General features: G+C 38.1%; 1 protein-coding gene and 1 pseudogene across 1 annotated transcript; both read right to left on the bottom strand.

Moving 5' to 3' along the window:
* Positions 1–393: 393 nt before the first annotated feature.
* LOC139114974 (G-protein coupled receptor GRL101-like) lies at positions 394–20,459 on the bottom strand (annotated as a pseudogene).
* An 8,212-nt stretch (positions 20,460–28,671) lies between these two features.
* Positions 28,672–45,231, bottom strand: LOC139114975 (uncharacterized; the record flags this gene model as incomplete). The annotated part of the gene is made up of 15 exons (XM_070676886.1): positions 44,953–45,231; positions 44,079–44,146; positions 42,234–42,695; positions 38,465–38,587; positions 36,499–36,790; positions 35,630–35,697; positions 34,546–34,919; positions 34,034–34,178; positions 33,488–33,736; positions 32,474–32,784; positions 31,941–32,085; positions 30,622–30,935; positions 30,083–30,227; positions 29,283–29,437; positions 28,672–28,734 (listed from the first exon to the last, which is right to left on the bottom strand). Coding segments are annotated over exons 1-15 (3,009 nt in total), but the record flags the coding sequence as incomplete, so codon positions are not given.
* Between the last annotated feature and the right edge of the window lie 26,858 nt (positions 45,232–72,089).

A 72,089-nucleotide genomic window follows, 5' to 3' on the forward strand; every position in this document is an offset into this window, starting at 1 on the left:
GTGATTGAAGACATAGAGTTATAAGAAGCTTCGAAATTGACATTTCTAAATGAAACTGACATTTCGAAATCAATATTTTTATGACATTTTAAATTTTCGATCTTGGTGTGGTTGAAATAAGGCTTACTTGTTTTGAAACAAAGTTAACGAAGCATATTTCTAGAAGCTGTCAATGACGGAACAGTGATAAATGTAAAGGAATGTGATTGGCGAGGAACTTTCTTGTATTTTTCTATGACTCAGTACCTTGAATCACATAAAAGTGTCTCCTGCAGATTATATTCATGAGTAAAGACAGCCTGCTTAAAAAGAAATTAGCAAAATCTGCTTTTGTCAATGACCAAATGAAGGAAATAAATGCTTAATTAGAATCGTAAAGACCAATCTATTGATTTCAGGTTATATTCAATTAAACTATGATACGTTTCAGACCACTATAAACAATATACAAAGATATTGGAAGTTAGAAACAGAATTACAGCATTCACAATAACCACAATGATAATTACTAACGTACATCTCTGAAGACTATCTCAGTGATAGGTATTTAATCGTAGTCATATATGTAGTCGTTTGGGGGCGCTTTAGTTGGGTCTTCCCTTCAAGAAGTGCCGTATAAAAAGCCCGCGTTATCATAAATGGACTTGCGGTTGTTGCCTTGATTGATGTCGGTGGAGTGGTTTAATAACTTAGTCTTCATCTTTTCCAAGTCAGACATATCGCGTAAGATCGAGAGATTGCAGTCTTCACCCCCGGCGTCTCCATCCTGCCAATCGTCATTTGATGAAACAAGTAAGTGGGCGCTTGTAACGAACCCCTGAGTGGAGGGAAAAAAACAGATCTGGTGAACAACCACAAACCAAACACAAAAGCCCCGTATTCCATATAACAAGTGAAACTAAGAGCAAGAAAATTACAGCGACACATTCCTTGGCGGTTGGTTATTTTACCCTATGTGGGCGTGGGGATGAAGTGTTTATACTGGTGAACAAGGAATGTGGGCAATGGATAAGACGCTCTTGTCTGTGGTAGGCGGGTGGATCGTCGGTGATGATGGAATATAAATTAAAGGGATACAGTCGCCGGAACTGCGCTCAAAGGTCGTATGGGACCCATACGACCAATGTAAACACTGTATCCAAAGTATGATGGTGTCAGATGATAGTTAAAACATGCCTGTCATAAACTACATCGTATAATTTAATTGTTGCAGCTATGATGATGAGGTGCATCTAGATATCGTACACGAAATACATTGTTTGTAAACAATAAATTCGCACAGGCGCAGTTCCGACGATGGTTTCCCGTTAATTATTTCAAAGTTATCTGGAGTGTCAGGGTCTGGCACTTACTCCAAGCTAAGTGGAATTCAGACATGTATGAATAGATCTTCCTCTGAATGGGGTGAATGGTGTGGAGAATGTCACACGGACGAGGAGGGTAATGGAGAGCTGTAAATTTACGATTGGAAACGTCCACACGGATTTTGGGAGGGGTAATGCTAGATATACTTTTCGCATATAGCAGCGGAGGCGGAGGGCATTTATGTAGAGCTTCCAAATCCCTTCACATGAGTTTAATCGTCTATGTGAGGCCAGGAAGAATAATCAAATTGTTCATCGAAATCGCAGCTTCTACTTAAGTCAATTTAGATTTTTTTCTGCATTGCGGCAAATATGCAAATTATTTCAGTTCTGTGGTAATAAAGTTAAAACATGGGGCCAACGTAAAATGAAAACGCGCAAATTTTAGATTCCACCTTGGCCTCGAGGACGCCGAAACGACAATACTGCAATTGTTTTACTTTTAAGGCATTTTTGTTGTGCATATCTTTACACTACTTTGTTTTCTTCTGGGACCATGCTTCTGATCAATGCTCAGAATTTGCTTTGTCAACAGCGCCCGTAAATGTTGTGTTTCAATTATTGTGGATAGTTTATAAAATTTTTCTCCATGCCATCAGTAACGATATAAATCTGAGGGAGAATTTGCTAGGTCTTAAAAAACAAATTTAAACAAAATAGCTTGTAGCTTTTAGCCAAAATAAATGCGAGGAACAGTTTTTTCCTTGGTCTAAATTGGAATCTTTGAACACAACAACACATCTATCGACACGTTTTCAAAATCGAAAGGGTAGCTGTCCTAGATGTAATTCGCTCATTTTGTCCAGCTCACGTGATAACCAGCAAATACATTTTTGAAAAAACATCAAAATGAAAGAAACTGGTTTAACTTATGTTTCCTACAGGCAGTATTGTAGCCCTGATATGTGATCACCTATTCTACCTGTAAGAAAATTCTATGAACCTGTGCTCCTCGAGCTATGTTCGAGGTGACGAGTAACGCGAGTCAACAAATCTGAACCCGAGCCGTAGTCACAGACATGTACGGTAGACACAATGACTTGCACAAATCCATGTGAAATGCTAAGAATAATCGATGAGACACGTATACAGCGCTTGAAGAAGAAAATAGAGGAAAAGATCTCATCTTAAGAGCAGATATTTAATTTTTGTCGCCGACACTACCTAATGATTAGGTAAAATCCAAGCGGCATGTAACAAAAGCCTAACACCGCCTTTCGGGAGAAGCAAATTAGGTAACACATACACACACATGCCTTTCATACACATCATTTATAACTTACTCTACTTTCAACACAGTGCTGTACGAAAGACAGCACATATCATTATCACAAAATGAGGAGACCTTCAAGTTGGCCTTCACAGATGCACCAAAGTTTCGACATTCAAAGAGTAAACAAGACGTACGTCATACTGATCGACAACAACGTGGTCTTCATCGAGCAGTTCGTACGCTAGGCTGCGGTCGTGAAAGCGTTTGAGTCCGGCTCGCACATCGGCCAAGATTATTTCTATTTCTGCAGCACGCAAGGTGTTGGTCGGGATAATATCAGACAGTTTCATCAGAGTGCGGTGCCCTCCCCCTGAGAAAAAATGAATATTGTGACGTCATACACATCGGTAGAAGGCAGAATCATTACAGAAGATGCAAAACATGGACAGTAAAGTGACTAGCAAATAAAAATGAAGGAAAAATATTTTGTGTATACGATCAAGATTATTGTGACCCGCGTACTTTAAGTACACCTTATGAGACGCCCGAGTGCAACAGAACTCCATGCAACCACAGGGAACCCAGAAATATGGTTGTTGTTGTTGTTGTTGTTGTTGTTGTTGTTGTTGTTGTTGTTGTTGTTCGTGTTTATATTAATGGTGTTGTTGTTATTGTTCTTGACCAATAAAATTGAACGAACATAACTATTGTGTTGTTATTGTTTCAAACGTAATATAAATCTCCTATAAAGAAACACTACAGGACGGTATCATTATTTGACCCAATGAAACTACCTCCAAACGTATACACTCTCTACGTACAGTTGCACGGTAGAGTGTGTACATCGCGAGAGGTAGTTGCACTGGCCTGGGTCAAATGACGATAATGTCATTATAGTGTTTCTTATGACATCTACATTACGTTTGAAACAACACAAACACAACAGTTATGTTCGTTGAATTTTATTAGTCAAAATCAACAACACGGCTAATATAAACATAAACAACAATACAAACAACAACAACAACAACAACCATATTTCTGGGTCCCCTGTGATGCAACATAACTCCAATTTTGCCGCTTGCTTGGATTGTGATTCCTAGCAAGTATTGACTCTCTTTAGAGAACATTGGAGAACAGATCATCTGAAGTAAGAACATATGGAGAACTAGCCCTTACATCAAACTGCTGTGGCTGGTGAAGTGGTAAGCAACACCCATACTTGTAAACAGCGTCCCTAGCTGTCAGATGCTACAGCGCAGCAAAGTGAATCGCAGATTGATCACTTCCCTGTAAGTTTTTTCATGAATTATCAAATAAAGGAAAACACATTTTTTAGGATCAGAGTATAGTAACCTAGAGTTTTACCTGATGCACTGCATGATGGGTTCTTGTCAATTGAAGTCGTCGCCCTTTCACCACTTTTCGTGCTGTAAAGCCGAGCGTTTGTTCGATACGTCAGTCCTGGGCTGGAGAACGACTCATTCCAATTACGCCGGATACTCGAATACGTGTACAGGAAAGGGTTGAGGGCGGAGTTCAGAGGGAGGATGAAGACTGCAGTCCAGGCGTACACGTCACTGGATATGACCACACCAGACAAGCCGAGAATGCCCATTGTACAGATTGGAACCCAGCAGCAGAAATCGGTAGCAACTATCAAGGTGATCTTGGCAGACATGCGCCATTCACTGCCAGTTTTGATGGCGTAGTTTTCGACTTTCTTTCCCGTACGTTTGACAGTTATGTAGATAACGAGGTAGGAAACGAAAATGAAAAGGAAGGAGACGAGGTTGACCACCAAGAATATGGCCACGGAGTATTCCCAGCCTGGGGCGTGGTACGCGACATATGGAGTGACAGACACACACCAGTACGGGCGTAGAAGGCATCCTGAAAGTAGGGAATTCCAACTAACGGTATGAAGCAAATGGTAGCCACTGTGATCCAACCAATGCATACGACAACGGTCGCTGAATTCACTGTCATTCTTGAACCGGAGAAAGGAAAGACTAAACTACAGAAACGGTCAAAGGTCATTACCGTCAGCGTGAAAACCGATACTTCACTCGACAGCGATGCCAGGAAACCAGAGAACTGACACAGGTAACTGCCTCTCCATGCTTCATCGTGGAGAATATACTCATCACGGTAGTACTGATCTACTGATGCTATGATAATCATGTACACGCCCATTAGCATGTCGGCCAGAGCCAGGTTACTTATCAAGAGTGAATTTACATTCGTTTTATTTCGAGACACTGCTCGCCAAACGAGAACGCCACAGTTTCCCAGCAGAGCACTGATGCCAAGGCCCCACATGAAGAAACGCAGAACCTGTTCTCGCAGCAAATCTTTGCAGGACGAAAATTCATTTGGCTGCGGTATGCATTCGACAAGAGAGTTGCCAGTCAGGCAGCAAAACAGGTACTTGTCAGACTTCCTGAGTAAAAATTAGAAGGTAAAATTACAGATTTTGATTCTATCATAGAAAATTCAAATCAAAAGTGAGGTTATATGAAAATTATTCAGAAATTAGAAGGTAAAATTACAGATTTTGAAAAGTGACGTTTTATGAAAATTAGTAAGAATGAAGCAAATATACCAGATATGAACTGTAGTGTTCGTGGTTGTCTGTAAACTGACCATTTTATTTTCTCTGATATTCCTATGTTTTCCACAAGTTCGCAATATAGTCACCGTGAGAGTCCATTATCAAAGATGCAAGACAACCAACTGATAAAAGAGTAAATTGCAGGCTCTATTTACAATGTGCCATATCATGTTATGATCAGCGTTTCCATATCTTTATATTCATCAAAATTAGCGCACACATTCAAACGATTATAGTAAAATTGCAGAAAGACCGACACGACATTCAAAATAAATGTGTAATTTCTTAAAATATGAACAAATATGGGGTTTGCAGTTTGAAACAAAGTAGGATTTGTTACTAGCAAAAACGCATGATATTCACTTGGAATGTAATGTTTTACTTACAGAATTTGCAGTTGTTTCAGCTCATACAACAAATCAATGCTGAATGTTGTCAAAGGATTCTGTCGCATGTCTCTGATGGATACAAAATAATCAATATGAGCGATAAAAGTTCACGCAACATCTGTACAGCTATAAACCATGACGTTTTTATCGCCTCAATTTTATCGACCGTCATCTGTAAACTGAATCAAGATGTACTACCAAGACAGAGTAAATATCCAGAACAAAGTTGCAAAAGTCACACCACACGTGATAGATTGAGAGGCAATTCTGTGGGTGCAAGCAAAAGGCGAAATCTTTCAGTGGATTGGCCATTTTCAATGGCACTAACATTCAATGCATGATAATTTGAATAATTCAAAGATCTTTTCCTGTTTTCACTAATCTTTGAGTACATTTAGTTGATAGATGAGGATTAGGGGGCATTGGACGCCGTCGGCGTCAAACCCTACTTAACTCTTAAACGAATACACAGTATATGCTGACAAAAGAAGAAGATTAACCATACTTACAAATGGAGAAGATTAACCAGGGGATCAAATATCGTTCCTTCAAATATCGCAATCGAGCTGTTTTTAATTTCTCTGAACCAAAGTGAAAAAGGTGTCAAAACAACAGAATGATCAAATATTGCATATGATACCGGTAAGTTACAAATGTAACTCTGAGACATTTTCTGTTATTATTAAAAGCAAAATCGTTTTCAAGCAAAAGAATTTACTATTAGTAAGTGGAAAGCTTGTTAAAATGTTGATATTTATTAATGCACCTTAGCCTTAGCTAAAAGAGTACTAAACTTATATTGCTGGAATTCACGTTTTCGTCTGTTTGAAGCATAATGCTGCTGAACTTTTCGTTGTCGTTTTGCTGTTTCGTCGACAAAAAGCATAAACACTTCTCTAATTACGACATTTTCTGTTGAAAAATAAACACCAACGTCAACCAGGGTCATGAAGAAACAAAGGACCTTTACTGTTAGAGGAAGGCAAGTGAGAAGGAAAGGGAGTACATATAGGCAGGATATGAGTGAAAACACACACTGGATCAGTTGGAGGGAAACTGACCGTTCGTCTGAATGCAATGTTTATCTAATTACACATGCAAATCCTAGGTCGTAAGTTCGAAGTAGTTTTAAATCTAGTTAAATAGTTTTACTTACAATGTTCTGAGATTTTCTAGTGCTGTGAACACCATGGCTTCCAGGGTGGAAATTTCGTTCCCTGATAAGTACCTGAAACATGAAATTTCGGATGCATTTTTCGAAATTTTGCTTTCTTTAAATAAGCATGTTGAGCGATATTTAACTCCTTGGTAGACAGTTCTCTTTGTCTTAAACAAATTCAATAAAACCACTTGTTACAATTTTCATGGGATGAACATTACGGAGGGACTATACTTCGTTCTTCACATTGTTTGCTGTCTTCAAGCAAACACGAAAATTCAGCAAAACGTCACTGGAAAGACGAAATGCAGTACAAGATGATCAACAACTTATTACGGCGCCATGTCAAAATCCGAAAGTTGAAAAGTATACACCATTGTTCACAAGACCTTTTCAACATTCTTTCCATAACATTCTTTCAGGAAATGATGGATAATTATCAAGAACACATGTGAACTCCACTCATGACAAGGTAGTTACATCTTTATGTTCGGCAAAAATGGAATAGAATGGCAAGTTGGCTCAAATTGAGCATATGACGTCATTTTTAGCTCCGCTGTCAGCGACGCGGAGCTTATCAAATAGGTTGATTTTCCATCGTCGTCCGTCGTCGTCGTCGTCCGTCGTCCGTCGTCCGTCAACAATTGCCTTCTCCTCTGAAACCCCAAGTCCAATTGCTTTGAAATTTTATATGCAGTTCACTTGGGGTGACCTCACTTAAGTTTGTTCAAATCGTGGTGAAATTTGCATATTTGTATTTCTTGGGCATTTTTAGGTGTTTTTGGTAAAAAAATCTTCTCCTCTGAAACCGCTTGTCCGGTTGCCTTGAAATGTGATATGCAGTTTACTTAGGGTGACTTCAGTCAGATTTGTTCAAATCGTGGTGAAATTTGCATATTTGTATTTTTAAGGCAATTTTTTCGTTTTTGGTCAAAAAATCTTTAAAAATCTCCTTCAAAAAACTATCAGTCAGATAGCTTTGATATTTGGTACATATGTCCCTAGGGATGATCTTTTTCAGATTTATTCAAATTGTGCAGAAATATGCAAATTTGCAATTTAAAGGCAATTTTTGCCATTTTTGGTCAAAAAATGTATTTCTCAAAAAGATCTGGTCAGATAGTTTTGAAATTTGGTATACAGGTTTCTATAGATGAACTAAGTAATATATATTGAATTTCTGATGAAATCAGTAATTTTGTATTTTTGGGGCAATTTTTGCCATTTTTGGTCAAAAAGTGTGTATATAATTTTGGGGCAATTTTTGCCATTTTTGGTCAAAAAATGTGTTTCTAAAAAAGTACTGGTCTGATAGCTTTGAAATTTGGTATGCAGGTTTCTACAGATGAGCTAAGTAATATGTATTGAATTTCTGATGAAATCTGTAATTAAGTATTTTTGGTGCAATATTTGCCATTTTTGGTCAAAAAATGTGTATTTCCAAAACTACTCATAGCTTTGAAATTTGGTATACAGGTTTCTATAGATGAACTAAATGATATTTAACGAAATTATGATGAAATCTGCAATTTTGAATTTTGGGGGCAATTTTTGCCATTTTTGGTCAAAAAATATGTTTCTCAAAAAGTACTGGTCTAACAGCTTTGAAATTTTGTATACAGGTTTCTATAGATGAACTAAATTTGGTTTTTGAAATTATGATGAAATCTGCAATTTTTATTTTTGGGGCAATTGTTGCCATTTTTGGTCAGAAAATTTTATTCTCAAAAAACTACTCATCAGATAGCTTTGACTTACATGTTCTTTAGGGATGATCCGATGTGATATATTCAAAGTATGATGAAATCTTCAATTGTGTATTTTTGCAGCTATTTTAGCCACTTTTTCCTGGCCACTGCATTGAGCTATGAAAGATTTCCACCTTCTTCATCAACATGTGTCAAAAATAGTCATTCTCTCCATAAACACAGCGGAGCTATATCGGCCGCTGGGTCGCTTGTTGTCAGAATGTATAAATCTATGGCTTTACTTTAACGTTACCGTATTTATTATTATTATAGTAGTAGTAGTAGTAGTAGTAGTAGTAGTAGTAGTAGTAGTAGTAGTAGTAGTAGTAGTAGTAGTAGTAGTAGTAGTGGTGGTGGTGGTGGTAGTAGTAGTAGTAGTAGTAGTAGTAGTAGTAGTAGTAGTAGTAGTAGTAGTAGTAGTAGTGGTAGTGGTGGTGGTGGTGGTGGTGGTGGTGGTGGTGGTGCTAATTTTCAACTTACAAATGACGCAGGTTCTTCAGTGCATTGAATGCCATTGGTTCGATTGAAGATATTCCAGTATTTGATAAATCCCTAGAGCAGAGGAAATGTCGTAAGAGATTTAAAAATTGAGCAATTAAGGAGACAAAGACTGCATCATTACATGAGTAATGGGGTATCGAGCATTGCCATTCGTAGAGATGAAATTATCGCAATCTGTAGAAAAATTTTTGTATTGACTTACAATACACCGAGAAAGGGAAATTCTTGCAAGTCAGCAGCCGTTAGGTCGTACTGCACGTCTGTGTTTGTTTGTCGTTTTCGTCTGGAAAACAAACCCAACTGTCCAGTCAAATTCCTGCAAAAAATAGCATAATATCAACCATTATTATACATCTCATCTTGAACCTCTGACGTTGTGACGTGCGTAACCAATATACTGTCATGTATTATGCGTCTTTGACACTACATAAAAACAAATAGTAGGGTACCAGTCAACAGTTTTGGACGGCTAAACTTCCAGTTAACATTTCAAAAACTATATTGCCCAGATATTTCGAAAGATGCTTACTACGTATGCGCCCATGCAACAAAAGGTAAACAAAGATTGCGGTGTCGCCATGGCTGTCACTTTAGTGATTTATAGTTTTCAGAGGGAAAAATAAATAAGACGTGAAAAAGACATATCGATTGGTCACATTCGGTTTGACAGCATACCTTTGCTCCCAAAGTCAACATATGAATGCTATTGAACAATTTCCATGATTTATTCATTCATCCATCCCTCAGTTTTACCCGCATCCATACATACATACATCCATACATCCATCCATCCATCCATACATACATACATACATACATACATACATACATACATACATACATACATACATACATACATACATAGATACATACATACATACATACATACATACATACATACATACATACATACATACATACATACATACATACATACATACATACTTCACTATAGGGTATATGTTTGGAACGGTCACTGGAGTTGAACCCGATATTATTTGCAAATAGATTAATAGATTGTGTAATTATACTCGCTAGTACATCTAATGAAATACTTACAGCTTACGGATATTACCAGGAATCAACGACAGATTTATATCACTTCCTTCACAACTGTAGCTTAGACCATCACAGATGCAATCTTCTGGGCATACTTTGTCTGAAAAATCAAGTGACAGGATTATGCCCCCTCGAAGTGAGATACGAGCATACTTATGCCGATACGATCATGCAGGGTACGTCCATACATTCATCCGTCCACACATCCACTCATTCATCCATCGTCCATTCATAGATACATATGTACGAAAGACAGAAGGGTACTATATATAGATTATACTAACTGTTGAAGAAGATAGCACTCTTACCACATTCAAATTCGTCGTCTCCATGACTACAATCCTTGACACCATCACAAACCCTTGTCAGCGATACGCAGTAGTCTCGGTCCAAGCATTTGTGAGCACCTGGGCATGTGTATTCGTCTGGGATTTGTACATTATGAAAAACAAGAGCCAGAAGCAATGATGTATTCCAGTTTGACAATGAGAAAGAATATGTTTCAATCAATATAGCAAGAAGCAATTCATCAACATATATTCTAGAAAGCCTAGGTATATCAAATAATGTACAAACAGCACAAGTAGTTCTGAAAAAGAAACTTAAATTATTTTTGTCTAGCAACTAGCTTACATTAGTTTGAATATCCAATTGTAAAATGAAAAATAAAGGTAAAATAAACTAATTACAGTTCTAAAGTAAAATTTTGCAAGAGTTTTATTATCACATGTTACCAGTCTTCCATAAATATACCTCAAGAGTGGAAAAATATGATTTTTCTGGTATGCTATCTGTTACGACAATAATTTAAATTGAACCCTCCTTTGATTACGAATGATACATTCTTGACTGTGTCGTGCTCTATTTGGATCAAATAAAATGAATATGACGACAAACAATTGTGCCTTATGATTGGCGTAATCAATTTCTCTTTACTTTCAGCTCAAATTCAGACATCTGATCGATTTGTAGAAGAGCTTTATGATAAAACATGGATCAAATCTGAATGAATATAATGTAAAAACAGAAAGAATGACAATTCGTGTGAAATAAAGTCAATGACAATAATATTTGTAGAGATCTCTTTCTCACCACAACCATCCTCATCTTCACCGTTTGGACAGTCCGCTACGTCATTACAGCGCATGTGCAGTGGTATGCAGTAGGCATTCGGGCATTTGTAGGTCGAAGTCGGACAATCAAACAGGTCTGAGAAAAGAAAGTGATGGTATACAGAATAAAGTTCTTGTAATTGAACAACTTGTACACGCACACTCAAGTTCAATATCATACATTATCTTTCCTCCGTACACTCATACACTTATACTTGCATACATACACTTAAAATAATCACAATCATATCAATGGCATCAATAATCCAATAACACTAGGTAAATATTCGTAATACATAGTCAATTGTTACAAACATAGACACCAAACCGCAAAGAACAGTCAGCAAAGCATCCGGTACACGCACAAAAGTTAAATTCGTGAAAGAAAGATATATGGACCTCTGGGTAAAAGACCAAGAAGTGATATCAGGTATTTCGAAAATAGTAAGCGCATCCTGCCCCACATGTAGCACCCGCCATATATCAATCTGTAAGTCAGATAGGTAGTGGTCACCAACTAAGGATCAATGTCACAGATGCCATCAGCGATCATTTGTCAAAGAGAGATATCATTCTTGTCTACCAGTTTGTGATACCTGCCAAAAAAGCGTTGCGTGTTGAGGCAAGTCTTTCTCTGGTGTAACCTTGGTTTAAAACTTTACAAGGGAGATGGCTTTGTCTCTCTGCAAAATCACTATATGAACGGCATGCTCTTGCATATCGAATAAGCTGGGAAATATATACCCCATAAGCTGGTGAGAGTGGAATATTCAAAATATACCTCTAGAGCAAAATGTCTCATATTATTGCTTACCACAGTACATCACATGGGTTACATCACGACAGCCCAGTTGTATGTGAAACTGGTCGAATTCATAGTGACACAGTAGACGCTTTGATATGCAAACTCCGTTGTCGCAAAGAAACTCGTCGTTTTTACAGATAAAGTCACTGAATTTGTAATCTATGAGAAAAAAAGAAACCCATAAATTCCCATAAAATGTCTATTGCGCTGGACAGGCTATTTTTTTAAAAGAAACTTCGGGCGCATGTACCTTCACGAAACTGATAAAAGTTTGTGATCTCTCTATGATATTATTTCAAATAGTCAGAATTTACTTATGGTCATTGTCAAAACAAAAAGGTCATTATATGAAAAGTCAACGCCAATATTTTATAATTGGTGCATTGTCGTCGTTCGTTTCGTTCTTTTTACCAGTTGTACACAGAATCCCCTGGGACTTTTCGGGCAGAATCCGGCACTCAAACCGAGAGTCACTGGCCACTGTAAGCGAGATCCATACTACATATCACGTATCTGGAAGTTGATCCTTCTTAAAATTATTTTAAAACCTCGGATATTTATAATGGTAGTATGTCATATTTTGACATAGAATACAGACGCTTGCACAATAATGGCATCAACTTCACAGCCATTCCGTTATCAGACCTACCGCACGTCTGTGGTTCATCTTCATGGTCAGAACCCTGGCAGTCTATGTAACCATCACAAATGGCATGAGAAGGTAGACATGTTCCGTCATAGCACTGAAAACCGGAGTTACACTGACCTAAAAAAATAAGGAAAACAGCAAATACATAACATGAAAGACTTGCTATGCCTTCTGCAATTAAGAACCACCATTTCCATCAAAAGAAAAAGATATAATTTGTGATAAACTTAAATTTGAAATAACATACCTTCGTTTTAACGATAGATATACTTCATAGAACCAAACATACTTTTATCTAATTACTAATGCATCAACAGTAGCTAGGGAATACGTCCTCAGTCCACGCAATAAATCTTGCCATTGGACTTTTTGCCAAGAAAATTAACTTAGGAATATGGTCTTTTAACAGCCGTCGGAGATGTTGCTCTTTACTGATTTTGATTTTGTATTTAACCAAAAACTAGGGTCGATGGCGCTGAGCTTTACAAACAAGAAGATAGGGTAAAATAATTATCATACTATGACAAAACATTGGACGAACGTAGCGTAAACACTGGCTTATTAGAACGAATGCACCACAAGGGAGATATAATGATAACGCTTAAACATAAAAAAATCTAGGGATACTTTATCAGTCAGAGAAATTTCAAACCTTGTACATATACCTCAACCTTGACGAATGAGCCACAAAATATACAAAAACACGCAAGGGATAAGTAGCGGAGTGTAGCATTACCGACGCAGGTCTCTTCGTCTGTACCGTCGACACAGTCCCTTATCAGATCACAACGTTTCCTTGAAGATATGCACTGACCATTGCCACATGCAAATTCGTCATCATTGCAGCTTGGGTACACTGTAGACAAAGAAATGAATTCATATTTAGCGTTTCTTGATGTTTCCTTATCACAACAAGATATTAACCACGTAATTCAACATCTGTACAAAGATTATGCGAATGCTGTAATTTCGTAACCCTGGATGTCCACTTATTAACCCTTTGAGCGCCAAAGTCAATTTTTGTCACATTTACAAAATATACCCCAGTCAATTTTTTTCAGATTTTTGCCAAATTTTGATAAAAAACTGTAGCCAATGGAATGTGATATCCATTTTGTTGAAAATTCTCAAAAAAATTGCAGGAAAATTCATAAAAATGGTCAAATGTTGCACTAAAATTTGATGGGAAATATTACAGCACTCAAAGGGTCGATGGGTGTCTGAACGACGGTCATTCTCCATGACATGATGTAACTGCACACTTCTAAAATTCAAAAGCCATATGAAAGCTTAAATTTCAGATCCCTGGGTATAAACTTGTTTAAACGAGTGTTTGAACTGAAACTCAACATAGGATTGTGTCTCTCACCATTGACTGATCCGGCAACTTATGAAATCCTCTGTTACTAGAATGAAATATGACCTTAAAAAAGCTAAAATTATCAGTGTCATTTAAGGTCAATGAATAATTTGCTGATCCGAGAAAAAAAGCTTATAGGCATTCGTGTTACACTGAATCGACACTGCTTCCAAATGTCGATCAGGAAACGCTATCATACATTATAAAACGATCTGACTTTAACATAACTTGTACCACTGCAGGTGATCCGGAAATACGCCTCGAATTGTATACAAACAAGATGGCATCTTCTTACATATGCAGTTGAAACGTAATACCTATTTGGAGAATGCATGTTTCTTGAATGCAATCGACGTTTGTCCGTAGGTGTGAAGCAGTTGTTTTCATAATACGTTTCTGTGATAATAATGAAGATTCTACGTGTAAAGTGAAACTTACCGCAGTTGATTTCATCAGAACGATCAATGCATTGTGGGATGAAATCACAGTAAACACTCATTGAGATGCATTGACCATTATCGCACGTAAAGCTACCATCTGGACACTGTTCTCCATCTGAAACATCACAACACACACAACCTTTGATGAGGCGTATGATATAGCAAGTGATACACACAAACAAAATATTTAAAAAATCATAATTTTTTTTTAAATTAAAGGCACGGAGTAAGGATTTTAGGACACAAAACTCGGGGTACACACTAAATGGGTTTCCGGGCCCGGCATCCAACTACATAGTCTCAAACCTGATCACATGACGTCCTGTCTATAGGGTAGCGAAGCTACATGTCTCTTTTATCGAAAATTCCTAGATCAATAATTAGAATTGCATAGCCAGGAAGACGACTGCAAATCGGCACAACGTATACAACAATTATTTCACAACAACGTACACAACAAAGTCTACGCAACGAAGAAATATGTGTGGACCTCTGGCAATATAACAACCAAAGATACTTTGAATAAAAAAACGCCCCGAAGGTAACGCCCTGGAACCCTCTATTTATTTACTTCTCAAGTAATGATCCGCTAATAATTCAGGGCCATTAGCATTAAAATTAATGTGTTACAAAAAAGGTATCGCCACATTAAAGTTTAACATATCATAATGCGCTTATCTGGAAAGTACTTACTGCATGTTTCTTCATCTGATCCATCGCCACAGTCCGTTCGTCCATCACACACAAATATTCCCAGAATGCATTCACCATTAGAACAGTGAAAATGTGTGTCGGGACAGTCACCACTGCTGGGAGAATCTGTGAAGGCGTACTTTTTTAGGTCATTCAAGACTGCGATGAACGTAGGATTTTAACTATTATCGAATGTTGTTCAACTGATTAGAAGCACTAGTATTACGAACTAATTCAAAAGATTTTCAGATGTAGATCTCGGCATACTTATAAGCGAGCCAATGCAAGCTCAGTTACGTGCATTCTGATCGTGTTTTGGCGATGTCTCTTTCTGCATGCATTTAGATTCGGAATTACCAATTACTGATTCAGAATCTGAAATACACGGTATTGAGGTTTACATAGAATTCGCCTCGGGGTGGGCAGATATTCTGCCTCTCAAATCGAAACAATCCTTTCCTGATATACCATTTGTTTGGGCTAATTTTGAGGCTTTTGGAGTAGGACAATTTTTTTACCTTCTTAGTTTCTCGAACATTTTTCCTCTTGTTTTGGCAAGAGAATGGCCCTAAGTTAAATTGAGGCAAGTTTGAGTAAAAGTTTATATCTTCCACTTTCGAGGCGCATGCTTCCTTTATTACAGAGATTTTATGTGTGTATAATTATAGAAATGACCAAGGATTTACGATATTGAAACATGTCCTAGAGAAAAAAATCAAGCGATTGTCTTACCAGTAGCTGATTTGTGACATATGACGCCGTCATTTTTTATTTTTTTATTTTTTTATTTTTAAAATAAAAATTTTTATATTTATTTAAAAAAATAAAAAAATAAAAAAAATAAAAGCGATTGTCTTACCAGTAGCTGATTTGTGACATATGACGCCGTCATATATCGTGTCACAAGCATCAACGCCGAAGACCAGTTCGTATTCATTTTCGTGTAACCTTGTGATAACCTTACACGCGTCGGTTTCCAAACTTAGTGTCTCACTGCCCACTACAGCCTCTTCTTTTGCACGACCGATGTAAACGACAGTTTCACGCGGATCCAAACTTAGAATTTGCAATAGGAAGGGTATGATGGCCTCGCTTTCAACACGGACTAAATCGGCTGCATGGTTCTGACATATGACGTCCGCGTTTTCCTCTATGACATAATGATGCAAAAATGACGCAAAGCATACTCCGTCTTTCAAAATCCATCCGACCTCACAATCTTCACAGAGGAAGCATAGGAGAGAAGACTTTTTAAAGTTGTTATTTGGCCGTCGGATGATGTATGAAAAAATCATGATCGTATGCACCGTGACTTGCTTGGTCCATATTTTAACGTAATTATTATGGTCCCATTATATTTATCTAATGTCCAAATTAATCATTAATGAATATTTTGCCCGCAATAAATGCATCCTCCAATATCAGCTTTTATGAACAGAGTATTCGTTTTGAATTAAGGCTTTTTTGTACGGATTATTTTTTACGTAATACTATTAAGTATCAAATGCTAAAATGTAACATACACTTCGTTTATCATTGGCGCCAAAAAAGATAACATGCCATATTTGCCGACGAATTGTGATAGTGCACTGAAGTCAAACGTTTCATCTCTGTTTATTGACGCCAAACAAGAATGTACTTACCAAAATGGCCAGCAACTACTCTGTCTTTCATCTCTTTACCTTGACCTACAATACGATATTTCAAAAAATTATGTTAATATTTTCCAAGCAGTTTGTAAGGCCCCTTGTCTACTTTTCTGTTTCGAAAACAACGTGTTTTTCGCAACATAGAGTCTACAAATTTTGCTTGAGTGTTTGATATTTGATTAAAAAGTAATAAAGCAATCATCTGTTGGTAATATGACATTAACCGTTTTGAGGTGAAATTTAAAGTTACATATTGCTCGAAAACTAAGTTGTAGAATAAATAACCAGAGCTAAACATATAGTTTTGTTTATGTCCTTACGTCAATCGAGAACGAAGTATGTGATCAAGGGTCAATCGCTAACAACAGGAACCCTTCGTCAAAATCCCTTACATCAACGTCATCAATGACATCATCATTCATAAAATATCACTGTATAAAAGTAATGTTCTCGGCCACTGAATATTATTTTCAGCTGCATTATTGTTTCTATTCAAACAATTAAATTTGTAAGTTTATTCATGAGCGTCAATTATGACCTCATGATAACAATTGATAAGGGTGATTACCTCGATAAATTGCGGGTGTTTTACAGATGTACTGGTTGATGTTGTTGAATGCACAGGCAACATCGTGCCAATGGTTTATGGAATACACTTCGCGTAATTCAATCTTCGTGCAGTCCTCGAGTTCACCACCAGACGGCTGTACATTGCTGAAATCAAATTTAAAAGAACCACAGTTGTTAAAATATTTTAAAACATCAACATTTAACAAGATTCCTTGCGAAGCCAAAGGCACAAGAATTTTTTTGCTCATTATTGATAACTTTCACTAGCTAAGGAGCTTTACTCCTAGACATGCGCAGTTTACTTGTTGTAAAGAGCCCGCCATTTTTGATTGGGCATGTGGGGCAGTCCGAGGGGACAATTCAGTTTTGAAGTTCTATTGAAGATGTCAATTTTCACTTGACTTTTAAAACTATAGGTCCACAAATATCTCCAACCTAGAGACATTTGATAGATGGAAAGTGTTAACATTGACAACTGACAGCCTGAGCGCCTGAAAGTCGCTAGAAAACAGTCCAATAGACAGCAAATGGTAAAAGTTCACGTGAGATCGACTGTTGTACACCTTCTCAAATACGTAAGGCGTACTTACTTGTCTTTACGGTACCAGCCAGCATAGCTCATTGGACTATCGTCTGTCCATCGATAGACGCTTTCCTCAGCGGTATCAGACAATCCTAAAATAGAAAAGGGCGCAACAAACTGTTTTAATGATACCACAATGAGACATTCTTGAGTGGCAAATTGAACGGTCAGTATCGAACTGTTTGATGTGAGACAAACGTTGTCCAGAATAAAGATATTTTGGGCAGAGTTTCTTGCCATGTCATAAAGAATATAAACTACGTGTCTAATCTTCACTGTTAAGGAAATAAACGGGCCGGTTGAATTATCATGATTTCAGGCAGCCGTTTTTACATTCAAACGCATGTAACTTTACAGTCAGATGTAAAGATGCGAATGTATAATATCACGATGTGGTACACGGAAAACAATATTAATTTTAACCTGCAAAATTCCCGGAAAAGTACGGAATTTACTGTGGTCGTTCTACATTAGGACAATTCGCGTATATGTCATCAAACGTTTTGCGTCGGAACTTCTCGTTTGATCGATTTTCGATGTATTCTTCAATGCAACGAAAGAGTATGGCGGCCGGTACTTTGTTCAATAATAACATTTTTTACATTGCAGATATCTATACAAAGCTGTACACTTTTCCTCATAATCTAGTACATCAAATGTTGTACAGTTTTCATCAAAGATAGCGTATGTATACATCTTCACTGCACGGGCGCGTCCTTTGCGTGTACTGGAAAATATACAATAAAATCGACTTGCGTACCAATGTATACTTCAGAGTTGCCAGTGAACCAGTCAGTTGTCAACATGTAATGGAGGAACATCATTTCTTGATAGGTTTTAATGCTAACCAAATGACCACCATCGTGTACGCATTTCATCTCAGCCTCTGTCCACCGCAAAGTTTGATTGTCTCGCCGGAAACTGTAGCAACTGCTATCATATTTTCCCCAACCTTCCATGCATACATAATCTGCAAGATATCAAACTTGCTGCTTAAAGGAAAATTGCCGATTCGAAAGCTGACAGAGGTATTCGTTAGCATTTGGTTTAGTTTGTAAATTTGCAAATATTTATCTTTTGAGTAGATTTACTTGTACATGAAATCTATAGACAGTAGAAGCAAGACTGTGATAAATAGGTACTGGATATTCAATATCATATTGAATGTATTTCACCTTGTGCTTGAGTGAATGTTTGGCAAATGAGCAAGACTACATATATACAAATTAAGATCAGCAACCCTTGTGTGTCAGCATTGCAGCGACCTGTATCGGCTTGCGAATATGATATCATATATATAAACAGCAAGAACATAAATTATGAGAGGCTTTGGCGGGGATTTGCTTTGTGTCTCTGCTGTCAGCTTTGGTACTGCGTGCTGTCAATGTCATCTTTGTTGTAGCTGTTTATGGTCACCAGTGTGCCATGATAGTGAGATCCCAGTCCAGCTCCACAAAGAGTTGTTTCCAAGTCAACAGTCGACAGTCATCGTTTCTGTCTGCTGTCTAGGCCAACTCAACGTATGTGTGCTTTGCAAGGCAGGAGATTGTAAAATGGATATAGTGTAACCTTAACCCGACATCACCTTGTTTCTCATACATATTGAATTTGTTTAATGTATACATTATTTTTAACTCGTTATATTTATTGTAATATGTTACATTATTGTCTTTATTGTATTATTAGCGTATTATATTATTTTCTTGTTTGTGCTATTCAATATAGGTCTTACACCAGTTTAAATATAATGTAGTTTGTCTCTGTCTGCTCTAACTTGACCCAATACCTCCGGCTTTTCTAACTTTTCTTTTTGCTTGACAGTAACCTTATGGTATTTCGTCCGGGCTTACCCTAAGCCTGGGGGTACTGTCTAGGGTATGCACATATGTATCGCGATTTTTTTAGTCTTATGCACAGAAGATAGAAATAATGGTTACCATTGTTTTGTTTGAGACTGTAGCCTTCTGGGAGTTCAAAGGTTGATGAATGGTACTCGACGGAAAATCCTCTCCCAGCATAGACGGAGTCAGATTCGAACTGCATCAAGAGACTATTTCTACTTGATAGAAGTCTCGATGGCGGTGGGTTATGATTACAGTACACTCCTAAGAGGGAGTCCAGGCGGGAGCTCCCGTCGAAAATTTCCACGAAGTCACTGGCGCAGTCTGGCGCAGTAGAAGTGATGTCAAAATCGGTGAAGATCAGAGTTATGTAGTTGTTGATCGAGGGTGCCACGATCTGCCAAGAGCATCTCTCATTTGCATGGTAGAAATTCGGATAGTTCGTGGAAGAGATGAAGCCCCGTGAGAATGTACACACTTGTGGGTTTCTGCATATCCTCGTCCCACTGCCACAGCCGGCTAGATCTGAAAATATTGTTTGTAATTAATTTCTGATAAAAGGCAATATTATTACGTCATGAACTCACACGACGTGACAGTGATAAGGATGAAATCCTTCATTTTTGATCCTAGAGTAGTCTAATGGAAACTGTGATTTTGTGCGCAAGTTGATTACTTCGTTTGCTCTCCTCGAGCTCCGAAGTTCGCATCGTCGTATAGCAACCGTTACATTGCATGAACCATTATCCTCCGTTTCGTTTTCGTGAATTAATAAGCAAATGTTATGTATGTGGCTGTGCCGCCGTCAATTCTTAGAATCTACAGCGAAGAAACGTGTTGTCAACAGTATGTGAGGCCGGCAGAGGACAGTAAAATCCTGTCTTCCGGCCGTAACTAGGAAAACGAAAACGAGTATCGTCATTGCTTCCTACACAGAGAAAATAATATGACTGAAATATTAGTCGAAATATCACTGTGCACTTTCTGAAAACCCGTTAGCGTTTAAGAAACTTTAGCTAAGACTACATTTAAAATATGTACCTGATTGTTTTCGACAGAATTCGATATTATTGAAGTCAGACACTGTTACATTTTATTGGGACGTGGTAAACCTACCAAAGTTCTCGTACTTCGCTCGAAAACCTTCCGAGTTTATCTCAAGCGATGTTTCAAACGTAACTAGGACTTCGGAAGCCTGTGACACAACAGTTGGTCGGAAATCGCCGCACAGCGTCGCAATCCGGTTACTCTCCACGGGCACCTGTCCGTTATATATGACAACTTTCGCCAGACAGTCGCCGACGACTCGGAAGTCCGGAAAAGTTATCGATAGGAACTTTCCCTCGGGAGCTGATATGATCCACTGGCATCTCGTGAACGGTTTGAGCTGACTTGGGAAGTTCAACGTCTCAAACTCGCCCTGTTCTTGAGTCAGGAGGGCGGAACTTCCACAGCCTGAGTCGCAAGAACTGAACCCACAAACTGGAAAAATGAAATTAGAACGAAAAGTTTCCTTGTTTGTCAAACTATCACAATGACATGCGAGGTTCAAGTATACTCTATATTGGACTTATTCTGTATTTGTACCCCGGCGTATTATTGGATTCCACATTGGGTCGACACTATACAGCGCCAATGATGTTCCTAACGTTATGGTAAAACAGATCTTTTTCTGGCGACTCTCGGATCCTCTTTGGGATTATAACATATACTGTTTAATAATAATCATACGACCAGTCATTAGTTGAATATTGGAACAGAATGAAAAATGGTGAAATGATGACAAAATAAAAGGGATATGAACAAAGTGAACTTCAAGTTCAAAGAGCGATTAACAGAATGCACATAGAAGAAAATGAAACCGTGAGGCTTTATTTACCTGCCTCGCTGTAAGTAGCCGTTAAACCGAGGGAGTCTGGCATTCCTGCCGTCAGCTGGTGGATGTTTATTGACATCGATATTGTGTTTGAGATGGACAATATCTCAAGCGATGTCAAATGTCCACAGTACTGCGTGGAGCTGATTACGTCACCCTCGATTCCCTTGATGACATCATCAACCACTAATGTGTCCAAGCACTCGCGCTCAGTGGCTCGAAGACTGAAGTACGAAAAGGTCAATCTGAAAAGGAAGAAATGAGTGAACGTTGACGAACTGAACAAGGAGGAGAAAAAAAGAGAAAAGACGAGGCAGAAAAATGCAATTTTCCACGCTGATCGATACCACCTTCGTGCTTTTGGTGTCGTACAGGACGATGTCCCGCGATACAAGAGAAAGTACAAATCATCTACAAGTTTTAGGGCTGTGTAAAAAAATCATTAATTTGAATCGCACAGAATATGACGTATACATTTATTGCCTTAGTCTCTCTGAATCTCCTAGATAGAGCAAATCGTGTCTCCCACAACCTTATTATGTTTATTGAACTTGAACACGTGAGGACCTGAGTTCATTACCTAATGGCCTTGTTATATCCAACTGTTATCTGGTAATAGCAAGTGGAATTTATGTTGTACCATGGCGGGTAACTTGACACTTGTATATATCCGAAGGTTGAGTTCAGCTCAAACTCACTCCACCCTGATATGCCAGGGTCACACGTTGCTTCTTCTACCGGCGTGTCGCACTGCACAGGTGCATGCGATGTTATCAATTCACTTGTATAGGAATCTTGATTATCAGAAGCACAGATCGCTGAATGTAAAACGAAAAATAATACTTTTTAAACAAGTAACGATTCTTACAGCGACAACATTTACTGCCTCTACATTCTTGAAAAAAATAAGTGTCAGAAACACTGAGGTACTGTTTATGTAAAAATCGTAGTCTGAAGAAGTTAAAGACATTACGATGACTGATAGTTACACAATAGTCATGTCGAGAGTTAACTTACCTGAGCATTCTTTACGGTTCTCCGGGTGTAACATGAAACCATCTGGGCACGCGCAGTAGTAACTACCAGGGGTATTGACACAACTATGAGAACAGCCTGGTTTCAGTAGACATTCATTAACGTCTAAATAACAAAAAGATGGGTTATGATTGCATAGCTGTAGGCAAATGCTTTATATTGCCAATGATTCAAAATATTGTTGACCCAAAAAATACCATACGTTTTTCGGCAAAGTTCAAAGTAAAAGGGTGAATCTAGAAGCGCTTTTGAATTTGCTGGAAAGTACCACATAAAGTTAAACATCTGTACCTTTTTGACAAATGGTTGGGTAGACACGCAGCTCGTTCACACAGTCATGTGGTTTCCACAGGAATGAATCTTCCATGTCCATTAGAGTGCAATAGTGCTCATCAACAAAAATGTCAGAGAGATCTCCGAAGAAGTCAAATGTGACCGGGGTACCATCTCGCCATTGGAAATCTTGTTTCCCCGTTTCTTTTGTCAGGCCGATGCTGTAATCTTTGTACGATGAGATCGTGAACAAAGCATAGTTTTCTTCGATGAACTGCTGCATCGAGTCAGATTTTATCGCCAGTGGTAAGCTTCCTTCAAGAAAGATGACGTCACATGCATCTTCCAGATCACTATATACGGATCCTAGACAGAAACCATTATGGTACAAGACCTCGCCGCCACACGGGTTCTCACCTGTATCGGCTGTGGTTGAAATAAACAAGGGAACTTACATTAATGTTGATGAAATTCAATTCTTAAAAGGTTTTACGGGCGAACTTGTCATATGATACGTCATCAGACTCTAGGAGAACAATGCGATCAACAGAGATCGCAATTTGTTCCATTTTTCTCTTCTAAGGACTGTAGAATATCATTTGCTGCTTATCTGGTCAGTTAAGTATAAACTAGCTAACCTTTTTTCAGAAGTATGAAAAATCAACGACAATTCAAATTTCTCAAACGAAAATCTATGGGTTAGGGTTGCATAGAGGTTTATACTTCTTCCTATTGTGCAAAGAATTTTCATTTAAACCATCGATATATTAAAAAAAGGGAAGCAAACTGTATTCAAAAAGTATTTAATTGAGACATATGACAATTTATTTTAAAAAATAATGAAGTTTCAGTTTGCAAAATCAAAATGTTTAGCTATTTGAAGTATTTTAATTTTTGTCCCTTTAAACATAAACAGGCACAGCATGGTTGCTTTATAAATTATGTATAATGAAGTACAGAGAATAGGTTATCATAAACAAATGCTATAGTAATTGAACTCATTACATCTTTGTTTAAATCCAGTATGTAAAGCACATGAGAAGCAATTTTATCACCGCCAATGACATACAAAACCTGGCGAAAAGTGCCAATCTCTTGACAGCTCGTCACCAGAAAACTAGTCTTGCAATATATATCCTTTTCCCTCATTATACTTGCCACTAATTTACCTTGTTATGATAAAAGCTAATACTTGGATAGACAGTGGCTTGAGATCTCTTGAGGAGTGACACTGTTACTATTACAAAGCGCCAATAGCTCATATATTGACATTCCAAATGTACCTTTTGTATCTGACATTCATCTCTGTTTTTATATCATTTATCATATTCGCTGAATAACATTTTTTTGCAGATTCATAATATTATTTCGCATTTTAACGTTTCAAGTAGTAGAATTCGGGAGGTACTGACATTATTTACGCTCATTGAAGTTCGCTTTGATGATCAAAGTAGTTTCTCTGCAGACATATTTGAGGGTTGGCAAACCAAAAAGTCGAATGCATCGAAGGGTCAGATTTTCGGACTCTCTTAACATTTTCTAATATACTAAGCACTATTTTGATACTTTTATTTTTCGAGATACATTTCAATTAAAGCCCCGGGCACAGCGTTGTATACGCCTTTTCCGCCTATAGAATTTTATGCTATATTTCTCTCAGAGCCTCAAAATTACATCTTTGTAGCACTACAGGGGAATTTCATATGTACTGACTCAAATTCTAATGCCAAACGAACATCGGCTGCGTCACTACATATAATGAGTAAGGCTGTTTCCGAAAAAGGTTTAATTGGATTATAAACCATAGTGCAGTATTACATACGTAAAACCCCAACGGGCTAGTTGCGACATTAATATTACATTGCATAAATACATGTTATGATGTAAAGATTAAAAAAAAACCCCACACATTGGGTTGCATAGTCGATTTTATTTTTACATTCAAATTTACTCACATACTTTTTTAAGAGTAGGATAATAAGCAGACACTCATCTCTTAGTGGGTGAAATAACATGAGCAAGTTTACTTTGGAACTAGACGGAAACAATGCCTAAAGATGAAGCCAATCTGACATAAAAGTTAATTACAGCCTTCCGCCTGTGGCTGGACAGGAAACTCGATGATATTTGCCAGTGTTACTGAAACTAAAACACGGTTACGTCAACGCACCTAAGAAAGAGAGAATATAGAACAAGGGAGTCGAAAAGAAAATGAGAAAAGCTTTAGTTACTCATACTACGTCCACAGGGACGAGCACGAAATCCACACATCTTTTTATGGTATCTGTATGATTATTATATATGGCGAGAAGTTGTGCGGCTCCGCGAAAAACACGAGTATACTATGACGTCAAACAGAGAAAAATACCATGGGATTATATATTTATCACATGAACAGTCTTCTTATTTTTCTTTTGACGTGAATGGATCAAAATTATCGTAACAAATTGCATGAATTTCGTCGCGATTTGTGTTTTACTTACGCGGATTACTTTCATTTAAAGAGCAAAGCGGCCCGTCACCCAGGAGATACTTTCATTCATAAATACCATCAAGCTGAAATTTGCTACATCAAATAGTATCTCCACCAACCAGACTTACGGATTCTGTCACGTGAACCTGTCAATCATTGTCTCGCCCTGTACCGATGCCAAGGCAAGTCGGCCATCGGTACGGTGGACATAACTTTCATGCTAGCGACGGATAGCCATATTATTCAGAGTTATTCAGAATATTTACAAATAGTTTATGAAATAAATGCAACGACACGATCGAAACAGTAATCATCATTCTCAGAGATTCTGTGGCTTTTCAAAATATCACACAAATTTACGACCGTGGCGAGCGCGAAAGATTCCGTTCGATGACACACAGAGTGTACCTCATTGCATGTTTATGCCCACAACGCTGCCGTCACCGGTCTCTGCCATGCCGGTGTCAACTCGTTGATCCCGATCCCGGTCGTCAATGTTTTCGTCTTAAGGACTTTGATGTTTGCAGTGACATATATCTCACCCGTAGATACATCCAAATTTTACTTGACGGAAACTCTTTTGAGTGTTGTCTGAGTCAACTTTCGAAGTACATCGGATTCCACAGTGCTGCACTGTACAGCTCAACAGCTGATGTCTTCGCTAGTGCTACAGCCTTTACAGCCTTTACGCCGCGCTACAGGTTTGATTCCCAGCAAGAATTTACGGAATTTTTTGTATGATGAAGGAAATTTATCGTTGTTAGTCGAATGACTTTATGCTTGTGCCTGTATGTCGCTTTCCTGAAGATTATACTGTACTCATTTATTCAGTTAAACTTCCGTTGAGGTGTAGATTTCAGGTTTATCGCCCACCGGGATCGCCATGTACGACGTCCACATTGAACCTTACGAGGCGACTCGACTGGATCAGCGGTATCCCCATTCGATTCTCGGGAACAGCAATAGTTTTAGCGACTCGACATTTTGCTGGACATGCCTTCTATGTTTCCATGTGTGGATTTATCGGGGCACCTTTTTTGTAAAAATGTCATGAGAGCACGGCATCTATCACGACAAATCGGTCTGTGTTCGCGACCCACACGCATGAACGGTACCATGCGAGAAAAAAGTTCCGGTTGATGACGTACAACAGGGGTAATTCGGATTTCTTATCCGTCCTGTTCTACGTCACACAGGTGAAAATTCGGGCCAGTTCATGTGATAATCTGTTATATTTCCGATAAAGAGCTGATGTATTTTACTAGTAGAGCCAGTGTTTCTATCAACGGTATCCTTTACCTTCAATTAACATGCCAATTACAACCTATGATTACTTGATCAAACACTGCTGTTGGTCCATAACATTGCAGTCAGATAAAATTGTAATATAAGCTCGGTTATTGAACCAATATTTTTAGAGATTGGGAAATTGGCCAAGCGGTTTTGTCTGTGGCTTCTCCGCTAGGTGATTGCCTAATCGCCTTCTGTGTTGATCTTATAAACAGATTAAATCAGTAGGTTAACATCTCGCGATATACCAAAATAACGCAAAAGTTTAGTTTAATATATTGTAACGATACATTCTTATCCCTGTGGGACGTCGTGACTTTGCAGTCTCGATATACTAGGTAACTCAATGGTTCGGAGTAAAGCAAAGCTGTTAACAAATTAAAAAGTATAATAGCTAGGCATGGTCCTGTTTGTTACTAAAAATGTTACAGTTGCAGAATTCACAGTCACAGCATGTCAGTGTCGCCCATGATCATGGGTAAATATTAAACTAAAATGTGTTATGAACATCTTGCCATGACACAGACCCTTCAATGTGCAACACTCGAAACATTAAACCTTCGGGGAATATCTCTCAAGATTAATCTTTACATAAACTGAACAATTGTACAGGTGATCTGTCGGAATATTACAAAGACCATTTTTGTCTGTTCTTCAAGAAATACGTATTTCCAGAGTCCCCGACAGATAGGCGGACGGGCTGGGCTTAATATACTGATATCGCTTAACTTTATTCGCTCTTCACTGAGCGACATATTCATTTCACTGTATTTAATTTTACTAGTGTACATAGCCATGTAGTAAAAATAATCTATGTATAGTTAGACGGTTACTTCGGGTGTAAGTTAAACTTTTGGATTTGATCACGTTGATTCGCTTGTGTGATAAATTATGCAAGATGAATGCGAACAGAATGCAAGAGAGAGTTTCATACCAGAGAGTCGACAGCCCAGGACCTCTAATCGCATACACACATTTTCGTACCACGTCATCGGAATAAATCGAAGCTTCCTCGAAAAGAAGGGATGATCCAGATAGTGAGTAACCAGTGTATTTTGATCAAAGTTTCCATCGAATACCTGAAATTATGAAATGACGACTCAGTAAATGCTAATAGTTATACAGTAGCTTTTAGATGATCTATGTTCTTATTGCCATCTAATACTTTTAGCAACCGATTTATTTGTGTAATGAAAATAAAGAATAGGAAAGGTTTTTAAAGGTATACTGTCACCTGTTCAAATTTTGCCACAGTTACCATGGAAATATAAAATCTAACCAATCACAGATTTTAAGCCGGTGGCCGCTTTTTAAAAACAGCGCCCTCACATGGGCATTTTGAATACCAAGGAACGCCCCTTTGACCATATTTGGGTATATTTAGATTACAAGTAACTGTATACGTTTAACCACCGTTTGCTCTACATTTGCTAAAATCTAATCACAACTAAAACCTATAATACGAAGCAATCCTAGAAGACGATAAACTCGAGGCATGTTGTTGTAAATGGGTTACACTTAAACAAAAATAACTAAAGGCCGAGAGCTGTACTATTGGACCTTTGTGGCAAGCAGTGTACTACTTCAGTAACATGTTACCAACGAAACCTGTTTAAATGCGCAAACAAACAATTTAAAATTTGCTATGTACACGAAATGTACCAAAATTCCCACGATGGTGTACTTGTTATCATGGAGATAATTTTCTTTTTACCTCCTTGGGTTTCTGTAATAATTCGTACTTTAACAAGACTAATTCCTAACAAATAGTTTTCACTTGCTTTCCAGCCATGAAACCAACCTTGTCATCCCCATTAAAATTCTTTAATACCCTCCAGTCATCTCCTTCTCCAACATAATTCAGTTTATACGAGGTGACCCAGCACAGCACGGTATTATCGCCAAGACCCTGTGTTACAGTTCCCGTCACAGACACAAGTTCTTCAAAGTCAATTTGGAGCCAAGGACTCGTAGTAGCTCCAGGCTTTTGCACCCATCCGCCATACAGCTTGACTGCCTCACACTTAAATATCTTAGCCTACAGGAAAGACAAAAACAAATCAAATATTGTTTATATGTACTCAGGTAAAGTAAATGCAGAATGCCCTGGGGCAGATCTGAAGCCATTTTGACCCGTCTGCTACTTTAGACGACAAAAATGAGATTTTTTGAGTGTCCTCTGAGAATGGAACCTTTTTTGTATGTCATAGCGGAGTGACTGTCATTTTGAGTTTCAAACCTTTCCGATCAGTGTCGGAGCAGATTAGATGCCTTCTCAGATCAACTTCGGTACTTCTAAACAAAGATATCAAGTTTACTACATTATATACCGTAATGATGTGCAAACATTACAGAAGATATTCAATTTGGCAGTCTAGAATAAGGCGCAAAATGACAGCAAATATAATAAAAGAACAACAAACAAACAAACGAGCAAACAAGCTAGTAAATAAAAAAATAAACAAACAAGCAAGCAAGCAAACAGGCCAGCAAACAAACAAACAAACGTAGTCTTAAAAACTGATAACTTATGAGCAGTATCCAAAAAGTGATCCAGAATAGGGCGTTGTATGTGCTATTACTAACCTCATATTTTTTACACATTGCATCGGTTACGTTTGTCGTTGGTTGAATATTGAGTCTAGCTCTAAATGCCGATGAGGAAGGGCGCAATGTAGTCGATTCTGTTAGCTGTGATAAATCAATTTCGCCAGATTCCATTCCTAGTGGATCTGAACAACCTAAATTAAGACAAAAATGATTAAGTGATAATTGGTGAGATCATTGACAGTGCCCAGAGGGATAATGGACCTGTTTTACCATGTTTCACAGTCAACACTGTGTGCACGAGGTTAGTTGCTTCACACTTTCATTCAACTCAGCATATCCGATGGAGCAGACTGCAATTATTTTGAGCTCATGCTATTTTACTATCAAATGATTTAATTGTGCTACGGCTCTCTTACATTGCTTAGCTAATCTAATACGAATAACGTCATGGCTTTCTGCCATCCTTCTTTCTTCGCATACACAGAATATGAGAGAAGAAATAAGCCATATTGGCAGTTTTGTTGCGTGTGGAGCTCGTTACATTCTCATCTTTAAAGAAGCGACTGGAGAAAGACCCTCGAATCATGATATTTTTTAGTCAATGAAGACAAATAAACTGCAAAATTTTAAGGTAGAATGCGCCCAGGGACAGATATTTGAATTCTCAAACTTTTACAATACTTTTTTGGCCCACCACTTCAAGTTCGGGGGGCGCTTTTTGAAGCTTGTGGAGTATTAGTGATTAAAAGTTTTCACCGGTTTAGTTTTTTTGACACTCGAAAATTTGACTGTCCGCCAATCCGATTTGCTATACAACAAGAATGAGAATTTCGTACTTCTATATCGGCATCCGATGAGCTCCACTCTAAGTCCAATGCCATCATGCCATGTGACTGGGTTTATTCTGACGGTAGTCACCTGGATAGGCTGTAAAAGGTCGTTTCGAACAGCTTTGTTTTTGTCATGATTTCCGGGAAAAATCTGTAAAGGAATAGAAAGTAAAAAAATTGAATTCCCTTATAGGTCAGAATCGACCGCTCGGATAATTTACCTTGCATTCACAGGACAGACGAAGGGACCTTATTATCATTGACTTAGGAGTAGGAAATATGTCGAAAAAATGATCGAATTACGTACCTTTACTTATTCACTGTATAAGCATTTCACTGGTTGACGAATAACATTTTAGCCGTGCTGAAATTCTGATCTTTTTGTAAACTTACGCATATTTCCTACATATTTTTAAAGCATACCCCGTTCGAATATTTTAAGGCGTTTTTCAACCCTTTCGAGCCTGACTTTCCGGTAACTTACAACAGCTACCTCTATATGTAGGGGTTTAAGCTGGGAAGGGTTAATCAGGATAAACGTGTACCTGGTCTTTGTTATTCTCTTGGTATACTGTCCAGTTGTCGCGAGTGAATGAGTACAGCAGACGGTAAGATGTCACCCAGAAATAATTGTCCCTTGATCCCTGAGTGATTACGGCCACGATGGTGTGAACGTCCATCAAGTCAATGTGGAACCATTGATCAGTGTCGTGGAATTCTGGGATCCAGCCCATTGAAGGATCTTCCAAAATGCGCATTCGTCCTTCCCGGGCACCGAACTTTCTGTCCAACGTTGTTGAACCAAATAGCTGGTTGTCGTGGACCTCATCGGTTGCCAAGCCAATTCCTTCACCACAAGCTTCAGAAAAGATTAAATGTCATCATGTCATCTATCAGAATTCTCCAGTTTCATCTTGATTCTACTCAAACGACATTACATAATATGTATCTACGAGACAAAAATTGTATCCTCTATTAATTGATGAAGATACTTGTATCAATGAAACCAAAATTGTATTCCCTATTAATTGTTGAACGATACTGCGTAAAGTTGGCCATTTATTCACCATTTCCCTTAGTTTATGTTCCTAAACAGTGGTATTAGGCAGGAATTATGTACCCTTTATATTAATATTTACAAATTCTTATATTGATATTCATGGACTCTTATCAGTCATAAGTATAGGTCAACCACCTTGAATTGATTAAAACAGATTCCTGTATGTGCAACGGCCAAGGAGTCGTTCCCCTGTAATGATCATCTAGATCACGCCCTGCAACAATGTGATTCAGAAAACTTTAATCTTACAAAAGATATCTTTCCTTAAATAGAAAGTATATCTAAAGGAACGATCGAACTTGCACAGAACTGTTACAAAATCGGCTTTAATTAAATAAGGACCAAACGTTGATGTAATTTTGAGACCTTGAGGTTGTATGGAAATATATTTCAATGCCTTACGAACGACTGTTTTACTGAATCATTACTTTTAGATTGCTATTTTTCTTTTAATAGGGAGAACTTCATGAGAAAAGGTAGGCACGTGACTGTAAAACTTGACATCAAGCCAATAAACCCTCCTCGTGTCAGTCTCGTTACTTGTGAGTCTCTACTTTGTTGAGTTTCTGCGAACCTCATCGCATCAATTCCCCAAGTAAACGATACAGCCGTATCAACAGTACTTGTGGGCAACCAGAACTGTTGGGGCGATGTCACAGATACACAGTTTTGGCTAATTCACGTCTTATCATACCATATTCCTCGCAGATAGCATGTTACATTAGTCCATGCTTGAGCATTGTTCATCCTCTAAAGATCTGAACGCCTGGAGAAGGGACCATTTTGGCATATAAACTTAATTACCTGTTGCGATACAGCCAATAACATCTACCCTTAGATTGATGCTACCATTCCAGGTCTTGGGGTGGACGCGAACAAACTGCGCAGCCACGGCCTGGGGTAAGTAGTTTTCAACGATAGCCCACTGATCGTAATTGGCATGGAATACCTAGTAAAGAGGAGGAAAGTCATCGTAACGTCGCCAGTTTCAGTATATTTCAGTAAATTTGGTATATTCTCAACAAAAAAAGGTCAAACAGGAACCGTATGGCATCAGCAAACAACGGGCATTCAGACCTGTGGTTTCACATTATATTACACCCCTGTGAAGCTACAATTTCCTCCTGGTGGCCTTCAGTAAACTCACGATGATGTCATTGTCCAAGTGTGTGAATGAAAGTGACTGAGTTTGAGCTTTTGTACCCCCTTTTACACGAAGAGTAGGAAAAAAGTAAGGTTATGAAGATACACAATCCCCTGGATCAAGAATTTGCTCTTTATATAAACGATTCATACTTTTGCAAAATTTACTGCCACAATTCTACAAATCAGCTAACCTTCACATCATCATGTCCAACCCGGTAATCGTACCAGTAGTTGCCGTCTAGGCTGTAAGATATTGAGTAACTGGTGATCCATTCTTTAGGGGCATGTGCGGCATGCCCCTGAGTGGCTATTCCAGTCACCCGCATCCATCTTTCAAAACTGATCTCTAACCATTGGGTCTCGTTATCCATTTCTGGACGCCAGCTACCCACTTCAGTGCCTATTATTCCCTGCTCTGGTGCATGATCTTCGTCTAGCTTCGAGGAGGCTGACATCCGAGGATTGAAAGCTCCTTGAGACGCCAATTCATATGTACAGAGATCTAAGGGAGATCATATCATACACTATGCCATCATGTCACACCATACCACAGAACATGACATATATCTTATCATGTTATATACAATTGCCAATATTACTAAATTATGGTGGCGTTCACTGTAAAGTACCAGTGCTAATATGTTACAGTATAAAAATAAACGCTTAACGTCCATATTTTTTCGGTATTTATGCCATTCAGGAAATATTTCAACATCTGTCACAAAGTTGAGATGGATATAACATATTTGTATTCATGGAAAAGTGTTACCAACATATTCACAGTGTCCCTTGTCTCGTACTTACCCAAGTCGCATGTTCTTGTCAGATCACAAACTGCAAGCATTTATGGGAGAGTTAGGATTAATATTCAAGAAGAATGTTTTTGGTCAGCTTTGTACGCGGCATAAAACACTGTTGTTGCAGTGATTTAATGCACTGCCATATGGTATATTAATGCCATCTTTTCAACGTGAAATAAAGGGTAGTTGGTTAATAAAGGGAATGACGTCTCGGCTTATATAAGCGTCTCATACTACTTTCAAGAATAGCCACTACAATAACGCTGGAAGACTTTTTGAACAAGCCATGATGATGTACCCGTAGACTTTATTATTCTTCTTTTCCGAAAAAGCCTTTACATTTTTTCATTCTAAAACACTTTGTATTATTGATCTAAATAATGTACTCGAATCATTCTCACTTACGATGTCGCCTTAAGATGTAAGTAATGTGGTCCTTATCAGCCATCAATGGCAAATCTAGTGTCCACGGGCTTTCATCTCGTAGATGGCACCGACGTATAGAGGGAGCATACACAAAACTGACGCACTTGAAGTCCCACTCCTCGAGGCAATGAAGCGCACAGTGTGAGTCGCTAACATCTTCAATCACTTTCCGATTTATAAAGTGAAAGTTGGCCGACGGGTAGTATGCGAATTCTGCCAGAACGTCTCCTGCAATAGATGTTTATGGTCGTTTGCTTTGCAAAAGAGTTTTAAAAACTTTTCAAAAGTTTCTTATTCACATTCTATGATTATTTATACATGATTGTTGTCGTCGAAAACGCCATAGGATTAGTGTGAGATGCATTGCCTCGTTTAGAGAAAATCCTTCTTCTGGTAAACATTTGTCACTAAAACATCTAATACTATTTTAGGTAAATTCGTTTCTTGTACATTGGCACGACATCGGATCTTGTTTGTAAAAACCGGAGCGCAAAAGAAAATCGACTGAAAAAACAGACAACTTACGTTTTCCCTTGCAACCAAAGAGCTCCAACTGAAGGATAGCTTTGTCATCCCACGTTATCGGATATACTCTAACAAATCGACCGACAAAAGGTGGAACGAAATAATTGGTGAGACGATCGTAGCGCCCCTGGTTCCCGGAGAAGGTCTACCATGAACGAAAAAGGTTAGAAATGAATTTTTAATATCTAACTTTCGGCAGTCCAGCTTGCTGCTCTCGCTCGTTCCGTTCCGGATACCAAGTATCTATATTATATTTACTGGATAATTTTCATACTGGCATTCGGTAATTTGCGGAACGGTGGGTTACAAAACTCATATCCGTGGAGGAATATAAGGTTTTAGTGTTTCAAAAATTCAAATATTCTTGCTTTCCCCTCCAAATGAATTTGAAATCCAATGTTCGAAACCTAAACACTGTACGTTGTCAGTTTGGCGTTTCTCCTATACTGAAAAAATTCTGTAGCCTCTGAATTTAGAAGGAATATGCATTATTACAACGTAGTGGCACTAACCTTATTCAGTCCTGTTCGAATGTCCTTATATATATCCCATGATATACCATCAAAACTGTAAGCAATTTGAAATGTTTTCACCCAGCCGTGAAACACTCCCTCTGCCAGACGTCCATCGGTCTGTATACCTGTCACAGTTGTCGGCAAGCGTAGGTCTACTTGAAGCCAGGGATGTTCGTCGTGTGGGTCGGCGATCCAGCCGCCCGTAGGGCCATAGTAGGATTCCCTTGTGCCAAGTCTGGCGTATGTTGGGTGACTTAGACGCGTAATTGGAGCAAGCATGTGGTCTGAGCTGGAAGCAGTTATTTGGTCATCCTCAATTTCCATAGATTCCATTCCCAATGGCAAGAGACATCCGGGAGAAGGGAGGGAGGCTTGAACAAAAGTTGTAAAGACAGACAATTAGGATTTAAGTAGGTTATGTATATAGGTAGGTTGCTAGGTAGCTAGGTAGGTAGGTAGGTAGTTAGGTATTGGGTTGCTAGGTAGGTAGACAGGCATATATATTGAATATATTGTGTGTGAGCATGTGTGCAAAGCCAAGATATCTAGATGCAACCTTACAATATTGCAAATCTACGATTTTAAAACAGAATGTCACGTATAACAAAGACTTCAATGATTAATCGTTTTTAAAGAAAGATCAAGGAGAAGGCAATAAAAAGAAAAGATTTTTCTAGTTTTTGTAAAAAGTTCATTTTGCCTAGTGACTGTACGATGTACCAGCTTATTTGATGATATCCAAACAAATGACTCTCAACAATTTCATTACATTAGGAACGAAAATACATTATGAGCGTCGGAAGTTTGTCTCCGGGCGAAACTATCATATCGCGTATAACCTGGAAACACTTTAATTTAGCCTGTGTACCTTCTATGGATGTAAACTCTTTCAGAAATACATTACTAAATTGGAAATTACAAGATTGTTCCATCTGACAGAGTGAATACACCTATAATATTACTTTGATGCGACATGTCTAATGTTTTGTGACTGATTTGCCCCATTTCAAGCTTCTCAGTTCTGGAATTGAACCCTGAGTCAGACGAATAGCTCGTTATAGCATGATGTAGAGAAACTCACACGCTTGGCATATGAACTGCATCTTCGAGTTACATTTTGTAGCTTCCCATTTGTAACTTTCTTCTTGGCTGTGAGTTTTGGAAAAACACACAGAACTCACATCAATACACAAAGTTTGGTCGTGTCTTAAAAGTAATGACATATGCGGGAGACCACGAGAGACTTATTTAAAGATTAGGTGAGGGCGTAAATCTTTTCTCAAGCGTCCTCCAAGAACTTTAAAACCATTACCTTTCATGAAAACACAACTCTAAGTTCGCCGTGCAAACTTTCTATTAGATAAGCAAATCATCCCAGTCTACCGATACTTTAAATTCAAAAATCCCTTGTACCATGTATTGACTATACGAGAAAAATTTCATTTTTGATTGTCAAGAAGACATGGCGGTGAAAGCTGGTTTTAATTCACAAACTTCAAAAACAGCCCACAGAAGCAGCAGATCAGAGAAAATCTTGTAAACAACCGAGTGAACCAAAGTCTTTTCTCTGAGGAATATTCTTTCTAAACATTACAAAGTAACAGAGGAAAATTACAACAAAACAACAACAACAACAACAACAACAACAACAGGTTTATTCCCAGTACCACCTAATATGCGTCCGTAAATTGAACCAAATTTTCTTTCTAGAAACTTTCTTTTCTGAAGTACTAGCCGGCGAAGTACTTGGGGATTATTTTTAGCTTGTAAGCTTAAGCAACACCAAAGTATTTTTCTGAATTCCATTCCTTATGACAACATTCAGGTGTCACTGAAAAGTACACCAAACGATACTGAAGACAAACATTTTCACATGGAAAAAACATAAATACCAATCGTAAACTTGATATGTTCGTCCAAAATTCTAAAAAGTGCTTGTCTTTACTTTACCTCAAATAAGCACAATCCATCTCATCAACAAATTCTTTCGGGTTGAATCTCCAGTTGTTAAATATCAAACCGTCGCCAGCTTGCCAATTCCATCGACCTTCGACCTCTCGATCATTGGCACCGATCCAAAAATTGCCGGATAAGTTGAAATTGCGCAGGTACATTTCGATGTATTCTTGGGTTTCCTGGTCGAGGATTTCTACGAGCGTTTCATTTTCGCGATCGCAAGCATATTTTGCTTCAGCCCAGGTTTTTTGCGAAACGTGGAACTTAAACGGTAGCAATGCAACCTCTGGAAACCCAAGAAAAAGAACTGTAATCATTGCAAATCCTGGCAAGAGTCAGTGTCGACGACCAATTAATAGTAAGAGCATCGCTATCCAATTCTGTTAGAGTATTGATAGCAATCTAACATACATCTTTTCTGTTCTGCATGACAGAGATTATTCAACCAATTTCGCTCCTGCCGCTACAGCCTCCGATGTTTGCTCATTTTTAATGTAGCATCTAATGCAATTTGCTAAAGAAATAGAATCAAGCAACTACATATGTCACGAAAATCGCATACTTTCATGTTTCCAGCTCATTCATTTATGAGGGACGGTCATGATAAGAAGTAGAGAAATTATCAAAACCGTTTATTTCTCGAACGGGTCTGTTTTGTAATGGAACTACCACCACTATCTGTATGTATTCTTGACCTTTAACGTTGCATATTTTATAAACCTTTGAAAGTGAGAAAGCTTGTGGAGGTATATCTTAAGTGAATCGGCCAGTAAAATATGACTCAACATTTTGCAAAAAGTACCGCGAGCAAAAGGCTCGTAACCTAGGGAATAGGTAGTCAATTTTTATAAGGCACGGCTCGACTCATCAATTAAAGTCACACCTGAAGCCTTATCGCATCCTTTTCTCGGTATATTGGAAGCTGTATGGTAAGTATGAAATCGATACTTGAAATCACACCATCTGTATCGCGTTCAGCATTATGCACACACGCAACTGTACAGCTGTAGCGAAAGCTGAATAGCCTGTCGACCTTTTTAAAATTAGTATACAAAGGGGTACACTTGAAGCTATTTCATAAGATTTTCTTAATATACCTTCTTGGACTCTAAGTGGAAGATGCGAGGATAGTATTCATTTAAGCAAATTATATCAATGAGCATTATTACGGCATAAAATTTATGCAAATTGTGGAATATTCATCATGTACTGGCATCATGCGTTGATAAAGTCTAATAATAGACGATATGTATTTTTGAATATGCCAAGGCTTGTTGTTTTATCAAATGATAAAGATAAAAACCAAGGGCTGCACCTTGATTTATTGTTACGAGGCGCACCATCATCTTTGTTTGTTCACAATGTCCAGTGGGTGATATTCTGATCAAAGTCCATTGCTTCTGTACGATATTCTGACGAAAGACATTATCGGGTGTCATTGGATAGTTCTATGTCAAAAGCACGGGGGTTTGTGTAACGCATGAGGGTCAAAAATTCACAACACCTGTTTGCTTTTAGCCACCCATTAGAGAATACTTTCAGAATTTCAACGTGTTGACGAAAGAGCAGTTCATGTATCATGTTTCCCCTTCCTGTCCAACTAATGATCAGCCCAGCTCATTGTGAACAAACATTCTCTACATTCAAAAATGTATTTCGATCGTATATCAGCTTATTAACAGTACATTTTCCTATCGTTTCCCCAATTCTCAAATGTGGGATAATAGAGACTCGAAATGCCAAAAGTTGCGCCTGGGGTGGAGTCGTTTTTGAGAGACCGCTAACTTGCAAACCTCAAATTAATCACATGCGTCATTGTTGACTTTCATGTTTGTCTGAACAGAAATTCTGCTAAGCATCAATTAGGCTTGACCAACAGTTTGACTCATTGATATACATAACAGAATAGTATTGTACCGTCATATCGTTCTTTGGTGTAGAACAACCGGTCATGAATTACCTCTTTCGCAGCGTGGTCCTCGCCAGTTGGGCGGACATTGACACGCAGTAACGCCTTCACGTATGAAATTGGGTAAACAAGTGCCGCCATTGTGACAGGGTCTGTCTTCACACGGACCAGCATCTGAAAAAAAAGTACACCGTCGCGTAATATCAATATTTTACTGTGTTCAATTGAGATGCAATTGGATTCTGTAACAGTGTTCTCTGCGATACCCAAGGTTACAGATTGGTGTGGAACATATGTTGCCTGCGGGGTTATAGGGATGTAAGATGAGACATATACCGTGTGAATTTATTCCGAACTGATATGTGATCCAACGTATTATAGAAAGGTCAATAACATGTTCCCTATATTTATTTATACATTATTTACAGCGAGCTTATGCGTTTATGAAATTAGTACTTATCTCCATGTGACCCCTAGGAGTCTAAGCAAAATCAATATTCTCATGGTATTTTTCAGAATGCAAATCTCGTCTTCGAAATGAAACACGTACTGGTTCGCTTTACGTAAGCTTATGATTTAAAATTCCCTTCTTGCAATCCAGGATGAAATTACATACAATCTATCCCGTTATCTGTCACTTATATTCCACTTTGTGCGACAAGCAATATGTTTATACGAAATACTGATTGCTAGGGAAATAGATGGTATCATTTTTACGTATAAGTTAACAAACGGGAAATGCTGATGAATAAATTTGATTAGCTTTATAAACACACAAATTTTGTAATTACCGCTGTTTCATATTTTATAAAAGCTGCATAATTCGATCAATCTATAATTTTACCGCTTGCTAGAGAAGTTTTATGACAAACTTGGTTAACATTGATGACCAAAGTTTAAACCAATCGTAGTTATATCTGGGATAAAAGATATCGAATATACGCGTACACAATGTATCGGGCCTGTAAACATTACTACAAATATTAGGAATGTCATTTACAAACTATAGATGATAGGCAAGACTTTAAATAAATCTACATTGAACTTGCAATCGAATATCGAATTTTCTTCAGTGATTGGGGATATCCGTACCTTCCGTAAGTTCGAACTTTTGTCAAAATTTATTTTAATGTAACCGACGTCCTTTGCGGGCAAAGTTTACTGAAATTGAGACAAATTAACGCTTTTAGTGCTGTTATTTTTCCCATCAAAATTTTAGCGCAACGTTTTACCAATTTTTATGAAATTTTCCTTATTTATATTTATTTTGATAATTTTGTTCTAAATGAATATCACTTTTCAATGGCTACAGTTTTTGATCAACGTTTTGGAAAAATTCTGACAAAATTGACTTAATTATATTTCATAAAGGCGAGAAAAATTGGACTTTGCCGCTCAAAGGGTTAAAGACATGCCCTTTTGTATTATTCTCCCTGTGTTCTTTTTTCGTTTATCGAAAATTGTGTAACAAACTTCTCCTTTTAGGTTAAAAGAAAACCACTTATCACACACTGCCGTCTGTAACATATGGACTAAAATTGTATGCTAAATGACTGTGTCGGAGGAAGCGGAGTCCGATATCTTTGGGTGTTAGGCCATGTTATCATAAATGTTTTATGTAAACACAGGAAATCTGAGATGTTGAAGAGGGAAGTATAATGAATTAACAATCATTATGCCGGGCAAGATACGCACACCAGTCCAAATAGTTGTGAATTTATGTGGAATAATTCTGCCGAACTACTATTTCTTTTATCGTGCACTGCGCAAGTTGGATTTCCTCTGACTTGTTTGATGCGTGAGTCATTAGTGTCTGATCATGATCGAGCGGCCCTGGGGTGCATAGACGGCTTTCTGAAAGCACATCATTTTCGCGTCTGCTCTTTAAGTTCTACTTCAAAGGTATTCGGAAAATACCGGGGTTGATGACCCTGTACGTCATACGGTAACGCTTCGTTAATACTGTCCTCACGGTTAGATGTTTCTGACAATACCTCCGCTAAGTGATAAACTCGTACATAGGCCTAAACCCCGCTACTGCATTCAAAAACTCTTAGGTTACTATTGCGTTATATAAATTAGTCGCTTCTTTACATTATTCACAACATAAACCACGACTTCTTATTACAAAAAGGGTTCTGTATCATTGTTGCGAAAACGTCAGGTATCTTTTTATTTATTTATGGCTTTGAAGTTTCATACTCAGAGTTTCTTTTTGTTCAGCTGGTCCGAAGTTACACCAAAACCATAGTTACAGTGATTCACTGTAACCACAGACAAATAGAAAAACAGACTATCAACGCGGCACGCTGTTTGATTCATGGTCGTCTCGACAAACTGGCCTTTTCATATGATATTGAACTTCACAGGTGTTAGACTTTTTGGAGACTTCGTTCATGGTTGATAATTGCACTAGATTATGCGAAAAGAAGGACGAGATGGCATCGTGCTGCCTGTCACAAAGCAACCATATTTACTTTGTGTGCTCTCAGGGCAGAAACACTGCTTCACGCCGTTCATAACATAACACGCCAGCAGTTTCATAAACACTTCCTCCCATGACGAACTTGTAAAAGATGATATGAATAACCGTAAACCATTGAGTAAAATCTCATATTATCGATAAAAGACTTTCAAATTTGGTCCAAACACACTCATTATATATTCATAAAAATGTGAGAGGAATTTTTAAAATGGTAAAATTCGCCTCCCCGAAGCTCAAAACTTTCCCGTTTTCGCCAGCACGCCAATTCCGCTGAGCACCACACGACAACAACAATACGAACTTTGCCGAAAATACTTTTGCTTAAAAATTGGCCAAAATCCGGAAACTACCGAAGGGTGCATGACCGGCACTCTTCGGAAAAGAGAGTCGACAGCTACCTGAGGCGGGGCGTACATGGAGGGGTTACGTGACCGCTTCACACCTTGAACAACACCCGTTGCTAGTCTGTCTTTCTATTTGTCTGTGCTGTAACTATGAAGTGATGCGTACAAGTTGGGCTACGCTGTTATGGCCAGGCATTTGGGAAAAGCTGTCAAGACGAAATGATGGACCATAAATATAATCTAAGTAATCCTGCAACTTGAAAACATTAAAGAACTAGGACTTTGAAAATCATCCTATATAGTTTCTTGTTTGATTTTTGTTCTATTTTTTATCTTTCTTTGGTCTTTTTTATGAGCATTTACTGTGTTCCACGTAAAGCTGTTAGATTCCAACGAACGTAAGGTTGCCTCTTGCATGATCCCACACAAATGGGCTTACATACTGAAAACAGTTTCTTTTTACACAGTGACTATTTATTCATCTTTGTCATTTCGAAGCAATCATTTTTGAACAAAAAATGAATTCAGTATTTTTTCCTATATCAATCTTGAATACACGGCTCAGCTTGTTGTGCGTACGCTAAAAGGTTCCAAACAGAATAAAACAATGCAGTTATAAGATTTAACATTAACTTGTCAAACATGTTCGCGATAGGTGTTTTTGGTACTGTGCACACCAAACATCGGTCAAATTAATCATAAAATGTTGTTAAGATTTAGTTATGTATTTATTTGTTAGTTTATTTGAGGTTTAAATACATGATCTTAAATTTACATTTATTCACGACAAAAAAATTCACATAAGCTTACTTTTGTGTTCCTTCACGGCTACAAAAATATTAAAAAACAAGCAAAGTCGTCAGTAAATGGTCACATTTTGCCTGTTAAGCTGACCAGGAGATCACGTTTAGTTTCAAAAAGCTTGGCATTGCATAGCCATAACAAACTGCTTAGAAATTTTGCGTTTTACCATAATTAATAACATATTTACCGCTGAAAATCGGCTCCACTGGATATCTTCTTATTTCCGTGACCGCATTCTGAGTGGTTGATACGTTCGCTTGGTCGAGGGCTTCAGATCCCATACCGTCGATGATCAAGTGTTCTGTGTCATTGTCACGTGACCAGGCAAGGGCGAGATAGTTAGCATGTAAACCTACGACGTCATCGGGATGTACGGTGAATCCATACTCATGACCAGTGACAATGTTCACGGTGCCAGGCTCCGCCGCCTGCAATAGCCAACTTGACACGCGGATGTAGCGACCTCGATTCTCTCCATCTGGTCGGTATATGGCGATGCTAAAGCTGGAGTTGTCCTTCGGAATGAACCGCCATCCGATGATATCAGCAGTACAAGTGAAGGCGTCTCCGATATTCAACACGACAGTGTTCGGATCGTCAAAGTTTTCACCGGGTGCCACTCCATCCAAGCCTTCACTTATGCATGTATCTAATAAAGATCGTTAAAAAAGCATAAATTTAAAACACAATGCTTGGCAAGCGGAATTTTGCGATCAATAGCATTCAAACATCATAACATTTATATTGTCTTGAATATAAATAAAAAACCGAACATTTTAACAGTAATTCTGATGATCTTCATTTATCATCATCATCATCATTTTATTGCTATTTTATAAAACTTACAGTTACTGTGACATAATACAATTCAAGTGCCATAGAAAACAATAACAATAAAGAGCTGGGAATGTATTTTTGTATTTTTTTTCTCAGCAAAAATGTCTTTACCGGAATAGTTTCTTCCCCAATCTCAAGAACTCAGAATTATTATTCGTCTTGTGTATTTGATACATGAAATGCAAATATCTATTGAACAAGTCAAAACTCACTCTTGACCTTTGACTGTTAAAATCATGTCTTAAGTGAACCCAAGAAGAAAACAATATTTTGCGACTGTAACGATAAAGTTCACAAACCTGTAAAGAGGATATGTGTACAAGATTTTGTAGCCAAGAATAATTGTTTTGAAATTAACTTCGTATTGTATATCAAGTTGATGCCAGAAATTCCCCAAACGTTGACATTTTATAAATAAATGATCATTGGAATCAGGTATATACAATATTGATATTCCCCAGATAATTTGATGACGTAAATCTAGATGATTTTATAACTAGGCTTACAGAAATTGATACGACCAATGCCCGCCCTATGCCAGGCTAAGGTGATTTGTTAAAAACATGTTATTTCGTGAAGAAAAGAGAAGCAAGACACATTATCGAAATTAAAATGACAAGTCAGGAATTCCGGACCGCAATAGCTAATCAAGTGAAGTGGCAGGGCTTTCCATCTAGCAGATGATCTAGCTGATGATCTTCCTAGTAATTAAAGCCCCTCTAGCAGTATATTTTCGCATTGTTTTTATGATTTAACTTTCAAACTAAAATACGTTTGTTAGAATGTTCTGATTTAGGTGTGTATATATACACTTATTATTTATAACCACCAGCTGGGACTGTATGTGCAATCTGAAATAATCTTCACATTAATTGCACAGACTGGTCCGATGTAATGCATAGGAGTGAATGTTTTCAACCGTGACATTGTATGTTCTGTTTCCTTTGTAATATTACCAAGTTTTGAAAGTGGCGGGAAATCAAACTGACCGTTAAAATTTGAATTTACTCGTCCAATGTTTCACAAAGGAATGGTTTCCTAATGCAGTAAAAGTCCATATCCGTTCAGAGGGTAGAATTCAGAGGAAACCAGTAAAGAATAGGAAGATCTTTTGAGGTCAACAAATTTCAAGAGTTACAGCTGGTGAGGCTTTAATATTTACTGGATCTATAACGCTTGATTTTTCGGAACTTACCTATTTGGCAAATATAATTTGAAGATATTTCACAAGGTCCATCATTCCAACGGTAGTTCTCTCTTTCACTGGCATAGACAGGGATAAAAAGAGAGACAAGGAACAAATAAAAAGACAAACACATTGATGCATACATACATACATACATACATACATACATACATACATACATACATACATACATACATACATACATATATACATACATACATACATACACGTCTTCATTGCTTTGATAAATTTCGTAAGCGATGAGTGATAGCGAATGTGTGAGGGTACTTCGTGTGGAGGGGTCGCCGTCAGAATGATTGTAACAACAGTTACTATAGCTCGGTTATTGAACAACTCATTTTAAGGGTTGAGATTCAGCTGAACGGTTTTGACTGTGATATCTTCGCTTGGTAACTGAGTGCCGTACGTATGGTGAGTTTGAGTCCCATTGAGAATTTACCAAATACTTACATATAAACATACAGACAGACAGATAGACAGACAGACAGACATGTTTATGTGTATTTATGTTTCACGAATAATATTTTTTTACACATCCAGCACATAATCAGCAGCACGAGGGGGGAGTGAACAGACTATTTTTACCCCTCCCAGCACCGTTTTAAGAAATGGCTAGTGCAGGCATACGGAGAGCCTCAGAAAAGGCCCACCAACCTCGCCGGCCCGGGCTCTAGACATACCCGTCGCCTAAACTACTGCAAGGGCCATTTCCGAAAACGATGCTGGGGGCGTTTTTGAGGAGTAAAATGGTCCGTTCATCCTTGCTGCTACATCTCCGTTCATCCTTGCTGCTACATCTAACCGAGTTCAATACCTAGAATATTAGAGCAGTGTAGCTTTTAAACTATATAAGTATACTTACAATAAAAGACCGCAGTGCTCAATTTTCCTGAAGTTGCTTGGCTCGCCGGGGTACCAGTTTAGATAAGTCAATTCATCGCCATCCGTGTAAACCATGTGGCCATCCTCTTGGAGATCGTTTGCCCCGAACCAATAGTCACCGGTCAATTGATTGGTATGTAAATAGTTCACCAGATAGTCTTGCGTGTCTTGGTTTTCTATTTTGGCAAGTTGACCGCCTCTTTGCCGACAGTCAGCACTTGCACTGACCCATGGCAAAGTGTTACTGACGAACAAGTAATGTCTGGTCACAAGAGCTTTAACGGCTAGAGAGAGACAGGCTCATGTAGACAGGATAGTAAAATTTATGTCGAAAATTCTTTGTTACAAGGACTTCTGTAACCCTTTTAAATCTTTAGGCAGTGATTGTAAGTGTCTTGCTTTATACAGCGTGAAAGGATCATACATACATACATACATACATACATACATACATACATACATACATACATTCATACATGCATACATGCAAGCATGCATGCATCATGCACTATGATACATACATACATACATACATACATACATACATACATACATACATACATACATACATACATACATACATACATACTCCAATCTTCATATCATCTTTCATATTCTAATATGAAATTGCATTTATTTCATGGTTTTGGGTTTTGAAGACTTCAGGTTAAGCAAGAAAACGAGAATTAGAATACACCTTAGATAATACATGTTGGATGCGCCACATTCGGTAAAACAGGTTTTAAAAACAAAATATACCCGAAGGCTGTAGCTAGTGTGTGGAGTCTGCGTAAAATCTTTCAGCATTTTAACGCAACAATTTTGTTAAAAACAAAAGAACCATACAACCAAATTCATATTATCTTTAAATCAGTTTATATCATTAACAACGTTTCTCGATATCACGTTCACATACCATAAATGAACGACAATCGAACAAAGCCTGGACCAAGGACGTCGTGTCTACGCTGTCAGACTTGTTCCTGTAGCCCGAGTTATCGAACACCTTCATAAAGGCTTTGTGAAGGTTTCTTACTTTTACAAATAACCTTTGAACAATTTGCAGGAACTGACCAGCAACTCTTTGTCGTCTCCGATGTTTTGCTGTTAGCATAGTGTCATTCTGAGCAAATTTGGAATATATGAAACATCCCTTCGCAGACGGGTGCGTGGCGATATCACTTATATTGCTAAAGCTATTGACAAGGAAAGCAAAGCAAATATCACCTGTCTGTGTAGGGTTACGATTTCAAAAGTCTACATTATATGTATTATGTTTCCTTGCGTAAAGGCTGACAACTGAAAAGAAGACTAAATTATGCGCTGAACCAATATATCAGATAACAACAATGATCGTGAGTTCTTATTATTCTCAGTTTAATTTATCAGCTAGACTGTCAGCGATGCGGAGCTTATCGATAAGCTGATAGTCCGTCGTCGTCATCCGTCCATCCGCCTACCCGTCTGTCGTCCGTCAACAATTGGCTTCTTGTCTGAAAGTGCTAGTCTGATTGCTTTGAAAGTTGGCATGCAAATTATCCATGGTAATCTTACTCAGGTTTGTTAAAATCGTTATGGTTTGCACATTTTTAGTTTTTAAAAATTTTTCCCATTTTTGTTGCAATCTACTTTTCTGAAACCGCTCCTCTAACTGCTTTGAAATTTGTATGCATTTTACGAGGGGTGTCGTTAGTCGGTTTTGTTCAAATTATAGTGAAATTTGCGTATTTGAATTTTTGGGGGTAATTTTTTCTGTTTTTGGTCAAAAAAGTCTTCCTTGATTGCTGGTGCCATTGATAAGGAACTATTTGAAACTTGACATTGAGGTTCTTTGAGCTTACTTTAGTCATGTCCTTAAATTTGCATATTTGTGGTTTTAGGGCAATTTTTGTCATTTTTGGTCAAAAGAAACTTTCTCTTGAACCGTTTGTCTGATAGTTTTGATATTTGGTAAACAGCTTCATAGGGATGATCAAAATGTGATATATCAAATTATGATGAAATGTGCAATTTTGTATTTTGCTTCAACTTTTCGGCCATTTTTGGTCAAAAATCTGTTTCTCAAAAACTATTTGTCTGATAGTTTTTTACATTGGGTAGAAATGTTCAATAGGTGCGATCCTACTGTGATATGTTCAAATTATGATGACAGCTTCAATTGTGTATGTTTGCAGCTACTTCTTGCCACTAGGGGTTAGGTCAACCTAAAGTGAGCTTATCAAAGATTTCGACCCTCTTCATCAACACATGTGTCACAAATAGTTATTCTCTACATAACACATCGCAGCACAGGTCGCTTGTTAACAATATTTGTCGCCACACACAATCATTCCCAATATACAACAACAAGATGAAATAGCCCCTTGGTCGAATAACGAATGCAATGATAAGAAGACCCTCTTTTGTATGTCTGCATACGTCAGGTTTCATCTCTTTCATTGAAAAATACTTTTACCGAACATGACGAAAACGACGCTACAGTCCGTGACAGTCAACAACAAAATTGATTCGACCATATCTCCTGAGAGATACAAAAAAAGATAATTTTGAACAGAGATTTTTTTGAATTTTGCAACAAATAACTTTTAAAATTAAACAATAGTAATTGGAGATCCCGTATTGGTCGTGAAGTAAATCTAATTTTCAAAAGCTGGCTACTAGAAATGACAAGCGATTCAGCAGAATTATCAACCAAGTATGTATGCACCACATGTGGGCAATTAAAGTGTTTCACTGTCCATGACATTCTCATCCTAAATAGTCCTTATATGATCTCTTTGGCTCACGATCTTTGGATCCGAAACACACAGGAAAATAAAATGATGAACATATACAAAATCCCAAAACGCTCTATAAAAACCGATGTATTTTCTGACAGAAGGTAAGACTGCCGCGAAAAAAGCTGTGAACTAAAGGATAAAAAATAGAGTTCAGGTGGCAAACAATTCGCACTTTCTGTTACAGAAGGAGAACGTATTATCATGAGACTATATGGTGAGCCTTTATGATCAAACCACACTTTCGAAACTCTCTCTCAAGAAAGAAAGATCTCAACATTAAAAAGTGATAAAATAGTACAGATTAAATGAAACTGCTTTACCTTGACCAAAACATATGTTAAATATAATGAACACCCGGCAAACCAGCAAACGACCGGCGTGGTTCATCACCCCGACCACCGTGCAGGGTTGGTTTCTTAGTTGGGTTGTCTTCTGTGCGCAGTTTGCATGTGATCTTCTTCGCGATTCTCGATTGCGACTACTGCCTTAAAAGAGCGCTCTAACTCTTTCCGCCAAACATCAACGCGGGGGATTTCTTAGCATCATCATCTATCATAGCTCGAAGAGGAGTGACGTAAGCTTTATAATCAGAGCTCTTAGATGGCGATATATGTCCACCGATTTTTTTTTACGATGACACCTGCACTCTAAAATGAATAGTCTGACACCAGCGGCAACTTCATCAGGTCTCGTTTTGAAACTATGACGCAGCGACAACATATGGAAATCGCTTTTAAAGGTCATTTCGAAATTTTAAATCCAGGTGTATGCGAATGAAATGTGAGATACATCTCATTACAGTCGCGAATTATTACAGCTTCTGAAAATCGAGTACTTGGTTTTTTTCGTTTTTTGTTTTTCGTTAAAAAAATACAAAAACCAATGTTGATTTCATTGTAATTTATCAACGCTCGATTGCCACGCTTAGTTTTGAAATCTGACACACTTTATACCTACTTTACGTCGATTTTGTTTTAAAAATTAGATGAGAAACGATCGTTAGAGCATTGAACATCACTATCAACCAAACGGTTGTACAAACCACCAAGAGAATCTCAACAAGTGTATTTAATCCTAATCCGTGTTGGTTCTGTAAACAGATCCAAACAATGCTGGACCCCTATCCGCTTAAACTCAGCGGTCGGCTATAGTAGAAGCCGTTACGTCCATGCCATGACTGAACGATGCGGTGACACAGAAATATTTGGATAAAAATATAATATTAGTCTATTGTTTTATGTTGCCTAAAATTGCTATATTCTTTCTCGTCGATCCAGGGCCATAATCACGTTTGCGCGAATTTGTGAGAATTATAACTTTACGGTGGCGCAAATTAGCTTTATTTCTAGGATATGTGAGTGCGACAGAAAATCGAAAAGTTATTTATTTTTCGTGTTTCAATATTTTTCACTGGATCATTATCGATATCTTATTTTAAACATTACCTTTAGATTGGACGGTTCTGACTTTCAGTCTGAAGAGCTAAACTGACTGCTATATCGGTCACCTAACAACTAACGGCCTAATCAATTGATAGTGATGCTTGCTGTTCTAGTAAGACAATTAGGCATAGAAAATTTTCCAAATACGTCTTATTAAAATTATTTTATGAAAAAATTATAAAAAGTAAATTTACAAAAATAGACAGTCATCAACAGTCTATATTACTTTAAGGAGAAAATGACAATATGACTGTGTGGACACGTTTTAAGTCTTCTTTTTAAAGCTGTGCATTAGTCCATTGCATACCAATAAACTGCTCATTCACGATATACCAGTATACTTGCAAGTTTAGTGACTAGAGGCAATGCTACATAGTAAATACCCAATGTTAATATTTACTTTCTTCTTCAGCACATTGGAATTAGTAAATGACATCCATAAATCTGTTTGATTTGCTTCATTGGGAGGAAACAATAGTTTATTTTCTTCCGCATAAAATACTGAATTACCAGAAAAAATTGATCTAAAGTCATCCAATTCTACGACGTCATATTTTTACTAAAACCTTATGTATTTTAGAAAAACCAATATCTAAACTTATTAAAACTATAAGGTATATGGCATTTCAAGCCACTTCATTAAAGAAAGAATGCTGTACCCCTACTCCTAGCTTTTGCACACCCCATACAGATACACGCAATTTAAAATTGACTCAAGAGAAGTAGTGCATTGTGAAATATCTAATGTTAACACTTTTTTCTTGTTTGATATGTCAGAAGAAATAATTTAAATGCAAAAAGCTGTCAAAATTTTGCTTAATAAAAAGTAAATCACAATTGTTACATGGTATTTTGGGTAAAAAATTTCAAAATTGTCAACAAAATTCATTTTAAAGTCGTCCTATTCTATGTATACAAATTTATTTTGCTAAAGTTGGTGTTGCTCAGAAAGAGCAGTATCTGATTTTTCCAAAATTGTAAGATTTGTGCTATTTCATGCTAGTTTACTTAATGTAGGGGAGGATATATTACCCCCTACCCCTACCAATTTTTCGCGGTACATGCAAATCAAAAACCAGCCCAGAGAGGTAGTGCATCCCAAAATAACCAATATTAACATCTTTTTTCTAGTTAAGTAGATTCTAAAGAACAAAAAAGTACCCATGTAGTAGGTTTATGGGGGTGCACGGTGGGCCCCTCCAGCCCACGGACTACTTGCTTGTCGACTGAGCTCTTATCGGAGGCAGATACGGTATACTGTTACAATTGTCTGAAATTCAAGCATAGCGATGCGTTCCCGGTAGCTTGAATTTTGATCTGTGAATCTAAGTTGTTACAAAATAAAACAAAATTTTATTGACAACTGACGCATGTTGTTCACAAAATGTGGTTTAAATTCTTGGTTGCAAAACTAGTGGTTACTAATGTCAAACCCGTGACCCTAGACCCACGCCTTGTGGTGAAGGAGAAAGACTGTAAGAGCTCGTGTGGCTGTGGTGCTTACAGTAAGAATGGGCTGGAAAGACACGGCGCACCCTGTGAGTCATTAGAAACCTCACAAATGTCGCTAGTTTCAGTCAAGTTCACGCTGCTCATAACGGGAACAACTGCCTGGCATTTCGAATGTAGAAGTTCCTAAGGTCTCACTATAAGAGTTAAATGGTTTATGTGGGTCTTACTACTGAATTTTCCAGTGATGTAGGCTGTGGAAATAATCATTAGCTGCTTTTTTAAGGTCAAAAATCATATTTGAGAAATTGATATTAATATTGACATAGTTTCAAAAAGAGTCAGTTCATCGCTATGAAAACAACTTACAATAGGAATGTATATCTCGGAGACGAAAATGTGAAACCTGTCCATTTCAGCAGAACCAGCTGAAACAGAAATCAAAATGAAAAAAGTCAACCACTAGAATATGACTAAAAAATTCATATTGGAAAATAGAACATGGATGTTAAAATATTTACAAATAAATCCAATAACGTTAAAGGCATAAACTCGATATCTTTTTGCAATACTCAATATTGCATTGTCTGTTTGCGTCAATAAAACGCTATGGCAAGTTTCCTGTTATCGAGTCCTCTTCGAACTACCATCAAAGCCCTTACTTTGTGTCTGGCGCATCATATTGGGCACCTCCCCCTGTAACTATACTAAGTACCAGCAGTCAAAAAAAACTGGAAATAGGCAAGACAAACTCTGAACTTTCATTTCTCCTTCTCTCTGCTCGGTTTGATATTCAACGAAGGGATTAGCCTTCTCACTACGATTCTTTACGCAAGGTATCTCGGATGTCCAAGAAAATACTACGACATTTGCTAATGAGTCTATGATAGCCCCGCGCCCACCCGAACACGTGCACGAGTAATAGGAGTTCTGTACGTTCTACTCTCTCTGTGAATATTTCATGATTTACTTTACTATTAACATAACCTGTGCTTTTGACCCGATATTGCAAGGAGGTCTGGCTTCTACCCCTAAGGCTGTTCCGATTAAAGTGGCAACGTCCTAACAAATTCACCTGTGACAGCTTAAAATGAACTGTATACAATGTACGGATCTGCGATGCATTGAATTAACTCAAAGAATAGATATACGTAATTTGTGCCAAAATCATAAGCTATGTGTAACGGATACTTTATGTACATCTGTTGTGCAAAAGATATTCCGCTTCTTTAGGACAAAAAATAGTATAATTATTAGATGCATTTCTCCCTGGGAATGTACGCCAGGTAGTATATCAGACAGGCTTAGAGGAGCCGTCTTGGTCTTATTCCTAAAGTCGACGTACGAATGTGAATATAAACAAGACACTTTATGCGATTGTATTTTACAGGGTCTATGACATCCTTTCCAAAGTTTTTAATATTTCCCGTCAAAAACTCAGCTAGGGGACCTGTCGTATTGAAACATTTTCAAGTTAAATTGTTGAAAGATTGTTTAAACACAAATAGCTATCCCCTAAATTAGCCAATGTAGATAGTAAATTGCCAAAAACAAAACAGTCGAAAAATCTGCCTCGCCAGTACAGAAGCTTTTCTCAGTTGTAGTATCTATTCAGTACACTGATTTACAATTACGTTGCGCTGTGCATTCTTTTATAGCAAGTTCACGGGAGCAAACCTCTGCAGTAGATATGTTGTGAGGCCAGTGTAAGGCAAGCCCATAGAAACAGCTGAAGCACATACATATGTTGCTGCGGATCCGTAGCCCTACCACTCCCTTTGCTGGTTGTGTTGGGGGAGTGGTTAAAGCAAAGCAAATGGAGTGGTAGGGCTACGGATCCGCAGCAAATACATAATGGTGAGTCATACTATAGAACTCAAACTGTCGCTGTACAGTGGTACAATTTTCCGTTTGTGAGCTGACGAATGAGCCAATGTATCTGCCAGATATATTTAGATGATTTTAGGACACAAGGCCTTGAGAGCAATACCTTAAAGTTCGATAGAAAAACAGCTTTGCGAAGACACTTTTCGGGAGACATATCCATCCATCACTCAATACTATTGAGCAAATTATCCAGCTTTCAAGGTAAGAAAATGAACATGATGTATGGGCGGCTGGAAACATATTTTCCTTTTTCTGGGGGCAGATTATGCTTTAGCTTCAGATTTCTTCTCCGTTGAAAACTTTCATCAAAATAGCCCAAGGACTTCCATACAAAGTCATTTTGAAAGAATAGGTTTTCCGCGTAGTGAAATCATGAGAGAAGCTGATAGAGTAAAAACAACTGGAATAATAGGCCACTAAATGGCAACGATTTAAAGTAATCATTTGTGATATTTGACTATCCTATGTTAAACCTTAAAAGAGACTATCAATATATTCACCCATCACCCATTTATTAATATCAAAACCTCGATCATTTGAGATGCAATAAATAAAACATAAAAAAGACATTATCTTTGGTCAATTTATAACCATTTACAGGGACTAGGGCTTACTGCATTTGCCACATATGAAGAACAATTTGCTACTTACCTTCGAAACAGTGGAAGATCTCTGTGTAAACAACAATCGCATTTTCTATTTTAGCCTTCTTTGTCGTCGTATGTATGTATGTATGTATGTATGTATGTATGTATGTATGTATGTATGTATGTATGTATGTATGTATGCTTATCTATCTCTCTATCTCACTATCTATCTCACTATCAATCTCACTGTCTCACTATCTATCTCACTATCTATCTATCTATCTATCTATCTATCTATCTATCTATCTATCTATCTATCTATCTATCTATCTATTTATGAGGTGAATGGCAACAGAGACGATTTGAAGTCTGGTGGTACATTTATGCGCAAGCTTGTGTTACCTTTGACATTCAGTTACCACATTGCTGTTGGCTATTTTAACTACGTCAGTCTCCCTTGTAATCTTCCTCAACGCTAACCCTGACCTTGTTCATAGCTTGAAACAATGAAGAGAGGCGTAAAAAATAGTCACTCAGGTCTGCCTTGTTTGTTTGTCTTCTTCTGGCCCGCCGGCTATTTCAACAGCGTCCAGAGGTGTGCCGTTTTGTTCTTCTTTATTCCCAACCGAGTGATTAATGGAAAGAAGCTATACAATTTCTGAGTTAGGGTTACCTGATTCAAAAAAGCACTGTTTTAAAACTTATAAACACGAAAATTACTCTGAGGCTGAACAATTTGTATTGACCAAATTTGACGCAATGAAGTTTATGCACATTATCAAGGAATCAATATGTAAATACTGGGACTCTTCAACTTACATATGTCTTGAAATCTTGTTTATCGTAGTTTTGATGATGAGATAAGTCAAGGAGAAACTTCATGAAACAATATTATTGTTACTTAGACGCAGTACTTTACATGTTAAATTAGAACTTTCCAGAACTGCTGCATTATTATGTTCATGATTGCATTATTGCAATGCTAGACTTTTCACAACGTGTGTTCAGCTATGGATAAGGCAATGCATTTTGAATCAAGCTTGACTCGGATTGAACTGTAATTTACGTTATTAGGAGAGGGGACTTCTGATCTTCTTGTTGGCCTTCTTGGCTCAGTGTACCTGAACTGTGGAAACTGAAGACCGTCACGTAACAGGCTGTGCTATGCTGTACTAGTTTAAGTATCCAATAGGCTTCATACTTGGGCATTCTCCGGACCTAATTTTGTTAATTTGGAACTAGTTTAAAAGGAACTTGCTGACTTCACTTTTCTGACATTTCTGTGAGATTTTGAAGAAACCATTCTTGTCAGCCTCTACCAATTAATTATACGGAAATTAGTAGTAAACATTGTCCTCCATGCTAGGTGAAACTCTTCAATACGTAAGAATTCTCGTCAGAAGAAAGTCTGATCATTCACAAGATGTGTTTAACAATCTCTGAAGAGATAATCTGGTCTCGATGGCCCAGTTTCTGAAGGTTTATGCTAAAGATTCGATGAGGAAAAGAGAAATGCCATATGATGAAGTAGACATCCAATTGGTTTAAGAACAATTAAAAATGTTATGTCGTTGAGGCTGCATTAGAACTAACAGAAATTCTAGTACAAAAAGACCTTACTCTATTAAAAATTGAGGTCAGCAGGCAAGAAAGAAAATGACATGACAAATCAGAAGAACAGTGATTGCAGTTAGAAATAAATCATTTGAGACAATAGAAATAATCATTTGAGACAAGTTTCAGTTTGGATAGTATGATATCCATCTTTCCAGGAAAGATATCTATAAATATTTCGTTCAATTTGAAACAACTGCTGAAAGCCTCAAGTGGCCATACCTGTGGTGCTTTACGACTTTTACCCGATGTCGTCAAAGTAAAAATCAGCCTGTAAAAGGCAGGAATCCAGTCTGAAAATACAACTGCTATGGACCCACAGCTAGAGTGGCTTAAACTATTTTGGTCCATACTTTTGTAGATATGACATGAAAACAGGGCTAATCATTCAAAGTAAAACATCCTCAGGTGCAAGAAACAAATGTGACATTTTGAACCACTGATTAGTGGAGGTATCAAGTGTACTGACCGGGTGACCATACCCTGCTAGCATGTTACACTCGTCTGGATTGATCAACATTTAGTAATTCAGCAGACATGTAGTGTAATTAAACCCGGATACTAAATTATTCTGATGAGGCAAAGTCAGGAATGCCATCACTCATAAAGTCAGAAAAAGACGGGTTATAATTCGACACAATATCTCCATATCTCAGATGGCATTTTAATGGACTTACTGATCATTGTCCGAAAATCCCTGTTTTGCTAGCATTAGTTCTAATAATCTGTGTCTCACTCGAATTTCAAAGTCTTCATATGAGTTACAAGTTTTTTCCATATTCCGTGAGTTGTGGCTAAGGATACGCCGTAAACATGAGATGATGGTATATTACTGAACAGGAAGAAAGGGTTCATAATTTCGAAACTGAAATCGTCCGTTTTGTCATACAGCAAAGTATACAAAGTATGAATCAAGGGTACAATTCTGAGACAACACTCGCTCTTCTTTCTTTCATTTCCAAGTAATCTTGATGGACGAGGTGGAGATAACTTGATACATTAGGATTGTTCAAATTTATGAGATTTCGTCAATGTCTCTGTGAAACTCGGTAACATCCCTCAATCCTTTTCCATTCAGATGACTAACGAGACTGCACATGATGAACCTAGTTTCAGACGAATATCACAATATATTTGCGAGAAGAGATGCTCATTTTGGTCCATGGAATGATCATCATTCAAGTAAACTTGATGGGTGTTGTCAATTAGAAATTCAGCATGTTCGTCTCTTTCACATCAGTATTTTTATTTGGTATTATTGTTACTGAAGTATCCCGAGTTGCGTTTTACGACAATGTATTTACTCCAACGACTGCTATGCTATTTATGTAAAAAAAGGCTTACCTCACATGAAATAAGGGTGGTGTGGTGTGGTATGGGATGTTTGTGTATAACATTGAAATATTTTGAGCTGTACGTGCGTCTGAAGGTTTGTAACAGAATCGATAGTTTTCATTAATTATGCAATATTCACATTTGAATGATCCCACTGTGCAAAATTCTTAGTCATTTATATCAGTCCAGTCTCAGGAAAAACCGTACTAAAACCATGTAAGTTTTTCACACTTGTCACTTAAATGGAACCTATTCTGAAGGTTTCTTTACATCCTATTACTGCGTATCAATAACAGTTTAGTAGGATTAGTCTCGAAATTAATATTGTCTTGAATTCATGATACCAAACTCAAGTGTCAAGTACACCAATCCATCATTCTGATTGGATGAGAGCTCACGCCAGCCGTGCTATATAAATAGTTATATACCGGCGTTGAAATGGACCCATCAACAGGCATGAAAGGTTAATACGGAGACAGATAACATATAGATAACAGAAAAAAATGTTGTTTCAGCTAAAATTTACTCGTTTACTGAAAATGCATGTTCAGTGTTTTTTGTTTTTGTTGGCAAGCGTAAAGTCATACTGTAAGCTGCTCCATTCCCTCGACGCCAGATTTCAGCACCCGATTCAAATTGGCTGTATACGTATGTGATGTACCCGCTGGTACCGTTTTATTGCAAGAGGATAAACATGTGATAGATTATCCTGTTGACTACGTATCATGCAAATTTAAAGACTTTAGAGAACTTACTCCATTTTTGAAAATAAAACGGATTACCTTTGCGATTAGCTGTACAGCACTTATACAACCTTGATATATGTGACTTCTTCAAGTCTCCCCACAGTTGCCCACATTGTCCATAACCCCTTGTCTTACCAACATGAAGGGCAAAAATCAGATTTTTTAGATAAAGCTTGATGTTGCAAGAATGTAAACTTGACATATTAGACATATCAAGATCAGAAACAGTTTTATAGCAGATATTCTCTCGTGTATTTACAGGGTGTTATTGCTATGTACACTTTAATTTTCACGAACTAGGTTGGCTAGATAATTTAAGAAGTTCCATAGTAGATATGGAGATCTTTTATCAAAATACGAAAAATCTGTTACTAAGATGATGAGAGACACTATTCCTGGCTTTGACTCAAAACAGTAATTTCAAATTGGCATTGTACTTTGTCACTTTAGTTCAATCTTGACGGGTGTAACATGCTAGCAGGGTACGCTTTCCCATTCCGGATACCTGGTATCACCACTTAACTAGTGGTTCGAAATGGCACTATTGATTTTGTATGTTTTGCTTTTGTTGTTGTTGTTGTTGTTGTTGTTGTTGTTGTTTTGTTGTTGTTGTTGTTGTTGTTGTTGATGTTGTTGTTGTTGTTGTTGTTGTTGTTGTTGTTGTTCTGTTTGTTGTTTCTTTGACCTTTTGATTTCCTTGTCTTGAATGATAACGATTGCTGGAATTGAGTTAATGTAATATCAACATCAATGTGTCATAATCTTCCAAACTGGCGCAAAGAAAATTAGTATTTCACCCTCACGTACTTGGACGCGATAAAGCAAACTGTAATTCCAGTCAATTTTGACTCTAACAATACTGGCGCCACGAAATACCAGCACGGTATCGACAACATGGTCTTACTCGTTTGCGCATTTAAAAATTCACCCAGTAACAACCAATCGTAATATTGAGCTGTTGTTATCATTTTAATTTATTCGTGGCGTGGGTTTGAAACAAACGAATTGCAGCGTGCCATGCACGGGCAAGTGATAATTTGTACTTTTGTATATTTTCTAACGTCGGTAGAAATCAAAGTCTTGTATGTCATCTAATTGTATTCTTTATGGCGGCGATATCGGACATGGCCAAGATACTGTCTAAATGGACACACACACACACATACACACACACACACACACACACACACACACACTAACAGAAAAGAGACAGGACTAACCCAGGCAGACTTACAGACTGGTGTATCAGTAGCTGGGCCGTGATGCCTAGCCATGGTTCCGTATTCAATATACAGGTTCAAGTTCTATATCACCACTCGTCGTCAGTCCCAGCTTCATTCGCAACTTACGACAAATGTACAAAGGAAAGCCTTTTGAAATGCTTCTGTTCTTAATGAGGGGTTTTGTAATAATGAAATCATTGTCTTTCGATGATCAGCAAATTAGAAACAACAAGAGAAACTTGTTAAGGTGGAACGCGCCTCGGGGACAGACATTCAGACTCAAGCTTTTTCAACACTATTCTGATATATCACTTGTGGGTGTTCATATTAAAGCTCTTGGTACAAGAAAAATTTGTACCTTGTCTTAGTTTTTCGAAAATCGTAAATTTTATTTTTCAACATTGAGTTAACACAGGGATGGCGGACATTTTGAATTTCAAGTATTGGAAAATCTTGGGTTATTTGTTTCTCTAGTACCAAAATTTGCACAGTGACCTCTGATTTTTATTCTTGATTTTGAAAGAGAATGGTTGAAATATTTCTTGAGGAAAGTTTGAGCAAAAGTTTAAGTCTTTCAATTTCGAGGCGCATACTACCTTAAAATTAAAATATTTGTCAATAAGCTTACAAGTAATTTGATGTTAACACTTGAATCTACATGTGAATTTGAGAAGTTTTCATGATTGTTGTATGTTTACATATAAGGCGAGATCTATCTGAGATTGTTCTTGTAATATTAGTCATAAAACAAAGAAATTAGCTTGTTGAAACATTGTCTCAAAGGATGTCACGAGTTGTCAAAACAACATCACACATCCCGCTCACTGCCTAGAACACATCATTCGCAAGTGTTGTTTGTGTCGATATGGTGTTTCAACTTCCGCAGAGTTGACTTCTTTATGATAGACTTATATTGCCCCTAGTCGATAGTTACACCTAAAAGATCCTAATACTAAAATTTTCTAAAAAGGGTGTTTTAAGCCCCAAACGCAGCACATCTTCATGAACTTGGAACCGCTGCGTGGGATTAATGCCATGTTCGGACGAGTACGGTTCTGCATAAAGAGCGTGGGCGTAAACGGATTAACCGTTCGATCTAAACTTGCTGTTTGCTGTCAAGTCCCCCGCACGCGGATGTAAGGCGTTATTAGTTATAGCAAGAGTGTAAAAATTAATTAATTTATGATTATAAATTTTATTGATAAAAAATTCAAATTTTTATCATTATTGTATACTAACAAAAGTACCCTACTACACTCAAAATCCTGAATGAGATAAGCATCTATGCCAAGTTCACGCAGTTGTCGTACAGACCCTGCCATTACTTAATTTCTGTTTATAAATATTGTTAATAAAAATGTAATATTTCTGTCACTACACTGTACAAAGCTGTACAATGTCGAAGCTCAGACAAACACCAAACCGATACCTCACATCAATCAATCAATTAATCAATCAATCAATCAATTATATTAACTGAATCAGCGAAAAAAAAACAAAGTACTCAAGTAATGCCAAACAAAATATAGAGTGCAAAAGCACGCTGATCCTAGGCATTTTTAGCATTTTCAAAACTGTAGTCTCGGTCAATAAAAAGAAAATTAAAAAAATTCCTCCAACCGACCTACCCTTATTTCGGAGGTATTTTACCGGAAACACGTTCAAAGGCCTGCTGTTCAATAGCGTTTTATCGAATGAGAACAAAGTTATAGAAAGTCCGGCAGAACAAGCGAGTCTTGATAATGTGCTTACAATTATAAAGGTTCATCAGTTACTAACATATTTAATTAGCAAGGACTGATAGAATCCCACGCACTTGTATGCACGCCGCTTGCTTCGGCGAGAATTAAAAAAAGTGAGTACGTGTACGATTTCCACTTGTCATGCATCAAAGATGCGGCATGATACCCTAAAAGGAAGCAAAACAATCTCTCTGCACAACAGAAATTAAAGCAAAGATATAGCCTAACTGTAAGGTGACTGAAGAAAGCCATATCAAAAACATGTTTTAATCGATATTTTTAAGCTAGCAACGTGATTGTTTTAGGAGAGACTAGAAACTGAAAGGCCAGCAAAGGTGCACACACCTGCCAAATACGTGTACACACACATACACACACACACACACTCTCTCTCTCTCTCTCTCTCTCTCTCTCTCTCTCTCTCTCTCTCTCTCTCTCTCTCTCTCTCTCAACTTTTTTATTATATTTATGCTCTTATAGAAGTTAGGGATTGAAGCGAGCGTGATTTTTATGTTTTATTAGGAAAATTCACCGGCTAAATCGGGCTGATTATTAATAAGTTAAACATCTCGGGATTACAATGTTTAATTCGCGAATAAATAAAAAAGTTGTTACCTATGCTTATGTCGACCACATGTAAATATAATCACACTCATGTCAATCAGATTTACGTCCGGACCATGACCTACCGATGCAGCGTCACATGAAATATATTTTAGTGTTGTTTTATGCAGGATTATTTTGGTCGAGCGGTTTTGACTGTGATGGCTTTGCTAGGTGACTGGACTCCGATCTAAAATTTCTTGAATTCACTCCGATCCAATTCCATGATCACGTTCGTAAGAATTTGTGAGAATCATAACCACACAATCGTGCAAATCAATATCGAACTTCTACAGTGCGGCAGAGAATCGAAAAGTTATCGCATTGTGCTTTTCCCTATTGTTCCTGTCGGTACTGTTGTACTGGATCATTATCCATATCTAACTATGAAAAGGTACTTTCAGATACAGACTCTCGGTCTGAAGAACTAAGCTTACTGCAGTCACATAGGAACTGATTTCTTGAGATTGAGTGCTTTCTATAGGACCGCGCACTTAATTTACCATGGTCGATACCGAACTTTTTGAATGATGTGTCCGATTTCTTTCACTTACACTAAAGGTGCTAGAAGGGTGGGATTACTAGATTCCCACACCGTCGATCCCACACTCCAAGTGGCCAGGAATGTGAGAAAAACTTGTGTAGACAGTGATAAAGCAAATGTAAAAGTGAAACCATAGGCCGTAGAAGAGAGACTCTGTCTACGCTAAACCTCACCAGTGTTTTATTTGATAGAGTAGATACTCATTCGTAAACCTGAGATTCTGGACCGCCACTTTCAACATCGTCCTTGCGCAAATATCGACATTTCCTTAAGCTCTCTTGCCTCCTTATTCGTTTGTCAAAAATAAAATGTCAACAACGTGCAACCACCTCTAAATTGTGCGTATGGCAAGGAGCAACATCTGTGAACTGTGTCCATTGCATTGAGCGTTTTTTTTTTTAAACAAAGGACATGTAAAAAGAGCTCTGCGATAGGTACAGCCGAACACTGTGTTACATGAAGTTTGCCAAATAACCTCTATTCGCCCCTAGAGACTCAGAGAGAGAGAGAGAGAGAGAGAGAGAGAGAGAGAGAGAGAGAGAGAGAGAGAGAGACAGACAGACAGACAGACAGACAGACAGACAGACAGACAGACAGAGACAGAGACAGAGAGAGACAGAGAGACACAGACAGACAGACAGACAGACAGACAGAGGATCGATCTACTGCAGTTACTTCTACATGTGATTTGGTCAGATTATTGGTCTTAGACTACTAGTGATTAAAATAAAGTATGAAATTCTCGTTCAACATTCGTTCCATAAGGTCATCTGTCTGTCAGATATAACACTTGCAACGCTTTCGACATCTCCACATTCTATATTGCCCACTTATAGTGTGCAGAGCTTGTCGACAAGCTTGTAATTTCTCCACTTGAGCGAGTGGCTATCTGCAAAGTCCATCATCGTCCATCATGGTTTAAGTGCTGTTAAAATTGAAGGACAGGCAAAAATAACATTTCAGGTGGTAAAGGCGTTCTCTTGGCCAAGCCCTCTCGGCCAAATTGCCTTCTGTATCCGCCTCTAGAAGACCTCTCGATAGACGTGAAATTGAAGTGGCGAGTCGAAGGAAAACAAAATACTTGAAAGGAAATGATCGAGAGTATTTCTACATCCGATTCGCTGAGGTCGCTTTCTTGGCCCTTTATAACGAACAACTTTCAAAAACTTGCAGAGGACTTTAGATGACAATATGTAGAAACACACTTGTAACAATACTGTACATAGTTCGCCCGTGCACCTTGTCCTACTGAATGTTGTGATTGCATTAATGCTGAAATAGAAATAAAGGGTCCTTACCTTCTACACTAAATGTATTGTGGCGCAAGTAACTTGAGTCTGATCACCGAATGCTTTAGTTTCCAGTGATCGTGATGGCTGTGTAGCAGATGCAGCAAACGCAGTCATTGGTGCTGTGTCGGTATAATTGTTATTACTCCTGATAACCCGACAAACCATTGTCCAATCCCTCCAACTCCGAGCATGTGTATATTCTTCCACACCCGTGCGCATCTCGCGACACTTAACCAAACTTACCTATACTTTATTTGTGATTTTGACATGATGATGACACGTCGTCAAAATAGTCTAGTTCCTCATTAACTTCCCCAAAATTTTCATTTTTCATAACAACAGTGTTCAAAGACTCACACATAAACATTAAAGGGATAGTAGCTGTAACTTTTGAGAATATTTTCACTATTTTTGTTGCATGTCGCGAACTATTCACATGAATAAGCATAGTGAATTATGAAGAATCACCTACTAATTGACCTCAGTACGTAACGTGTATCAATTCCTCATGATAAAGAATATTGACGAAGTGAATTTCTTAACGAACAGAAATTCAACAATGTTGACACACGGAATGCAACGTAATCGACTTTGTACGCATGTGCAAGAGAAGTGCCGCACAGTTCAACTCTGGTTCAACATGGCGTCCACACTACAGCGCGCAGGCAAGCGACCAGTACAGAGGGTCGACCGAAAAATGTATCTGTCATTCACATTGACAGCTGGAAATATAACTGACAGTTTGGCAATCATTGCCTAGTGCTATTATTTCGATGTTTGTTAGTTTGAGTGATCAAAGGTTCTTGATGAATTTCATGTTGCTGTCGGCTTTTGTTTGGAAGATGGCTGATTTATTTCCTCGGCAATTTTGTCTGTTACGGTGTTTTATCATTTTGTTTTTGTTTTTTTTATGTTGTATTTCTTTTTTGTTGTGTTTACGATTTTTGTTAATTCTTATACAGCATAAACGTTGATTTCGAGAATTCGCTATCACAGATAATAATGGAATAAAAACTACAATTTTACCGTCGTTCGGTTGACTGAAGTAGCAGTTGGTGTTTATACAAAGAGTACATTCAGCACCTCATCGAAGTTCTCCTCCCACTTATCCAGGGAAACCGTACTTGATAGTCCTACGTCATCAGCTAACGCCTCATTATGCTGATTTTATGCCATATATTTAAATACATAACGAGTCTGCGAAACCGGACAGTTCCTGGTGGCATGTTTTCTCATGATATCCAATCGTTATCATGTCTAAACAAGGATGTCCACCACTTGTGGCTATGCGATGTAAAATGTTTATGTTAGCCTTCACAGTCATGACCCTTGAACATTACGAAAATCACTGAAAATTTACAAACGTGTGAGACCAAATTGAGTTGCGGGTAACCCTGCGTACAGGTCTGTGTGTTCCCGGCGTTATACGGCATCCACCATGCAGGGCTATTAGTTGCGGGTAACTGGTAAAATTTGGTCACTTATGTAGATAAATTCTTCGCATGACTTATAGTTTGCACTTATGTTGTCTTTTTCTCATTTGCGAAATAATCTTATTTCTGTAACCATTCATGTACACTTGTGTTGTATGTTGTCATATTCAGTGATGGTGCTCGCGACGGAAGTAAAGTTATATAAGAATGTCCCCCGTAAAAACAAACAAACAATAAACATGCATTTAAAAATAGACTAAATAGGCAATACTGACGATGGAAATGTCTAAAGTACGAGAGCGCCTTTCAGAGTGATTAGCCAAAATGCAAACACTCTTTCAGGAAAATAAGCAGATAAAACAGCCCGTACTAATCGCGAACATCGACGGCTGTAGGCTACACTGAACGATCATTGATGGTGTGACCTGGGCCCGCGTCCGAGCTCGCAAACTGTCACTGCTCACTGTACTTGCTGTGGTCTCTGTAGAAGAAACAACGTGGCATGTTAAAATTTATTGGTTTGATATTTAGGAAACGTAACCAGAGTTAGCAAATGTAATGACTCAACTACAAGTACAGCCAAAATTTTGCTCAAAAAATACTGCTGAAATCACTGATATTTTCAAAACGTCACGTCAAAACAAAGGCAAAGCCGCGAGCGTCTTACTGCAAGATATTCACAGCTGTCGTTCAACTTGTCAAGTGAAAACATCAACCCGCCAAACTCAAAAGATCGTGGCGCGAAATAGCGAAGTTCACCGCCAAAGCAATTCCAATTTTGACCTCAAACTTACAAGATCAACCCATTTCTCAGACGTTGTTCAGACATCGTGGTCCTGTCGACTGGCGCGTCCGGCAGCAATTCTGTCGTTCATCTTTGGAAAATTGTAGAATTGTGCGACGATGAACAGCTAGGATTTACCCAAACAGAATATCGACACGCCGCGGGAGAAATAACTAGAAGCATGGCTCGAAAACATTGACTAGGACTTTGTGAAATATGCAAGAACTGGAAGTCAAAGAACCGGATTTTGTGTGGGTGTTGTTCAGAAAAAAAACACATATTCATCTCAATAAGCAATATTCTCATCGGTGAATTTTTCGTAGGCTACTGGCGTTAGTTTTTTAAAAGTCCATTCCCCAACTGACCATCGGCTTCTCACACCTCGTGTCATCCCACTGAACGCGTTCATATAATTCCACTTACATGTTTCACATGAAAACAGAACACAAATCATCGCATTCGAAGCGTTCATCCAACTCACACGTTTACAAATTACGCACTTGAACCAAATCTCGTAAACCAGTCAGTAAATCCAGAGAATCAGGTCTTTGTTTTTACGTTTTGAATGCATTAGTGATGTCAGCAGTAATTCCTGCGGATCATGTAGGTCAACGTCAAACGTACATACACAACTGGTGTCCGCGGGCCCAAGTGTAAGTGAAGCTGTTCCCAATCCCGTTCACTTGAAGTAAAGCATCGCATCGTCACCTTTACATTGAACTAGTTGACTTGTTTGCCAATGAATGACAACGCAAACTGACCGAATTATGAATTCACTAGTTTTAAACTTTGGTAATGAATAGTTGGTGGAAAAATGCTCGACATTGCGGGTTTTTTTGACGCGGTGACAGTCGTTTCTGGCCCTAGCGCTGGCTCGGGCGATGCATCGACTGCCGATGCCAGGTCGGGCTAATAAATTACCTCTTTTTTACTCTGACCTAATGCATCACCACTTGAAACATAAAACGCATTCTTATACTCAAGCAACAGAAAAAAAGAGTTTGAACAAATAGCACTCCAGATTCAAACGAACAGTGGACGTACATCACAATCAAAACACATGTGCGTAAGTTGGATATAAATATGCATTAATTACGACGCTCTCCGTCTCCATTGTTACAGTGATAACGTTTAAAATCCTGCTCTCACGTGACTAGTTATATCATCACTCCTCTTGCTCCATACCACGCGATCGCCTAATATTTTGTAAACACAAGTGCAGGCCAGCAACAGTTTTATTACCGTTTGTTAGTTTCGACTTATTTCCTTGTCAATCGACAATTAGGGTGCGATAGATATAATCTAGCTTGGTTTTTATCATGTGGTCGGGCGGGAAAATGGTCAAAAGTTACAGCTACTATCCCTTTAACCCCTAAAATGTATGCCTAAACTCTGTTTGACAGGTAATTGGTGCCTCGAAATTGAAAGGCTTACACTTTGCCCAAACTTTCCTCGACGAAATTTAAAACCGTTTTCTTTAGAAATCAAGAATAAAAATCAGCAAATTTTGGTACTATAGGGAAACAAATTACCCGATTTTTACTGACACTTGAAATTCAAAATGGCCGCCACCCCCGTGTTAACTCTTTGGGAAGAATACAACTTTTGCGTTTACCAATGAAACTTTTATTTATTCCAGAGCTTCAAAATGACCCTCAAAAAGTGGTAGGCTAAAAAGGTATTTTCGAAAAACCTATCCCCGCGGCGCGTTCTATTCAGCTGTAACAGAAAACAAATAGTAGACATTTTCTCAGCAAACCTTTAACATAGTTAATCGGTGTGGAGCGAACGTGCGTTTTCGGTAAACATTGCACCAGTGGACATTGGTTGACAAATAGCACACCTGTACAGCAGGGTTTTATTCAGGAAAAAATAGTGACGGTTAAACATGTTGCTAAATCAGTGAGTTGAGTAAATTGTTGAAGTTGTTCTCCGTTCATAGTACTCGCACCATTAAAAATCTAGATTCGTAAATACCGACGAGGCTCCAAACATATTCTCATTCAGGGGGCACTTGCAGAGAGTTCAAAATTTTCCCTCGAAATCTCAATAAAAAAGATGAAATCCATAAATGTGCAGTTTTGGTCTATGATGAAACATATTTTCTCGCGATTTTGGTATAATTAGCTGCACCTGTTCTTACATCGCCGTTCATAATACTGATGTCTGAGTAATAATTAGTTCCGCAAACGTGTCCTGAATTTAAAATAGCTTGGAGGATCAATCTGATTGGAAAATATCAGTCTCGCGAAAGAATTTCCAAAAAGTGGTGAACTAGAAGGCTTCAAGTATTTGGCGTTTTTATCCGCAGATGTACTCCCAGCCAGTCACGTGACAATGTAATTGTTGGTTCGTTCCGAGAATATATATCTAACAGTGACACTCAACATTGCAATGTTGTGTTCAGACCCCGAATGACTTATTTCTTCATTATTTTTTATCCCATTTCAATATTTGCATCTGAGACCAGGATTCGCATGGAAAGGCAGCTAGTACAATAAGCTTTTTTCGTCATGTCCATTAGAAATAATAAGAAATAGGAAATCTACCATCATGGCGACCTCCCTTTATTTAATTTTCATCGCAAGCAAAGTTTGGAAAATATGTAATCAGTCAGCGTAAAACAATAAATATCCTTTTAAGTGTTTAAAGTAGCCGTTTATGTAATACAAAATGAATTACTTAATTGTAAACATTATTTTGAATATAAAATTTGTGGAAACACGACTAATTTACAATTAGGGAGCATTCAGTTATTATGGCTGGGCTCGGGCCGGCAAAATCCAGGGAGGGTTTCACCTCAAGTTTGAAAACTGCAAAGGGGGGGGGGTCATGTATATTTCAAACAGCTCACAGGGGGGTCACTTAGTTTTTATAAGTATCCGTCCCGTCAAAAAGCAATTTTACTGTTTAGAAATATTCTGGGAGATAGAAATGATTCGCTGCATGATTTCATTCTCTGAAGTCATTTAACCGTAAATCTGAAGTATAATTGTCTGTAACATGAATATCATGACTTGGCAACTCTGAGGCTTATCTTATTGTTAATCGAGCTCACTGCGGGTAATGAACAACTCCTATCACTTACATATTAGAGATATAGCAAGTTTTGTCAGGGAAATTATTTTACAGTATGTTACGACCCAAGTAAACCAAAAGTTTTTGGACGGGATGTCGGTCAAAAAAAGTTCACTCCAAACATTAAATGTTATATAAAAAACTTGTAGTTAATTAAAATTAACTAATGCTTGAAAAATAAAATGCAAGTTATCACAATGACTTTAAACTGAGCGTGACCAGGTAAGTAAAAGTGAACTAAAAACCGATAATTATTGTTTCTATACTAATAGAGTACAGACCCGTCAGATACTTGCTCCGGTCTTGAACATCGTCAAAAGTCTGTTATCTAGCAACAGAGTCCGGTATTTCACAAGTCGAACAGATTCGACACAGTCACGAATGTCCGTACACAGTAAGTATTTCTTGTGCGACACTTGAGGAAGGACTGCGACGTCTCTGACAGCGGCAATACAGTTCTTGAGTCGACCGACGTAGATATCACAGCGTGCAGCGTGCAACTTTTTCAACTAGGACGTTTCCAAAGTCTCTGACACACACACTCACCAGAATCTTGAGCGTTTTTAGGAGAAGAACAGTCCGACCAGCAAACAACTTGACGTAATTAATTCGTCACCAAACAGTCCGAATTTCGCCGGCAAAGATAGCAACTGGGAAGCAATCAAACCGTGGAACTTCTGGACATCACGTTGCTCATAGAAGACAAGCGACGTTGCGACACGTATGAATTTATAGAACCACAAAAATACATTATTCATGAATGCACCTGGTCACACTTAAATTATACAAAACAATGTGCACCTGGTCACGCAAAAACAAAAGATACACTCACTGCATCAGCTTACAATATAAGACATCGTAACACCTCCCCCGCAAAAATAAACGTAATGACAGTGACGTTTTTAAAGGGGAGTTACAAGTATTAATTCCTTCAGAATTTGTATACAACTTCTTACCTTATTTTACACCCTTGATAGAGCATCAGCAATAATGTTGTCTTTACCAGAGATATGTACTATTTTGATTGAATACAGCTGAAGTGTTAGACTCCAGGGAAACAACCTATTACTCTTTGTTTTAAATTTATTCAGGAACAGTTAGCGGATCGTGATCAGTGTACACAGTGATACCACCTACGCCATTTGTTACATAGATTTCAAAGTGTTGAAGGGCGGATACCAGGCTTAAAGCGTCTTTCTCAATCGTGGAGTACACTTTCTGATGTTTCTTGAGAAGTAACTGACAGGCTTTTCAATTCCTGAATCATCATCCTGAAGTAATACTGCGCCTATACCGACGTCACTGGCATCAATAGCCAATTTAAATGGTTTACAAAAATCTGGCGCCACCAACACAGGATCATTCACTAAAACTGCTTTTATCTTGTCAAATGCAGTTTGACAAGAATCAGACCATTCATATGTCACATTCTTTTTGAGCAGGTTGGTAAAAGGTGCAACAATTGTACTATAATTTGCAACAAATTTTCTATAGAAACATGACATGCCAAAGAAGCGGAGCAATTCTCTCTTGCTTTTCAGTGTCGAAAACTTTTCAATGACTTGAACTTTTGCCTGCCTTGGTGACCCCGGGGGGGGTCACTTCCATTACCTGCCTATATGTATACGTGCCGCCCAATGGGGTGGGTATTTCAGCAACTTGGTCTAAAATGGGGGTATCAATTCCACTGCAAACCAAGGTCTAAAATGGGGTTGATTTTTGAGTGCCACACAAGAACAAATTTCAACCGTCTGTTCCCGTCTCGCTCGCAGGGCTCTGAGCTGCACTTTATAAGCATCGATATCTTTTTCTGTGGCAGGGGAACCATTAAAGAGACCCCCTGGCTTACGCCAAAGTAAATATCGACTTGGTTGTCAAACACTGTCACTGATTGGTAAGAACTCCATATATTGAAGATTTTTGCCCAATAGAAAATACCCAAACAAAGTGGTTCCTAGTATTGATCATGACAGACAGGTCAACCATGGCCACATGAAGTAGTGTTGCTTTACAGATGAACAGCGAGGTTTGTTGTGAATTGCAATTTCAAAAAAACCCACTAGTCAGACTGTAACTGCAGATAATTGATAATTTGTAGAAGCTTGACCAAATTCGGTGAGGGTGAAAGACAAAATTTCTTTCATCAAATTTTTTTGGTATTTCCTTTTGGAAATCATGGTTTGGCCAGCAACAACATAGTCCTAAACGCGGTACAGTGGTAGGCTTTGCCGGGGCAAATACTTGCTTTTTCCGTTTTAAAAATTTTGACGCTTTGACTTTTGACCTGGGTCAAAGGTCATAAAGGTCTAAAATGGGGTCCTAAAATAACGGGATTTTAGGTCTAAAATGGGCCCTGGGTTTTATACCTGCGGCCGCACACCCCTACCACTTCTCTGAACAGGTACCCCCCCCCCCCCGGGCTTGGTGACACTTGATCTTGACCTATGATATGACCGAGATAAACAACTCTGGCTTTCGGAAAATCACTCTTTGCAAGATTGATTACCAGGTTGGCTTGACCAAGTTGTTCAAATACACTTCTTAAATGGGCTAAATGGTCTTCCCATGTTTCACTGAATACCAGGATGTCGTCAAGGTACACTACACAATACACTATACCTGCTGTGATCTTGTTCATTAATTAACCTTTGAAAGGTAGCCAGGGCATTTTTCATTCCAAAGAGCATGACTTTAAATTGATATTAACCCCTTGGAGTAATGAAAGCAGATATTTCCCGTGCCCTTTTGGTCAAAGGTACTTGCCAATAACCTTTTAATAGATCAATTTTGTTACATACTTAGCTTTTCCAATTTTGTCAATACAGTCTTCAATTCTTGGAATTGGGTAGGAATCTATGCGAGTTACAGAATTTACCTTGCAATAGTCTATACAAAATCTAATTGAATTGTCTGATTTGGGCACAAGAACTACGGGAGAGTTCCAGCTACTTTCACTAGGCTCTACGAGGTCATGGTCTAACGTATACTGTATTTCCTCATGAACTTTTGCAGATTTGTAAGGGTTAAGTCTGTAGGGTCTCTGTTTGATAGGACTTTCATTACCAACATCGACATTGTGAGAAGTTAAGGAAGTACAACCCAGCGTATCTGAAAACAGGTGTTCATGATCTTTAATGAGCTCAATTATATCATTCCTTTTGCTCTCAGACAAATAATTCAACGTAGTCGTCAGATTAGTAAGCCCTGTGGAGTTTGAAAACTTGCCATTTAATTGAGCATCCTCTGTTATGTTTACATCAAAAATATCTGACTCTTCGCCACATGCATTGTGATCATTACTACTTTGAATGACAGTAGCTAACCCAACTGCCGGTTTTGGATCAATTTCGCGTTCAAAATACTGTTTGAGCATATTGATGTGACAAACTCTGCGCAACTTGCGTCTATCTGGAGTACTAATAACATAATTGACACTATTGAGCCTCTTTTCAACCCTATAGGGTCCCTGAAATTTTGCAGATAAGGGCTCACCCGGCACAGGTAACAACACCAGCACCTTATCACCTGGTTTAAACTTACCAAATTGACTACTTTTATCATAGTTCTTTTTTATGGTTTGTTGTCATTGTTGAAGGTGTTCTTTGGCCAAGACACATGCTTTCATGAGTCTTTCTTTATAGTTTGAAACATAATCCAGGAGGTTAATGTCGTCATCTTCACTTAAGAACCTCTCTTTTATCAAGTTTAGTGGCCCCCTTACTTCGTGGCCATACAAGCTCAAACGGAGTGAAACCTGTTGATTCATTTGGAGAATCTCTCGACACAAAGGGTACAAACGAAATGTCCTTATCCCAATCCTCAGGGTATTCCATGCAATACGCTGTTAACATATTTTTGAGTGTCTGATGATACCTTTCCAAAGCCCCTTGTGGTTGAGGATGATAAGCGTAGGAACGTACTTGATTGATCCCCAAGTGACACATAACTTCCTGAAATAGACCTGACATGAAGTTTGATCCTTGGTCTGATTGAACCTCCTTTGGCAAACCATACCTGGTGAAAAATTGTGTCAAAGCATCCACCACAACTTTGGTAGTAGTGTTTTTCAAGGGAATAGCCTCCGGAAATCTTGTTGCCATGTCCAAAATAGTCAAAATATATTTGTGGCCTGACTTGGTTCTTGGTAAAGGACCAACACAATCGATGAGAACCTTACTGAATGGTTCACCAAATGCTGGGATTGGAATCAGAGGAGCTGGTTTAATCGATGGCTGTGGTTTTCCTAACATTTGACAAGTATGACAAGTTTTGCAATACTGTACCACATCCCTATGCAATTTCGGCCAATAGAAGTGAGCTAAAACCCTAGCTTGAGTTTTTCTAATGCCAAAGTGTCCAGCCATAGGAATTTCATGAGCTAGTCGTAGAATTTCAAGACGATAGAGGTACAACTATTTGATGTTTTACTGACCAGTCTTCATCAGCAGGAACAGAAGGAGGTCTCCATTTTCTCATAAGGACCCCTGATTTAATGTAGAAGCATTCCGGAACTTTAGTAGCTTCGTATTCTACTAACGCCTTTCGAATCAAATCATTCAAAACTGGATCAGCCTTTTG

Source organism: Ptychodera flava, chromosome 16, assembly GCF_041260155.1.
Source record: "Ptychodera flava strain L36383 chromosome 16, AS_Pfla_20210202, whole genome shotgun sequence".
In the NCBI taxonomy this organism is placed as follows: domain Eukaryota; kingdom Metazoa; phylum Hemichordata; class Enteropneusta; family Ptychoderidae; genus Ptychodera; species Ptychodera flava.